Raw genomic sequence first — 72,089 nt, forward strand, 5'->3', positions numbered from 1 at the left:
TATATGTGTTATTGATATTATATCTAAAAAGAATTGTCTATAGCCCAAGGTGAAAAGTATTTAGTCCTATGTTTTCACCTGAGAATTTTATAATTTTATCTCCTATATTGAGCTGTTTTATCCATCCTGAATTAATTTTTGTGCCTGGTATGTGTTAAGGGTACAAACCAATTCTTTTGTATGTGGATATACAGTTATCCCAGCAGTCTTTGTTGAAAAGACTAATTTACCCTCACTGAGTGACCTTAGCATCTTTGTTGAAATCAGTTGAACATAAATATAACTTTCTTTCTGGACATTCAGCTCTCTTCCATTGATTTATAAGTCTATCTTTATGTCAGTATTTACTATTTAGTTTTTAGTAAGTTTGGAATTGGGAAATGTAAGTCATCTAACTTTGTTCTTTTGTAAGATTATTGAAAGACCTATTCTTGGTCTTTTACTTTCAAATATCAATTTTTAAGATCAGGGTATCAACTACTGCAAAAAATTCAGTTGGAATTTTGAAGGAAATTGTAATGAATCTTTATATCCATTTGAGAGTATTACTATCCTAACAATATTAAGTCTTCTGACCCACTAACACAATATGTTGTTCTACTTATATAATTTTCTTTAACTTATTTCAATGGTAGTTTGATATGTATTACTGATAATAAAATCCTTAAAATGAATACTGGTTTGTAGCTTACAAAGATTTTTCATGTACATTATCTTATTTGATGTTGAAAGCAACTCTGTTTGTATGCAAGACAAAGACAGTGAGTAACTTGCCAACAGTTACATGGAGTTTTATTTCATAGAGAGCCAAAACCATGGCTTCTTGACAAACTTCTCTATCTGTTCTTTCCCCATCCATACAATTAAACCCAAGAACCATATTAGTTCTTCTCCATTTTAAGTTTTCTCTATCACCTCATCCTTCACCCAACCAATGGACAAGAGTTGTGATCCTTTGAAAGCTTTGCTTATGTAAACCATATGATCCTCAAATGTTTAAAAGTGAAATTAATCAATTTGACATAGTCATAGAGTTCATTTACATGGAATGATAAGATAACAAGATAGAGATCAACTTCAAGGAGAAATATAATTGATAATTTATATTGACATTTCAATGTCAAGCAAATTTTCATTGCTTCTGGTGCTTCAATGTAGTAGTGGTCCCAAAATTCTGTCACATCAAGGAAATCCGTGTTCCAGTGTTTGAGGCAGCTATACTAATATGGAATGATAATGAAGGATTATATTTTGTTATTTTTTATATGTTATGTGCTACTACATAATACATACAGCATGTCATACATTACTATATTTTTAAATGATCACAGATATTTTAATCATTTGACATTGTATATTTCCTGCTGCTCTTTCAGTTACATGGCTAAGATGTTAGATTATAAAGGCTTTAGTTTAGTTTGGTTATTGTAAGTGATTTTTTTGTAGTGCTCGGGGTTGAACTCAAGGCCTTGGTCTTGCTAGGCAGGTGCTCACTCTACCAACCCTGTTAAGTGATTCTTTATTTCTTATTAACTTTTTATTCATTTATTCACATGTGCATACATTTTTTGGGACACTTCTTCTACCTGCCCCTGGCCCCTCCCTCTCCCCCCAACCCCTCTTGCTTCTACGCAGAACTGTTCTGTCCTTATCACTAATTTTGTTGAAGAGAACACATAAGCAATAATCAGAAAGACAAAGCATTTTTGCTAGTTGAGATAAGGATAGCTATACAGAGAGATTCTTAGCATTGCTTCCATGCACAAATGTGTTACAATCCAAATTGATTCCCTTTACCTGACCTTTTCACTAGTTCCTGATCCCCTTCCTATATTGACCTCTGTCACTTTAAGGTTCCCTCTGCAGTGGGAACATCAAAGACTTTCAAGTTTTGGGTTTCCTACCTACCCCCATTCCTCCCATGTGTGCTCTCCCTTTAGCATGTGACCCAAGCACAACAACATTGCTGTATTTGCCCTAGATCTAAAGTCTGCATATGAGGTAGAACATATGATTTTTGGTCTTCTGAGCCTTACTAATCGCACTCAGAATGATGTTCTCCAGTTCCATCCATTTACTTGTGAACGATAAGATTTCATTCTTCTTCATGGCTGAGTAAAACTCCATTGTGTATGAGTACCACATTTTCTTAATCCATTCCTCTGTAATGGGCCATCTTGGCTATTTCCATAGCTTGGCTATTGTGAATAGCACTGCAATAAACCTGGGTATGCATATGCCTCTAGAGTAACCTGTGTTGCATTCCTTTGCATATATCCCCAGGAGTGGGACTGCTGGGTAATATGGCAGATATATGTTTAGATTTTTAAGAAGCCTCCATACTTTTTTCCAGAGTGGTTGCACTAGGTTGCATTCCCACCAGCAGTATACAAGGATTCCTTTTTCCCCATGTCCTTGCCAACACCTGGTGTCAGTGGTATTTTTGATGACGGTTATTCTAACTGGGGTGGGGTGGAATCTTAGTGTGGTTTTGATTTGCATTTCCTTTATGGGTAGAGATGGTGAGCATTTTTTCATGTGTTTTTTTGGCCATTTGAATTTCTTCTTTTGAGAAAATTCTGGTTAGTTCAGTTCCCCGTTTCTTTATTTGGTTCATTGATTTTGGAAGAGCTTAGTTTTTTAAGTTCCCTGTATATTTTGGTTATCAGTCCTTTGCCTGAGATATAGCTAGCAAATATTTTCTCCCACTCTGTGGGTGATCTCTTCAGTTTAGAGACCATTTCTTTTGCTGTGCAGAAGCTTTTTAATTTCATGTAGTCCCATTTGTCCATCCTTTCTCTTAGCTGCTGAGCTCCTGGAGTTCTATTGAGGAAGTCCTTGCCTATACCTATTAGTTCCAGAGCATTCCCTCCTCTTCCCTGTACTAACTTCAGAGTTTTGGGTCTGATATTAAGATCCTTGATCCATTTTGAGTTGACACTAGTACAGGATGAAAAACATGGATCTAGTTTCAGTTTTTTGAAGATAGACAACCAATTTTCTAAGCAGCATTTGTTGAAGAGGCTGTCTTTTCTCCATCATATATTTTTGGCACCTTGTAAAAAATAAGTTGGGCATAGCTGTGTGGATTCATATCCTGGTCCTCTATTCTATTCCACTGGTCTTCATGTCTGTTTTTGTGCTAGTACCATGCTGTTTTTATTGCTATTGCTTTGTAATATAGTTTGAAGTCGGGTATTGTGATACTTCCAGCATTGTTCTTTTTGCTGAGTATTGTCTTGGCTATTCATGGTCTCTTGTGTTTCCAAATGAACTTTAGGGTAGATTTTTCAGGGACCAGTAAGTTCAGGCTCCACCTCACATGCTCCACAGAAAATATTAAAAATTCAGCTGCCCTAGATCTATATGCAGCAACTCATAAGTATTTTGTAGTGAGAAGTGATGAAAAGGTTACACTCATATTCTTGAGGTCACCACCAAGGAATTACCTAGATGTTTCAGAGACCAGCATAACAAAATAACAAAACTGTATTTCATTGTATGGAGTAGGAGTGGGCAGCAATTAAAAGAGAAATAGTACCAGTGGGGTGTTAAAAAACAAAGTTGTCTTTACCTCACCATTTTGCTATTATTGTTTAATAGACATTTGTTCATTTATTTTGTAATATTTGTTCAATAAGAAAAAAATTCTGTTTTTCATTGACGTCATCTTTATTTTTTTTCATTGTTGTGCTGGGTGTGGGAACATTGTAGCATTTAAAAAGATTCTTACATTGCATTAAATATATCATACTTGAATTTCCCCCTTCCACTGTTCTCCCTTATCCTCCCCCAGTCCTAAAACAGTTTCAGCAGGTATCATTTTTGTATTTACATACATGTGTATATATTATTTGCACCATGTTCATCCTTCTACCCCTTTCTCAGCCACCTACCCCCTCCCACTAGTGACAACTGTCCCCTCCATCCCCCAGGCAAAACCTGTTCCACCCTCTGATTTTGTAGAAGAAAAACATAAAAGGTGAAATGAGAAGCATGAAGTTTCTGCTAGTTTGAGATAAAGATGGTTACACGGGGAGTTTCCTTATGTTGTTTCCATTCATATGAGTATTACAACCTCAATTCACCTCTTCCAGTATTCTTCACTCCTTCCTAGTCCACTTCCCATGGTGTCCCCAGTCAGTTTAGTATTTCTATATTCATTCCTGTACAGCAAGCACATCAATTACATTCAAGTTTTTATTTTCCTTCCCTTGCCCTATCCCTTCTTTGCACAACCAGCCTTAAGTGTGAGCTATGTCCCATAATATTGCTGCATTTGTTTTAGGTCTATAATCTGCAAATGAGGGAGAACATGTGGCTTTTGGCCTTCTAAGCCTGACTTAAGATAATGTTCTCCAGTTCCATCCATTTACATGAGAATGTTAAGATTTCATTCTTCTTCATGGCTGAGTAAAATTCCATTGTGTATAAACACCACATTTTCTTAATCCATTTGTCAGTAGTGGGGCATCTTGGCTGTTTCCATAGCTTAGCTATTGTCAACAGTGCTGCAATAATCATGGACATGCAGGTGCCTTTGTTGTAACCTGACTCACATTCTTTTGGGTATATCCCCAGTGGTGGTATTGCTGGATCATATGGCAGATCTATGTTGAGTTTTTTAAGGAGCTTCCATTACTATTTTCTGCAGTGACAGTACTAATTTACATTCCCACCAGCAGTGTATGATGGTTCCTTTTTCCTAACATCCTTGCCAACATTTGTTGTCATTGTGTTCTTGATAGTAGCTATTCTAACATGAGTAAGGTGGAATCCTGTTGTGGTTTTGATTTGTATTTCCTTTATGTCCAAGGATGGTGAACACTTTTCATGTGTTTTTTAGCCATTTGTACTCCTTCCTTTGAAAAGACTCTGTTCAGTTCATTTGCCCATTTCTTCATTGGGTCATTGAATTTTTGGAAGATTAGGTTTTTGAACTCCTTGCATATTCTGGTTCTCAGTCTATCATCTGATGTACACCTAGCAAAGATTTTCTCCCATTCTGTGGGTGGCCTCTTCAATTTAGAGACAATTTATTTTGTTGTGCAGAAGCTATTTATTTTCATTCAGTAACATCTGTTGATCCTATCTTTTAATTGCTCAGCAGCTTGTGTTCTACTGAGGAAGCCCTGGCTTGTGCCTATTGCTTCCAGCATATTCCCTGCTCTTTCCTGTACTAACTTCAAGGTTTCAGGTCTGATATTAAGGTCTATAATCCACTTTGAGTTGATATTTTTACAAGGTAACAAATTTGTATCTACTTTCAGTTTTCTGCAGGCAGATACCAGTTTTCTCAGCAACATTTGTTGAAGAGGCTGTCTTTTTTTCCATATGTTTTTGGCACATTATCAAAAATTATGTGGGCATAGCTGCATGGATTCATATCCAGTTCCTCTATTCTGTTTCACTGGTCTTCATATATGTTTTTGTGCCAGCACCATGTTGTTTTTATTGCTATAACTCCTTAGTATAGCTTGAAGTTCCATATTGTGATATGAAACTCACATTTTGCTCATTTTGCTCAGTATTAGCTTGGCTATGCACAGTCATTTGTCATTCGAAATGAACGTTAGGGTTGATTTTTCAATCTCTGTGATGAATGTCATTGAGAATTGCATTGAACATGTAGATTGCTTTTGGTAGTGTAGCCATTTTTATTATGTCAATTCTGTCAATCCATGAGCATGGGAGATCTTCCCATTGTCTGTAATCTTCTTTGATTTCTTTCTTCAATGGTTTGTAGTTTTCCTTGAGAAGGTCATTTACATCCTTTGTTAAGGTTATTCCTAGGTATTTGATTTTTTGAGGCTATTATAAATGGAATTGTCTTCCTATATTCTTTCTCAATCTGTTCATTGTTGATGTATAGAAAGGCCACTGATTTTTGTAAGCTGATTTTTATTCTGCTACTTTGCTGAACCTATTTATGATGTCTAGGAGTTTTTTGGTAGAGTTTTTCAGAACTTTTAGCTATAAGATTATGCCATCTGCAAATAAGGATAGTTTGACTTCATCTTTGCCTACTAGTATTCCTTTTGTTTCTTCTTCCTGACTTATTGCTTTGGCTAGGAATTCCAATACTATGTTGAATAGAAATAGAGTGTGCACCTTTGTCTCATTCCTGACTTTAGGGGAAATGGTTCCTGTCTTTCCCCAATTAAGTATGATGTTGGCTTATTATGTTGAGGTACATTCCTTTTATTCCTAGTTTCATCAGAGCTTTTATCATGAAATGAAATGGTGTTCAATTTTATGAAAGGCTTTTTCTGCATATATTGACATGTTCAAGTGGTTTTTGTCTTTGCTTCTGTTGATATGCTGTATTACATTTAATGATTTGTGTATTTTGAGCTACCCCTGCATCCCTGGGACAAAGCTGACTTGGTCATGGTAAATGATCTTTCCAATATGTTGTTGGATTCAGTTTGCCATTATTTCATTCAGGATTTTTGCATCAATGTTCATTAAGGAGATTGGCCTATAGTTCTCCTCTTTGGATGTGTCTATGTCTGGTTTTGGGATGAGTGTAATTCTGGCTTCATAGAATGAGTTAGGCAGTGTTTCTTCCCTTTCTATTTCATGGAGAAATTTAAGGAGTGTTGATATTAGTTCTTTTCTAAAGGTCTGGTAAAAATCAGTGGAGAATCCATCAGGTCCTAGACTTTTCTTTTTGGAGAGACTCTTTATTGCTGCTTCAATTTTATTGTGTATAATATATCTGTTTAAGTGATTAATATCCTCAAGGTTCAGTTTTGGATAGTCATATGGATCATCTAGAAATTTGTCCATTTCTTCTATATTTTCTAATTTATTTGAATACAGGTTCCCAAAGTAGTCCCTGATGATTCCCTGGACTTCCTTGGTGTTTTTTGTTTCAATTAGCATTTCTTGAGTGCTCCCTTTTTGCAGGACATGGGGATACACAAATGAACCCAGAATACATGTTATACACTCAAGGAATATGAGTTCAATGGGAAAGGTGAATGTGTTCACAATTAATTCTAATAACAAAGGGGAGTGAAAATTACCTGCAATTCACATATAAAGTAAGAGTGTTAGATTGGACCATATTATTTTTAAGGTCCTTTTTTAACCCAAAAATTCAAAAAAAATTTCTCTGATTCTAAATAATAAAATAGGAGAACAGTATGTTCAGAGTATACAGAGGAGGAGCATGATAATAATTCCAACTAGAGAAATTCATGAATTATATGGTAAAAGTGTCATTTGATTTATGGGTAAGAGTTTGGTAAGTAGAGCAGGTAGAAGTGGGGTCCTTTCTAAGGTAAAGAAACAACCCAGGCAAAAGCTTTGAGTCAAGGAAGTATTTCCTTTTATTTCATCCACAGTTGGTGTATGTATATATTTAGTTTTGTTTACATCCAACACCATTCTGATCTTAAAGCCAAATACTAGTTTGATAATGTATTATTTATTTTTTTTTTCATTTTTCTTTTATTATTCATATGTGCATACAAGGCTTGGTTCATTTCTCCCCCCTGCCCCCACCCCCTCCCTTACCACCCACTCCACCCCCTCCTGCTCCCCCCCTCAATACCCAGCAGAAACTATTTTGCCCTTATCTCTAATTTTGTTGTAGAGAGAGTATAAGCAATAATAGGAAGGAACAAGGGGTTTTGCTGGTGATGATGTATTATTTAAATGTCTCCGCCAATTGAACAAAGAATATAAATCATCTAAAGTGAATAAAGAAGGACTTTCAGAGAATTAGAATCACTAACAAAATACTTTAATATTTGAATATAATTAAGAATTTAATTAGAAGGATCCAAGATGGCTACTAGGGTACAGAAGCAGAAAGCCTAACCTCCATGACTCCAAAACCTCCCTGAGAAGTTGGAGCCACACTTGAGTAACTCTGACTGCTTCTAGCCAAAATAATAACTGCCATCACACTAGCTGCGGGAAAAACTTAAATGACTGACCCACAAATCAGCCTTTAATTATACCTAACAGCTGCAACTTGCTGCACAGCCAGCAAGGTGGGTTCAGCTCTGGGGAAACCCTCCTTCCCCACTGTGATTTTTTTCTTTAATTTATTCTTTTCTTTCTTTCTCTTCTCCTTCCTCCATCAAGTAGAAATAAAGCACCAATCAGAATCAAACCTTTGACACAATGAACCTCTAACCCACAGAAAACTTCCCAAAGCGACATTACAATGAGAAAATTTGTATCCATTTCTCACTCTGCCTCTGCCTCTGCCACCACTACCACTGCCACCAACTCCAGTCCTGCCTTCTCATCATTTGACAGAAAAAATAGGTGAGTACCATGTGCCAGGCAGACCTCCCCCAGGAGCCCCCAGGAACATAAACCAGCACAGCCCCTGGGCAGACTAACCACCCCCCAACAAAACTGAATAACAAAGAGTGAACTGTAATCTAGCAAGACAGCAGAGGGGGCAGATGGAATGCTGAAAATTCACTGGAGATAGGGGAGGGGCAAGAAGCTAATCTCAACACAAACTATCAGTAAACAAACACTGGAAAGGCAGGAAGGCAAAGAGCATGTGGGTGATAAGCCACTCCCCAAAGCAGGCCAGGTAGTAGATCACAGAGCTGATCTCCTGAGCCAGAGAGCAGCATCCAAAACTCAATTTCCCCACCTTGCTGGGGCAGGAATTGATGAAACAGCTGCAGCTGAAGGGTAACATAGCTATCAGCTGGGGAAATCAATAGCTCTGACCCCCCCTGCATGATCTGGCAAACTTACCACACCTCACAATTTCAAACAAACTGATATACAGAAGAACAAAACACTACTCACAAGCCAATCACTTAGTGAGACCACATCAGAGCTTCTGCTTATATGCCAATAACAGGACTGGATGCAAGAGGAGTAACTCCAGAGCTTAAACTAAGACTGAAATTCTATTGTTCATGAAACTCATGGTTTTTTGTTTTTTTTTCTGTTGTTTTTGTGTTTGTTTTATAATTGTAAGTTTTCTATTTTTATTTCTATTATCTTTTTTCTTTCTATACTATCAACTTTACCATCATCTTCTCATCCCTACTCTCACCCCCTTCACTCTCCCTCCTTCTCCTGTGCTAAAATCCATTGCTCTCCTTCCCAACTACTCTTTCTTCCCCTTCTCACCCAGTCTCTCCTCATGCCCACACCTTTCCTCCCATTCTCCCTCAACCTGTCATCAGAATACCCCTCCCTCCTACATACTGGTAACCTGTTGACCAACCTACTATGCCAACTTTACACAACCCCAATCCCCATCAATCCAAGACATAAGCACCCTAGACTAGAACAACAGAAAATCACCCAAATAAAGACCACATAAACCAGCAGAACCCACACTGCTTCCTCCACACACCCACCCCCACATCCCACTTCCCCTTTTAGTGCCACCCTATGCAACTCCCCAAATTTCTATAACTAGCCTAAGAAACATTTACCCTCCAACTCCTACTGCTTATAGCTGTTACCACCAAGATATCTTCTATATACTATATTAACTACTGGTCATGTATTGAACCTGTGAATTAGTTATTGTTAAATTACAACCAGACCAGGGATAGAAATAGCACACTAATCTAGCCAACAACCAAGACAGCCACAAAACAAAAACTAAATCAAGGGAAAGAAAACAGGTGACTAAAACCACCAACTATCCTATCAAGAACATAGTTGCACAGTACCAAGTGGAACAATGGGAAGAAGAAAAAGGGATGGAAACTTCTCTCCTCAAAAAAATGATTTAATACAGGATTCAGAATGAAAAGAAGAAAATGGATATACAGTTCCTGACCCCAACAAACAAAGATAAATGACACCAATGAACCCAGTGATGCCCACAAAAACATTCTCAAAGAAGAAATCCTTCAAGTCATCACTGAGAATTTCATAGAGAAGATACTAGATGCAGTTAACCAAAATGTACAAGATGCACTCAAGAAATTTCAAGACATCAAAAATAAAGAATATGAGGAGACACAGAAACAAATAAATGAACTCATAGAACCCCAAAATAAACACCAAAGTGAAACAAAGAACACTATAAATAGAGATAAATAAATTAAAGTTGAAAATAGAAAATATTACAGAGGAAGTGACCCATGATATGGAAAACCTCAGGAAAAAAGAATCAAACAGAAACACAAAGCACAGAGGAAGGTCACTCCAGCACACTTGAACAAGTAGAGGACAGAATCTCAGAACTTGATGATAAAATAGAAATTAAAGAAAAAAACTGAGGATCTATTAATTGAACAACTCAAGATCTGCAAAAGGAATATACAAGAACTCACCAACTCCATCAAAAGACCAAACCTGAGAATCATGAGCATTGAAGATGGAGAAGAGGTCCAAGCAAAAGGGATTCATAATATATTCAATAAAATAATAAAAGAAAATATTCTAAATCTTGAGAAAGCTATGCCCATTCAGGTACAGGAAGCCTCCAGGACATCAAACAGACTTGACCAAAAGAGAACTTCCCCAAGACATATAATCATTAAAACAATAAGCAAAGAAATAGAGAAAGAATATTGAAGGAAACCTTAAAAGCAAGAAGGGCATAGACTGAGGTATTCCAGGCACTAAATGAAAATAACTTCAAACCTAGGATACTCTACCCAGCAAAACTATCATTCAAAATAGATGGAGAAATAAAAATCTTCCATGATGAGCAGAAACTAAAACAATATAAGACCACCAAGCTACCACTACAAAAGAATTTCCAAGGAATTCTGCACACTGAAGATGAAAGCCAACAAAACCAGGAAAGGATGAGCAGTATCAAACCACAAGAGAAGAAACGACAAGGAATCAGAGAGTAGCATTGATTCAGCGGCACACAATCAAATTCTTAAAAAACAAAAACAAATAAATTGCAGGAATCACCACATACCTATCAATATTAACACTGAATATCAATGCACACAGGTTCCCCATCAGAAGACACTGTCTGGCAAAATGGATTAAAAAGGAAGATCCAACAATCTATTGTTTACAGGAGACCCATCTCATTGACAGAAACAAACACTGGCATAGGGTGAAAGGCTGGAAGAAGATTTACCAAGACAACGACCACCCAAAATAAGCAGGAGTAGCAATATGTATCTCTGACAAAGTAGACTTCAAACTTACATTGATCAAATGAGATAAAGAAGGGCACTTCATCCTAATAAAAGGGGAAATACACCAAAAGCAAATAACAATTATCAATATATATACACCCAATGTCAGTGCATCCAATTTCATTAAACATACTTTAAAGGATTTCAGAGCAGATATAGACACAAACAAATGGTAGTGGGAGAACTTAATACCCCCTATATACAAAAGATAGGTCATCCAAACAAAAAATCAAAGAAACTCAGGAACTAAATGACACCATAGATCAAATGGACCTAGCTGATGTTTGCAGACTATTTCATGCAACATCCGTAAAATATACATTCTTCTCAGCAGCTCATGGAACTCTCTCAAAAACTGATCATATCTTAGGGCACAAAGTAAGCCCCAGCAAATATAAGAAAATAGAAATAATCCCATGCATTCTATCTGATCATAATGCATTAAAACTAGAAGTCACCAACAAAAACAGCAGAAAATATGCAAACAACTGGAAGCTGAACAGCACATTGCTCAATGATCAGTGGGTCAATGATGAAATAAAAGAGGAAATTAAAAGGTTCTGGGAAGTTAGTGAAAATGAAAACACAACTTACCAGAACCTATGGGACAGAGCAAAGGCAGTCCTGAGGGAGAATTTTATAGCCATGAGTGCATATATTAAAAGGACATAAAGATCTCAAACAAACAAACTAATGCTACATCTCAAACTCCTAGAAAATTAAGAACAAGCAAAACCCAAAACAATCAGAAAGAGAGAAATAATAAAAATAAGGAGTGAAATTAATGAAATAGAGACAAAAAAATACACAAAGAATCAATAAAACAAATACTTGGTTCTTTGAAAAAATAAAAAAGATTGGCAGACACCTGGCAAATCTTACTAAACTGAGGAAGGAAAAAACCCAAATCAGTAAAATCAGAAACACAAAAGGGGAGATATAAACAAACACCAAAGAAATCCAGGGAACCATCATGGACTACTTTGAGAACCTGTATTCCAATGAGTTGGAAAATCTTGAAGAAATGGACAAATTTCTAGATACTTATGACCATCCAAAACTGAACCAAGAGGACATTAATCACCTAAACAGATCGATAATACATAATGAAATTGAAGCAGCAAGAGTCTCCCAAAAAAGAAAAGTCTATGACTTGATGGTTTCTCTGCTGAATTCTATCAGACCTTTAAAGCAGAACTAATACCAACTCTCTTAAACTTTCCACAAAATCGAAAGGGAAAGAATACTACCTAACTCATTTTATGGAGCCAGTGTTACTCTCATCCCAAAGCCAGACAAAGACACATCCAAAGAGAACTATAGGCCAATCTCCTTATTGAACCTTGATGCAGAAATCTTCAATAAAATGTTGGCAAACCAGATCCAACAACATATCAGAAAGATCATTCACCACGACCAAGTCAGCTTCATCCCAGGGATGCCTATGGTTCAACATATGCAAATCTATAAATGTAATACAGCACATTAATAGAAGCAAAAAAAACCACTTTATCATCTCAATAGATGCAGAAAATCCTTTGATAAGATTCAACACCACTTCATGATAAAAGCTCTAACAAAACTAGGAACAGAAGTAATATTCCTCAACATTCAAAATGCTATGTATGACAAACTCATAGCCACCATCAAACTTAATGGAGAAAAACTGAAACCATTTCCTCTAAAATTAAGAATGTGACAAGTATGCCCACTCTCCCCACTCTTATTCACCATAGTCCTGGAATTCCTAGCCAAAGCAATAAGTCAAGAAGAAGAAATAAAAGGATTATAAATAGGTACAGAAACTGCCAAAGTAGCCTATTTGCAGACAACATGACCCTATACCTCAAAGACCCAAAAAACTCTACCCAAAAACTCTTAGACACCATAAACAGCTTCAGCAATTTGGCAGAATACAAAATCAACCTACAAAAATCGTTAGCTTTTCTATACACCAACATTGAACAAATTGAGAAAGAATATATGAAAACAATTCCATTTACAACAGCCTCAAAAAAATCAAATACTTAGGAGTACACTTAACAAAGGATGTGAATGATGTATATAAGGAGAACTACAAAGCTCTGAAAAGAATGAGGAAGACCTAGAAGGTGGCAAGATTGCCCATGCTCCTGGATTGGTAGAATCAACATATAAAAAATGGCTATACTATCAAAAGCAATCTACATGTTTAACACAGTTCCCATCAAAATCCAAATGACATTCATCACAAAGATTGAAAAATTTATCAGAAAGTTCATTTGGAAACACAAGAGACGGTGAATAGCCTAAGCAATACTCAGCAAAAAGAGCAATGCTGGAGGTATTGTAGCAGGGAAGAGGATCCGAAGTAAATAGTCTAAGCCCAAATCCTGAGAAAGTAGCAGGGAGGTAGGGATGGCATAGCAGAGAGATAAAACCTGAGAAATCTAAATATAAGGAAGGTCATGTAGCACTGAGGAGGGGAAGAGTCACATAGCACTAGGGTAATGTAGTCAATAAAATTAAATATAGCCAGATATGGATTAGACCTTTCTTTTTGCTTCTGTAACCTGCTTGCAAGGGTATATAAGATGAGACTCCCCTTTGTTCTTGGGGCTCAGCCTTTGGACATGAGTCTGCTGAGTCTGTGCTGGCACAATAAAACATTGCTTCCTGCTATTTACCCAAGAGTCTCATATCTCAGCTAGCAACCTTCTGCAACATTTCTTGGGGGCTCATTATCCAGGATTGCAGAGATGGTGAGTTATCACCTCCCTTGTCACCAGGGTGCTTCCCCCTGGACTGCCAGGAGGAGATCCCAACAGGTGTCAATGGACAGATTGATCCAGAGAGGGATTCATCCTCCTGGTGAGTCGGGCTGAGGGCCTTGAATGCACAATGGAACCTGGTGAAGCACAAGAACCAGAGAGGGAAGGAGATCACCACTTATCAGACTTGTAAGAACTAGGGATCAAATTCAGGCCTGCCCCAGGAGGCAGCAAGGGAGACTGATCACCTTCCAATGAGACACCCTAGTAACCACCTTTTTGGGGGTGAAACTGTGTCTCTCAGGTTCAGGGAGCAGGATGGATGTACTGTGTTGTGTGAAAGTATGTGAAAATGTGAGTTGAGATTCAGCCCAGCTGCAAAGGGAGTGAGGAGTTTTCTCCCACTCTGTGTCTGTCTGGCAGTCTGGTAATGGGAGGAGATATGTGGAAATCAGAGTAAAAACACTCCCTTGGAGTGTATGATTAATAACTTTAAAAAGGGATTTAATGGAAACTATGGTTAAGTTAACTCCTTACAAGATAAAGGTCCTTTGTGAAGTAGATTGGCCTGCTTTTTGTGTAGGATGGCCATCAGAAGGGTCACTAGATAAAACTGTGATTAATAAAGTTTACAGAGTAATTGTAAAAAAAAATAGCCCTAACACCCAGGAAAATTGGAAAAGCCAAGAGGCTAAAATTGGTCTTCAAAAACCAGACTTTGTTGTTTATTTAAATTCAGGTAGCAATTTATTGGGTGGACTGAGGAGAAATCAGAGTCCTCCAATCTTGATGGGTAGCTTTGGTGCCCCAGTTTGCTCATCTTCACCCAAAATGGGCATCCTGAAGGAGGACTGAGGCTCAGCACTAACTGAGGTCTTAAAAAAATTAACACATGAAGGATGGGCTTGCACTGATACAAAAGATCTGGTCTGACTTGAAAGCAAAAGAATGTTGCAGAAAGGTTGTGAATATAGAAAGGGGGAAGTGGAGGAATGGGAACAAAATTGGGATGAAGTCCTCATGGATGAAGTGAGGAGAGAGAGATAAAAGAGAGAGAGAGTGAAGGGAAAGAGAGAGGGGAAAGCAAGAGGGAAAAGAGAGAGAAAAAGTAAAATGTCATAAAATGGAGACAGAAAAGGATGAAAGGCTTAATATACTCCTTCAGTTGAGTTTTTATGTCTTAAAAATAAAAATTAAAAAGAAAACAATTTAGGATTATTGAAATATGACAGAAATACTGAACTTGCTCAGACCTTTGCTTCTAAGGACCATAACAGGGAGAACCTACCTAAAAGGGTGTAAAAAAAAAAAGAGCAACTTTGACTGTTGCTGGTAAAAAAATGTTCCAAAAGGTTGGTGCAGTAAGCTTGGTCTGTTATTGAGACAGTCATGAGATGCTTATGTTTCCCTTGATAATGGCTGGTCAGACTATGCATCCATCTAATGGTGTACTCACAGTGTGTATGTATGTGTAAGCATCTTCAAAATGGTTCTTAAAATGCTGCTATAAGGTTAATATGATGCTCAAAGTAACAAAAAATCCAGAGTATTTGTTTTAAAGAACTCTGTTATAAACCACTTAGGCTTTTTACATATAAATATGTAAACATCCTGAGAACAGTTATTATAGAGTCAATGTAAAAAATTATTTCTCTGTTCTGCTGCTACTTTTTAAGAAAAACAGGCTTTCAAACTTATTTCAATCAGGTCTCACTAGGATGCAGGTATTCAGAGGTTAACACTCCAGCTCAAGCTGAGGAAAAGAAAAAAAGAAGATGAAAAGGGGAGACCACAGCCTGCAACAGGAAACTTGGAATTTGGGTAGTTAAATAAATGACCTTTGCATGTTTCATTCGGTCATAAATACAACCTGGAATTTAATTCTCTCTTGTAATATATGGGTCTATTAACAAATGGGCTTTCTATAAATTGCTTTTATACAAAAATAATTCAAGGTTGCTTTCTTGTTTTTTCATACATTTGTATTAGAGCCTTACATTTGTAAGGCTCTAAATTAAAAGATTTTATGAATTATTTTCAACAAGTAACAAAAATACATAAAAGGTATAAGGATATGATTTTTTAAAAAATAAAAGGCTAAAACAATTATTTTGGATAACAAAAAGATAAAAACAAGCCCCTGCAAGGGATACAAAATAAGTTGTCATAAAGGTACAGAGTAAGTTGTCATAAAAGATGGAGCTTATAGATGCTTATGTAAGTGATTAATTAAAATCTAGGTACATAAAATGTTTTGTAAGGTCAACATTTAATGTACTGATGTTAAAGTAAATCTTAATTCTCTAAGCTCATAGCAACAAGGCACAAATTTACTTATGTAAATCCAAAGTGAGCCCTCCAGATAGGATAAAAACTCAAAAAAAAAAAAAAAAGGAACACTGCACTGGAAGTCAAGACCTCCAGTTTTTATTCGACTCAACAGAATAAAGTTGTAAGTCCTACTCCTTCCACATGTTGGATGGAGGGAATTTTTGCCCAGGGATGGCCAGATTGGGCCTGTTATTTTAGGGGGACTCCACTGACTACAGGTTGGTGGGATCCTGCTGCATATCATGAACAATGTGTTAATGTCAACAATCTGGAATGTGACCCCTTATCAACATCTGAGCCATGATTCTTGGCCACTGTGTTTCCTATCTCCACACTTAGTCCCCATAAATATTTACCTATGTCCTCTGGTGATTTTTGTCAAGGTTTTAACTATAAGGTAACTGAGTCATGTTGATTTAGGAGTTGTCTTATGTTGAGGTTAACAATAAAGACAGCCATGTTAGGACTAGACTCCTCCCCCTTGCAGATGGATTACCTTTATCTCCCTGGATAGATGCCAAGGACAGTTGGGCAGACAGTGACCTAACTACAACTTATCTTTCTTGGTTGCCCAGCAACAATGTCCCTTAGTGACCTTCCTGGTACTTTTCCACTAGCCCCCTATATCTAGCCCAAGCTTGTGTATGGCAGTGGGCTCTAGCTCTCTTGCTGGGGTCCCCCTCCACAAAGCTCCTGCCTAAACAATAACCCCTGTACTGGTGTTTGAGCCATCTCTCTGCCTCTTCCATACTTCTTATTTTCAAACAGTTTATATAAAACTTTCTATATGACCTCATGGTTAAACAACTGTTATCTTGGTTGATTCTAATACAGTTGGCACCCTATATGTGTCTGTGACTGGGCTATTTGGGGTTTACTAAAACTGTTCTTTCCCCCTACAACTGATAATAATCTAAGGATTTACTTCAAGAACAACTAAAGTAATATGTATTTATAACTTCCATAGAGTTGTGGTGCTGTTGCTGGTTCTTATATATTAAATATACTTATGTTTTTCAAGTATATCAAGCCTTCTAAAATACAAAATTTAGATAAACATGGTAACAAAAAGTTAGTGGTACTGATATACTGTTCTGTTAGTTGCTAAATTGTCCATCAGAATTTTAATCATGGCTCTTAAATTTTTGTTATTACAGTTCTGATCCTTATGGAACATTTGTGATCAAGTCTATAAAAAATGACTGTAATTACTACTTATATGTCAACCAGGTTAGTTTTTTAGACATCTGCTTTTGTTAGATTTTGTTTTGTATTGTCCTTGTCTAGAAGCCCACTGCCTAAGAGCCACTCCTTCTAAGCTTCTTTGTTGCTTAAGTTTGGCCAAAAGGGTCTAGTTGGCACTGACTCCCACCTGATCTGTTTGTTATCCCCCACCCCTCCGATGTGCGACCAAGACAACCAAACAAACAAGATCCAGGAAAGAACAAATCCTGCTGATGACCAATCAAGAAAGTTCTTCAGTCTACAACCATACCACCCTGAACGTGCCCAATCTCGTCTGATCTCAGAAGCTAAGCAGTGTCGGGCCTGGTTAGTACTTGGATGGTAGACAGATCTTCAGAAGAGACTGCTCAGAGACAAGCCTTTTGGAGACAAGGGGGGAATGCCATCAAAGTTCAAATGGAGTCACTGGTGCCAGACCTCTCAAAAATAACCAAGGCCTAGAGGATTAAAGAAATGGTTCTTATACATGTGTGGCTATCTGTCATTAAAGCCCTTCCAGACACAAACTCATATTTTTAGACAGGGTTTTCTATTTAATTAGAGACAAAAATAGCCATTTTTACTGGTTTTAAAAATGTCCTTTGATACTTAAAGATGATGGTTTTAACTTTTTTAAACAACATGTTTTCTTAGACATATATACTGATAATATATTGTTGTCATGGTAATTCTATTCAGTTGAAAGAAAACCAAAAGACATTTTCTGGGTTAAAAAAATAAAATGTCCAGCCATTAAAACCCCATTGGAGTGGCCCTTTTGTTGTTATCTTGTTTACTACTCCCACCACAGTTAAAGTAGCAGTGATTGCTCCTTGGATCCACCACAGTCCAGTCAAGTCAACTTCTCTCCAGTGGGAATGCATCCTTGATCCAGCTTCATTGTGTAGGATTACCTTCTGGAACCTAAGTTCCCTCTCTTGGCAGGACTCAGCTTCCCAGAAAACAACAGGGGACCAAGAATGAAGGGACGACAGCCCTGTTCTAGTCATACCCCGAAAGCTGACTAGTCTATGCACGGCAGAAGCTTGAGGAGCTGACTCTCCAACAGGACAAACAGGCTGTTTTTCACACCAATTATTTCACTGTAATGCATTGTCACCCCTTATCTGTGTCTGTTGCTGTAGTTCTCACCCTAGTTTTCTCCATAGGCTTGGCAGAAACTGCCCCCACTGATTGATATCATGGTGAAAGGTTTTTATAAGCTCTCTTCTATCACTTTTGGGCAGGATGCATAATTACTGTTTATTATTACTGATCTGGTTTAACAGAAGGTTAATATGCAGCCTTCCTTCACAAGGGGAAAGGTGCCCCTAACTACAACCATGGCACCTGTACCCTGTAAATTTCACTGTACTTAAGGCATCTGATTAAACATGGGGAAAAGTAATTAGTATAAAAATAGATAAAAAGGGTCTTGATCCTGAGAGTCTGATACACCTCAAATTAGTAACTGTTATCCATGAAAGTTCTTCATACCAAGTTTTTCACTCCTTTTATAAGGAGATGAAAAGTGAATTTTCCATCTCTGCCAAAACTTAAAACTTGTTCCTCTCACTGGCTGAGTCTATAGCCCAGACACTAAATGTCACTTCATGCTGTTTGTGGGGGGACTAACATGAGAGTCCCCATATAAAAAAAAAACTTAAGCAGACAAAAACGGGGTGCCTTACAAATTGGCAATTAAAAAGATGACAAATAGCCTCCTGAGTAAATCATCCAGTACTATGGTCTTGCTACCTGGGCAAAAGATGATCCTGGGGCTATCGCATCCTTATATATATGCTCAACTGCATCATCAGGCTACAGGCTATTGTTAAAATTATAACTAATAAAATGGCAAGAGCCCTCAATTTGCTGACAGAACAAAACATTAAGATGCACAATGTCAGGCATCAAAATCGCTTGGCTTTAGACTATTTGTTTGCTTCTGAGAAAATAAAGTTTATAAAAAACTTAACCTAAACAATTGCTACTTACAAATTAATGATATAAAAGGTTATAAAAGGGATCATAGGTAAAATAAAAAACTTATCCATGTCCCCATCCAGACGTGGAGAGGATGGGATCCCAATGATTTGTTTAAAGGATGGTTTTCTGCCTTAGGTTGGTTCAAAACCCTGATGGGGCAATGGGCCTAATCCCAGGAGCACACTTCATATTGCCCTGCCTGGTTCTCCTGATGCTGTGGTTTATCAAAACTATTATAAAGGATGTTATTTTTTTAAAAAACTGACACACATGTAATAATGCTATAAAAACACAAACCCCTAAATGAAGATGATGATCTTTGACCTTCAGTGGGTCTGAGCATCAAAGGAGGGGAACAATGTAGCAGGAAGGAGGATCAGAAGAAAACAGTCTAGGCCTGAGTCCTGAGAAAGTAGCAGGGAGGTAGGGATGGCATAGCAGACTAGGCATAGTCCTGAGAAAGTAGCAAGGACGTAGGGATGGCATAAACACAAGGAAGGTCACATAGCACTGCGGAGGGGAAAAGTCACATAGCACTAGGGTAAAGTAGCCAATAAAATTACATATAACTTGCTTTTTGCTTCTGTAACCTGCTTGCAAGTGTATATAAGATGAGACCCTTATGTTCTCAGGGCTAAGCCTGTGGACATGAGTCTGCTGAGTCTGTGCTGGCACAATAAAACGTTGCTTTCAGCTATTTGCCTCAGAGTCTCATATTTCAGCTAGCAACCTCCTGCAACATTTCCACAATAACAGACTTCAAACTATATTACAAAGCCAGCCATAAGAACAGCATGGTACTGGCACAAAAACAGATATGAAGTCCAGTGGAACAGAATAGAGGACGCAATATGAATCCACACAGCTATGCCCACCTTATTTTTGACAAAGGCGCCACAAACATACAATGGGTAATAGACAGCCCCTTCAACAAATATTGCCTGGAAAAGTGGTTATCTGTCTGCAGAAAACTGAAACTAGATCCATGTCTATCACCCTGTGCTAGTATCAATTCAAAGGGGATTAAAGACCTTAATATCTGACCCAAAAATCTGAAGTTAGTACAGAAAAGAGCAGGGAATACTCTGGAAGCAATAGGTATAGGCATACACTTCCTCAAAAGAACCCTAGCAGTTCAGCAACTAAGAGAAAGGATGGACAAATGGTAGTACATGAAATTAGAATGCTTCTACACAACAAAAGAAATGGGCTCTAAACTGAAGAGGCCACTCACAAAGTGGGAGAAAACATTCACTGGATATACATCAGATAAAGGACTGATAAGCAGAATATACAGGGAGCTCAAAAAACTAACGTCCACTCCCCCAAAAAAATCAATGAACTGATAAAGAGGTGGGCAACTGAACTAAATAGAACTTTTTCAAAGGAAGAGATACAAATGGCCAAAAAATACATGAAAAATGCTCACCATACCTGGCCATAAAGGAAATGCAAATCAAAATCACACTAAGATTCCATCTCACTCTTGTTAGAATAGCTATCATCAAAAACACCACTACCAACAGAAGTTGGCAAGGATGTGGGGAAAAAGGAACCCTCATCCACTGCTGGTGAAAATGCAAGCTAGTACAACCACTCTGGAAAACAATATGGAGGCTTCTTAAAAAACTAAACATAGATCTGCCATATGATCCAGCAATCCCACTCCTGGGGATATACTCAAAGGAATGAGACTCAGGTTACTCCAGAGGCACCTGCACACCCAAGTTTACTGCAGCACTATTCACAATAGCCAAGTTACAGAAACAGCCAAGACGCTCCACTACTGATGAATGGATTAAGAAAATGTAGTATTCATACACAATGGAATTTTACTCAGCAGTGAAGAAGAATGAAATCTTGTCATTTGCAAGTAAATGGATAGAACTGGAGAACGTCATCTTAAGCAAGGTTAGCCAGGCTCAGAAGGCTAAAAATCTTATGTTCTCCCTCACATGCAGACTTGAGATATAAAACAAATGCAGCAATATTATTGAACATGGGTTACACGCAAAGGGGAGAATGCACACAGAAGGAATAGGGAAAGGTAGGAAACACAAAACTTGAAAGTGTTTGATGTTCCCACTGCAGAGGAGCTAATATAATAATCTTAAACTAATGGAGGGCACTATGGGAAGGTGACTGGAAGTAGTGAAGAAGTCTGGTAAAGATGAGGCAATTCAGGTTGTAATACACATGTGCATGGAAGCAATGCTAAGAATCTCTCTGTATAGCTTTCTTTATCTCAAACTAGCAAGAATGCTATGTCTTTCTTATTATTGCTTATGTTTTCTCTTCAACAAAATTGGAGAAGAGGGCAGAACAGGTTCTGCCTGAAAGAGAGGCAGGTGGGGGGGAAAGGGAGGGAGCAGAAGGCAGGGGGCAGAAATGACCCAAAGAATGTATGCACATATGAATAAATGAATAAAAAAGATGATAAAAAAAGAATTCAATGAAACAGATTCATGTGCATAATTCTTACTGTCTACACTACATATACAAGTTCTTTTGCTAGGCCCTGAAATGTAGGACTCTGGTTATAGGAAGTCCAGTAGAGGGTCTAAAGAGCCAAAAAATTCAAATAAACTTATTGAAAAACAAATGCCCCACAAAATATAAAGAAAAGCCATATAATGACATAGAAAAAAATCTTCATAAAATCTCAAAACTTAAAAACTAAGTTCATGTTATGATCATCAAAGACTGCCAGTGGAACAAATTCCATGTAGTATGGCTTCTTTGTGTCACAAAAAGTCATACTGAATTTTGATACATAAGAGTGTTTCCCTCTTCCCTCCTCATTTTATATTTCTTTTCCTTTTCTATTTTCCTCATTGAAATTGCATTCACTCATCTTTATATCCTTTTTAAAGTTCTTCTAATATTTCTGCTCATCCCCTTTCCTCCCATCCTCATCATCCTTCTGAGGCCAGTGCAAGGATTTGCTACTCAGATACATTTCTACAATCACGCTCCTTTTAAATTACCTTAATACATTTCATTTATTTAAAAGTTAAGTCAATTTTATCTAGCATAAGGTCTGGTATATATAGGCTGAGCTTTTTTCCATTTTATTTTATGTCTATGGACATTATGAGGAAAAACAGTTGCTCTAAGGATAATTGACTTTAGAAGTATCACATTTTATTTTAATGAATCTTTCCTTCATCTTTCCACATAATCTAAAATTTAGTTCAGAGTGTCAGGTTCATTAAAAATATCAGCAAAATTATTTTGTTTTCTCCCATCAAATTTGGATATGTAATATATATATAAAATATATGTATATATAATTTATATGTATATATATATACAATTGTCAGAAAAAAATTTAAAATATTGTGAAATATTGTGTACGTGTGTGCTTTTTAGCCAGAGAGTCATAAACAAGTTGAATAAGTGAATAAGTTTAATCTATGATGGCTTCATATTTCATGCTGTCAAGTTTCTTCTACATGAAGGTCAACATCTTATCCGAGGTTTCACATTTTCTATCCCTAAAAGAGTCATTATCAGTCCACAGCTTTTATGCTTCTGCACTTATTACCACAAACCTCACATAACTGAAACATTTCCAAAATGTTGTTACTGCTGTTTCATTGAAGCATTTCTGTTTGCAGAGCAGATTTAAAGCAAATGAACTAAAATGGTCTCTTAAGTTTTTAAACACTACTTCAGCACCTTGATTTTTTTCAGATTATCTTTCATTTAGAGAATCATATATTCTTAAAGCATGGGTAATTCACTTTCTAACAGAGATAGATACAGTTTTCAAATTTTCCTTAAAGTGAATTTGGTTCATGGCTAAAAATCAAACAACATCTAACTTCAAAATTGTCTGGCTAAAAGCCATTAACAAGGTCGTAGCTATGGATATTTCATTTCCCAAATCAAACCAAGACATAGATCTTACAATGAGATAAAACATTTGCAATCTGTGTTATACAGATTGCATAGATTATCATAGAAGATTTAAAATATATATACATATATATGTATAGTAATCATGACTAATGTGAGGTTTTATTACAGTGACTTCTTTCTTCTTTTTCTTAAGGTATGACTATGTCCATTGTATTCAGATTAACAATTCTACTGAGAATTGTTTGGTTGCAAGAAAACAAATTTTGCAGTAGTATCAGGATAGCATTGTGTTTATAGCTTATTTGTGTAGTGATTCATTAGAGATGGCAAAAACAGCCTATGTGTATTACCACATCTGCTTCTCCTAATAACTATCTTGTGTGTACATGCATATGCAATATATATATATGTATATATATATATATATGCAGTATTGGAGATTATGCAGGACCTTTATACTAGGCAAACTCTATGCTAATAACTTTTTTAAAAGCAGGGTGGGGATCTATATTTCATAGAAGCTGAAAGAAAATAACTGACGTAACTAAAGTTGCACAGTAATTACACTGGTTCAAGTACGGGTTTTGGAAACCATAAGTCAGTATCCTATCTACTCTGCCTTTAACATAAGACAGGCTCACTGAATTCAGGGAATTTATAATCTAAGTTGAAAATAGTTAAATAATAATACACTAAAATAATATTATAATATAATAATAGAAGAGCTATCAAAGGCAGTAGAGAATATCTTTGAAATTTGATAATTAGTAAAATTAATTGTGTTGGAAAATACTGACATACTCAAATCCACAGAAATATAAGACTTCTTTCATTAATAATAACTGTAAAATGTTCAAAGTAAATAATAGACCAAGAGAAAATGGCAGCATAAATGGCAGACAAAAGACCAGACCACTATTTATAGTCCATATAAAAAGCCCATAGAAAACAAAACAAAGACATTAAGCTTCTAATAGTTAAATGGCAAAGAATATGCAGGGACAATTTATAGAAAAGAATATAGGCGTGCTCAATGTGTGAAGTAATCTTATTTTGACTACTACAGTACAATTATAGAAAACAATACAATTAAACTGTTAGTATTTACAATAATATATAAGATCTAAAATTAGAGGAAAATACACAAAATTGATGTGGTTATAAAATGGGTGCAATCTTAAATCATTGGAAGCATAAGAGCCATAATAATATGCATACTTTTTTCCTCAGAACTCACATTAATGGAATTTTATTTCAAGGGAATCATCTAAATGGAGGGAACATCTTATGCACGAAATACTGAAACATTGTCTATAATAGGAGAAACAGTTTAAGTTCCTAACAATAGAGTGATGCTGAAGTAAAGTATGATATGTGCACAGCACAGGTTGTTCTAAAATTATTACAAATAACTGGATGTGGTGGTACACGTGCATAAGCCCAGCACTTGGGAGGATGAGGGAGGTCTGCTAGTTTGAAGCTGGACTGGGTGCATAGCAAGACCCTGTCTCAAACAAACAAACAACAAAAAGAAAACTCTTAAAATAGTGTGTCTGTACATAGTAGCAAAAGGGAAAATGTGCTTATAAAACATATTTAATTGATGAAAGAATGCTGTTTCCTAGGGAAATATATATCTGAAGTGGAATATAAAAGCAATGATTTAGAAAATGTACTGATCCCTTTGCAAGACGGTTATTTCTACTCAATTTTACACTTACTATCTCAGTTAATAATCGCAGCAATCTTTGGAAGTAAGATTGTTATTTTTACTGTTTTCAAGATGGGAAAATTAGGACTTTAAGATGCTAAATACTAGTTCAAGGTCACAATGTTCATAAATCATGATAGATGCAAAATCTATGGATTCAAAAACAACAAATTTTCAGTTTGGACCTTCCCTACCACCACCCCCATTTCTCAACAGTGTCTTTCATGTTGTATTGTCTCTATAATGAAAAATTAGAAATGCATATGAAATAGGGTAGCTGAAAATTCATGGCCAATTGAATAATTGTTAAACGAAGTCAAAGGGAGACAAATAACTTCAGGCTCCTTGGCTTAGGAAAGCTTCTTAAAAAAAGAAAACTGGAAGGGGCCTAAGAAGCATAACTAGAAGATACAGAGGAGAAAGCAATAGGTGGACTGTTCCCAAGGTAGTGCAAAGACTGAAACAAAAACTTGACAGCAACAATGAAGACTGCAAGCTATGCTTAGGAAATAGGCAATAAACCTGTCTGGCTGAAGGGAAGGATACCTGTGAGGGAGCAATGAAAGTTAAAGCCTGAGAAGGAAAGTTGGAGTCCAAAGGAATTAAATATAATTTTAAAGTAAAGGAGTTATGTTTTATTTCTTGAAGCAACAGTCACTGAGGATGTTTTCATCTTCTTTTTCTTGTTCTTTAACACAAGTTGCATTTACTAAAGAATGATATGATAGCCGAAGACGAACAAGAGTAAGCACAGAGAACACTCAAGGGGTTTTCAAAGTTAACCAAGGGTAAGCTGATAGGAGGCTACAGTGAGGCTGTCAGTGCAGTAAAGGAACAGATGCAAGGGATATTGTCTGAGAGGATTTGGCAGAATATGGTGACTGATTGGATATGGAGGTGAGGAAGAGGGATAGCATTGTCTGATTTCCTAACACTCCTTACCATAGCTCCACACAAATGCTAAATGCTGTTGGCTCCCATTTTCAGTTCAGATGATTACAAATTGATTTTTCTACTGTTTTTTCCCCAAGCATTTCACAATGCTTTCTGAGACAATCAGAAACCCACCAGGTTGTGGCAAAACCAGTGAACATGCTAATAAAAAGATTATCACTTCTAGCTCCCTGTTAAACCACCCTTAAGGTAAACTGCAGTATATGAAGCAACTACACAGAGTTCAGCATCAAGAAAGAGAAAAGTAAATTATATCACAGGAGCATAGTTTCATAGGCTTATGTCCTAAGAGGGCTCATAACTGGAGATGGTTCATTGCTTGAGTTTAACTCTTTGCTTGGCAAAACTCATTTTTCATAGTAAGGTTTTCCTCAAAGTTTTCTCCCATTCTGACTGGGAGTGACAATCTGCAATGTGACTAGAGGGTGACAGTTTCCTTAACAAATAGCATGGGACTTAGCCAAGGAGTGTCTTTTATGGTGAATGAGGTCCTGGTTTCTATTAGGAACATTATCACATAATATATCAATTTTATACCAAATGTTCTGACACTTTTAGAGTCTTTGCATTCAATTTGCTGGGGCCCCTTGACCAGGGCCTTTAAAAAATATGACCAGAGGATTTTTTAAATGGTGACATATAATGATTTATAGAACATACAATGATTTATAGATTCATACTTCATAGAACAGGTACAAAACCCAAACCATGTAAACCAAAATATTTATTTCTGTGAAAATTGCTATCAGAACTCAGTAATATTGATGCACAATCAATGAGTGAACATTCAAATAGCAAATTTGAATCAATATAGCTAATGTAGGTGACCAATCAATTAATGTCATGTTAACAAAGCTTAGGAACACACCCTCACGCCACAGTGGACATAACCCAGGCTGCTTTCACATGATCACAATACAACTAGGATGTTCTCACCTAGATAGGTCTGCAGTAGGTTCTGTGGGAATCAAAGGAGCAAAGGGTATAAAAAGGTGAATGGTGGGCCTCTAACAGAAGGAAAGAAGAAAAAAACAGATATTTTTAAAAGATCACTGCAGACAAAATATTATATGGTCACTGGATGATGATGGCAGCACCTGTGCTCATTGTGATTGAGGGTAAATCATTGCAATGTGACATGGGATCAGCTTGAAGGCCAGAGTGCAGATTCCAATGATTTTCCCTCACACCTGTTCATTTCTTATCTCCAGCCAGTCTCTGCACAACTTAAAAAATTTTTTGGTGTTTACACAGCTATGAGTATCAGTCAAGCTGAACCAAGTGCTATTAAAATAAAATTAAAAAATCCTTTTATACAGACTATAAACTCCACTGGTCCTGAGCTCCAAAGAAATAAACAAAATAAAAAATCGACAACAAAATCTGCACCAAGAGAAAGTTCTTGAAATGAAAATGTGGTTGCTATAAAATAAAATTATATAGCATTGACACAGTCAATTAATATTTTTTCTTAGATTATCTGTGAAAAGGGTTTGTGAAGAAAGGACATAAATTTAATTATCTGTAACAGCTGGGCCAGAGGGAGACACGAAACCCAGGAGTTGGCACAGTGCTATAGAAAGAGCCCTGTGTTGAGGTTGAGGAAACAATCTCCTTCACTCTTTAAATGATTGGGAATTTCAAGCAAGACACCACTATGCTGTGCAGCCAGAAAGGGACTGAACCAAACTTCTAAGTTCCTTGCCAAATCTGTCATTTTATGATCCCATGAGGTCTCATTCTTTTTATGTTGGTTTTCAATAGAGAAAAATCCTTCAAACACAGTTATTTTGGTAGTGCATTTCCTGAGGAGGTACAAATACATTTGTAACAATAATCTAGTCTTTGTGTAGATATTTAGAGATTTTGGAACATTCAATTGAGGGCTTGGGGACATTTTGTGAAAATGGAAGCTAATAGAACTTCTTTAGACTTTTTGGCCAAAACTTTTTTCCTTTATTCCCAAAGTATACACTTATACATCCATTTTTTTATATTGATAAATATCTGGCAGCCAGCAAGGAATTGGAAGATTATAGAGAAGCAGAAGAAACTGTCTCATGAGGGGTGTGTGTGTGTGTGTGTGTGTGTGCGTATTGTTTTTGTTGTTGATCAAACCTAGGGCTAGGCAAGCATTTTACCACTGAGATACACCCTCAGTCATTCATATTTTCTAATAGAAAGATAACATTGAAAATTCCTAATTGCTAAGAAAACACCCATTTTACAGGTGTTAGGGCAATGAAATTGTGAATGGGTTTAGCTCCTCTGACTCTTGCCCTAACAGAAAAAGCAGCATGTAAAGACTAGGGGGCACAGCACTGTCTTTCAACATCCAATGTGTCCTGAGAACAAACATCAAGTATAAGTCACACAATAAGCAAGAAGGCCTATAATTCTGATGGAACTTTCTTTAGCATAACTGCAGAAGCTGTATAAAATGCAAATAGGAATCGAGTGTGAGGTCTGGAGTCCTGTTACGAACAAAGAAAGCCTACTCTATGTGATTCCTAGGCAGGCAAAATAGGAAGGGGGAGAGAGCCAAGAAGCTAGCTAAAAAGAAAAGAAAGATGTATGATGGTTATTCCTTTAATTATGTCTAGAGAGATGAGGAAAAAAGGAAAACACATTTCACTACTTCTTCAAGCCAACTGTTGCCCCGAACCCCAGTGACATCCCTCTAATTTTAGAGTGAATTTGTTAGGCTGTGTGCGTGTGTGTGTGTGTGTAGGTGTCTGTCTAGTGGTAAATATATAAAAAAGAGAAAAACCCACTAAATTTTTGATAAAATAATATCTTTTTTTCTTAAGTGAGTCACAAAGCAACAGAGGTAGATTTATTTTGCATTCAGTACAGAGGCTTCATGGTCAAAAAGAAAACAGCAGTGTTATGGTTTAATGTGACAAATTATTAATGAACTTAATGAACTGAAAAGTCCCTTAGTTACTTAGCCTATTAAATAATATTCCACCAGGAGATGCTAGTAATTTCTCTAAATTTTTTAGACCAATTAAGTACGCATTATCTGGTGAAATAGTACCCAGTCAGTCTTGTGGTTAACCCTACTTAGGGCTCCCCAGTTCTTAGTCCCCTTACATCCCAGAATTGGGCCACTATCTCATTCTCCTGTCCTTATCAATACTCTTCAGGTTTGTTTTTTGGGGACACTGACTTTTTATGTAGTGGAAAGTATAATTTTAACCGATTGCAGTCTTCTATTTTCATATATGGATACAAAATACATCCACCACATATACCCTTATTTCCCTTTTCCTTGTGCCTGTCTCCCTCCCACTGGTATCCACCCCCTAAAAAAGATTTATTTTTCCCTCTTGCACTTCATTTTTTAAAATTAGGTGTATATTGATAGTCCAAGGTTTTTTCACCTTAGTACTTCAGGTCTGTATATATTGTAGTTTAATCAAATTAACCCCCTCCCCTCCATTACTTACTTTCTGTATCATCATGCTCCCCTAATATTCAAGAGCTTACTATACAGTGCATTATATTATATTCACATGTAGCTGGATTGTTTCAATATTTTTCATTCTCTAACATTTTGTTTATCACTTTCACCTCACATAGCTCCCTCAGACAGACTCACTAATACAATTTTGTTCTCTCTTTCACTATATAAATATATATACATATATAATCATATGTTTATATATATACATTTTATGCTGAATGATCTTAGAGAAAGTATTCTGAAAACTTAAGGGCCTGACCCTCACCCTATCCTTGTCACTCAACCAATTTTCCCACTCATCTTAGAGGAAAAGGAGGAGATTCCAGATTAGGCTAATCAATCACTTCCCTGGGTTAGAAAGTTAAACACAACCAGGAGCATTACCCATGTTATCTATAGAAAGTTAAAATGTTGGCAAGTCTTGATAGCATCTAATTTTAAAGCCAAACTGAGCATTTTGTGTTTTTAATTCTGACTATGATTAGTAAAGCATAATTTCTTCTTTCCACAAAAAAAATAAAATGAAAAAACTTGATCAAAATTTTATATTGCTAAGGCCTTTTATAAGACAATTTAAGAAACCAATACTATAAAAAAACCTGACTATTGCAAAATCTAATGTGGAGATTTCATGTAGTTAAATTGATGAAAATTGAGAGCAGGATAGTTAGTAGTTTGTGACTTTGTTAATTGTAAATCTTAAAACTTGTTTTGGCATTTTTTTTCTGAAGTCAAACACAATTATACATCCTCATTCCTCCATCTGAACCTGTATTTTTTATATCAGTACTTGTAAGCAAGGAAATGCTAAAGACCTATGAATTGAAGGACCTAAGCTATTTTACCTCAGTTAAAACAAGCATTGCTAATACAATGAGAATGGTTCATATACAAAATGGAGAGATCCAAGAGAAGGATTTCTAAATATTTCTCTGCTTTAAAGGCCCCAAAACTACAGTGATTTACTGACAAAGACAAGGCTCCACAGGACTTCACTGGAGATAATATTTACACAATCTTTCCTCTTTTTCTTTCTTTCTTTTTTTTTGGCAGTACTGGGGTTTTCATTCAGGGCTTCACACTTGCTAGGCAGGCTCTCTATCACTTGAGCCACTCCAACTCTTTTTGGTGTTGGATTTTTTTTTTCAAGAGAGGGTCTCTGTAACTACTTGCCCAGTGTTGGCCTTAAATAATGGTCCTCCTGACCTCTGCTTCCTGAGTAGCTAGGATTATAAGCGTGAGCCACTGGTACCTGGCCTCTTTCTTTCTTTTCCTCTCTCCTTCCTTTCTTCCTTCCTTGCTTGCTTGCTTCCTTCTTTTCTTCTCCTTTTTTTTTTTTGCTAGCAAGAAATATAGAGGTATTTTTGGTTGACATTTTCCTAATATCTATTTACAAGAAACCAATTTGTGTTTATTCCACAAAAACCTTATTTTTCCTGAGACACAAAAGTGAGTTAACAGGCTAAAGCCAATCATGTGAATCCCATTCCCCTTGCCAATGGTTGATTTAGGAATGAACATATGCTATTGTCTGGTCTGCTAAGAAACCTCTGGGAAGGGCCCCAGAATCTGTACTTATAACCACTGGTGTAAATTACTCAAAGGTTAAGACAAAGACAGGAAGCACTGACTGAGCCTTCCAGACATGGTTGATTTTGCTCTTGATAAATCCAGCAAGGCTAAAGTTGTTTCTCTTTATTCAAACCAAAGAACATTGCCTTGACCACTGGGCTATGTTAGTTATGCTGTAATGAAAAGTAAAATGTCCCCATGACCATATGTGAGAGTTCTCTTAGGAAACTTTCTCATGGTCTGGTTTAGAAATTTTTATGGTGTTCATATTGGTTTACATAAAATCTGTTAGTGGGATAGAGGCCTCAAATGACAAGCACTACAGGTCATATTTTCAGACTGCTACTGATGATACATGATACTGGTGGTGAAAGGCCGAGGACACCTGTTATACCCTGAGACAGCAGGATATGGTGTGTGGAATATTGAGCTTGGAATTATAAAATCTGTGTTCCAGGTCAAGTTCTATCATAGCCTAGTTGTGGGCAATTGTGAACTCCTGGGAACCTCAGGTTCTTCATCTATCAAAAGAAGCTGATGAAAATTGTTCAGATGAATATACAGCTTTCATAGGATCAAATTAAATGAGGCTTAAAAAGCTAATGCTTCTATTATGCTGCAATAATGCTTCTATTGCAGAAGACTTTAAATGTGTTGAGGAAAGACAGTATGCTTTACTTTTCTGTATTTTGTACATAGCACATATCTGGGAATATAAAATAAGCTCAAGTGAATGTGTTACTTGGACGAGTAAAGGAATAAGATAACATTCCTCAATTTTACAATTATTTTCTCTTTTTCTTCCAAGAGAAAAACAATTATCAATAAGTAATAATTTAACTTCTATTTAACAATGTTGTTGGGCCTTCTCTTTGTAAAAAGCAATGATCTAAATAAGCACTGACCAGAATTCAAAGGTATGTTAGGAGGCTGATATAGGTAAAAGATAAATAAACGTCAATTGACTACAAAACAAGACACTACTTAAAACAGTACCATCATACAAACCTACTTCATTATTTCTTGGCAAAAAAAGAAAAGTTCAACAATCTCAGCAATCATTGCAGAATCACAGGGACTTCAATTTGTCTCTTTAAAAAAGTTCTTCCCATCTTCCACCAGGCAAGCCAAAGCAACAAATTCCACACATAGAAAACACAGAAATGAAGGTGATATTAGTAGTGACTAAGAGCAATCTCAATAGTGTTCTAGTTTAAGGTGCAGTGTGTGATGAAAACAACTTTACTATCCTGTGGCATACACCATCAATACACAAAGTAAATTAGAGGGGCCTTCAAAGTTTCCAGTTAAAACCTCTGGATGTTCATAATAGCAGTGTGATTTAGAGAAACAAGACTCAAGAGAATATATTCAATAACACACACACACACACACACATGCACACACAAATGAGGGTGGGAGAGAGACACAGAGGGAGATAGTAAGAACAAATTGTATGCTTAGTTGATTTGGTGGGTGCTGTAGTTTGGATCTTAAAGGTCCCACAAAGACCTTGTGTTGAAGGAATTATACCCAGCCTGCTGAATTTTTGGGAGATGGTGGAACCTCTGCCATACTCTCACTCAATAATGTCCTATACCAGCAAAGCCCCAAAGCAACAGGGCCAAGTGACCATGAACCTGAAGCAAAAATAAATCTCAAGTATTTTGTCACAGTGATGGAAACCTGAATAACACAATAGGATCCAGCAATACCACTCTTGGGGATATACCCAAAAGACTGTGACACAGGTTACTCCAGAGGCACCTGCACACCCGTGTTTATTGCGGCACTATTCACAATAGCCAAGTTATGGAAACAGCCAAGATGCCCCAGCACTGACGAATGGATTAAGAAAATGTGGTATCTATACACAATGGAATTTTATGCAGCCATGAAGAAGAACGAAATGTTATCATTCGCCGGTAAATGGATGGAATTGGAAAACATCATTCTGAGTGAGGTTAGCCTGGCCCAAAAGATCAAAAATCGTATGTTCTCCCTCATATGTGGACACTAGATCAAGGGCAAACACAACAAGGGGATTGGACTTTGAGCACATGATAAAAGCAAGAGCACACAAGGGAGGGGTGAGGATAGGTAAGACACCTAAAAAATTAGCTAGCATTTGTTGCCCTTAATGCAGAGAAACTAAAGCAGATACCTTAAAAGCAACTGAGGCCAATAGGAAAAGGGGACCGGGAACTAGAGAAAAGGTTAGATCAAAAAGAAATAACCTAGAAGGTAACACCCACGCACAGGAAATCAATGTGAGTCAACTCCCTGTATAGCTATCCTTATCTCAACCAGCAAAACCCCTTGTTCCTTCCTATTATTGCTTATACTCTCTGTACAACAAAATTAGAAATAAGGGCAAAATAGTTTCTGCTGGGTATTGAGGGGGTGGGGGAGAGGGAGGGGGCGGAGTGGGTGGTAAGGGAGGGGGTGGGGGCAGGGGGGAGAAATGAACCAAGCCTTGTATGCACATATGAATAATAAAAGGGAAAAAAACACAATAGGAGAACTTAGTTTTGTTGAATTTCTTGTCTAAATGTATGAATAATTATAGCTACACTTAATTTGAATTACTGAGAAGATTCCTAGTTGCATTTGGGGTACAGATTTGAAATTCTAATGTTTTATTCTTTCAGAGTTGTCTTTGGAAGAAATTGCTGTGTGGGTGGCAGTATTATCATATCACAATCACAGCATATTCATAATGATATCAGTTGAATATTTTTGTTAATCAGTCATCATAACCTCTTCCCATTCTCACCCAGGTTCACAATTCCATAGAATACTTACTTTCTAAGTAAATTTATTTTTCTGGGACACTTCTAAATATATATGCATTTTTCTTATTTGTGTAGATTTCATTGCTTGTCAATAGCAATTCTTCACATCATTCTCAAGCTCTTCAAAAATAAACCACCAAATAAGATATGAATACCACTAGATTAAAAGTTTCAATCCAACTACAATGCAAAAAGAGGAGACTGAATGAGGCTACACTAGGAAGACCTCCCCTTTAGCTGCCTTGCAAGGTTTACTAGAGTACAGAATCATTTCAGAGTTCAAGTAAATAGAAGTTCTTCTTAAAACTTAGCTGTGAGTATAGAACATTAGAATGGGAAAAGAAAGTTATCCTTATTTAGAATAAGCACTGGTATGTTTGTAATTAACTGTTTCTATTTATAAAATCCATTATTCTAATCTCCCTATTTAGTAGCATCTTTTAAATAATAAATGCCAGAATAAGCCACTTGTTTTGTGTTAACTGCAATATAAATAGAACATCAAAGAGATTCCTTCCTTTCCAAGATGTGTGGACAATGTTTTTCTGTAGTATTCTTCTCACTGTAGTGGATGAACTTCACTCTTCAGCTGATGAAACACAAAATTCTGAGAAGATAATTTCCTTAACTTGAAAATCAGGAAGTATAGTTGTGTTGATGAAAAGCAGCACATAAGCTGTCACACTATAGTGATCTTTTATGCTAGACCTCCTTTTGCACTAGCACAGAAAAATGGCAACCACACTGATACGTAAGCAGAAGTATTTGTGAGCCATAAGTTTCAGTTAAGGGATTCTCAAGAAGAATTTTCCAATCGTGAGCTGATATGATTTGCTGGACTGAGAAGAAGAAGTGAAATTTGTGCCATTCACTTGACTACAAAGAACATTCCTTTGTTATGAGTTCTCCCATATTTTGAAATAGTTGAAGACTTTGGCATGTGAATATGTTGGGGTTAATTTCAGAAAAAAATTACTAAATTAAAAATGATGACCAAAACTGCATTTCAAGAGTAATCAAAATGAATCACATGACATAAAACAATTTGGGATTTTATATATTTTAAGGAACATAATATCTTGAGCCACTAACAAAACTAAACATAAGGGTTAAAAATATTTGGCTTAATTATTATTAATGAATATACAAGTGGTTTGCTTTCTTTGAATAGGAGCATAACTCTGAATCACAAAGACATTTCAGTATCCCTGGTATTATATTATGGAGCATCTGAAACGACTGGATATTCTCAAAAGCATTCTTGGGGCAAGTTTTGATTTCTCAGTTATGTTACACAGAACAATAACATCTGTAAAGTGTGATCAGATATGACTTGGATACTGATTTAAAACTATATTTAAAATTTTCCCAAAAGATAGTCCACAATGAGATAAGAATTTTTACACAATTCAGCAAACATGGTTGATTTTTTTCACTTTATCAAAATAAGAATAAAGAAAAGTGGTTTTAAGCAGGTGCTGGTGGCTCACACTTATAATCCTAGCTAGTTAGGAGGCAGAGATCAGGAGGATCTCGGTTCAAAGTCAGCCTGGGCAAATAGTTTATGAGACCCTATCTCAAAAAACCCATCACAAAAAATAATGGGCTGGTGGAGTTGCTCAAGGTGTAGGCTCTGAGTTCAAACCCCAGTACCACAAACAATAAAAGAGTAGTTTTCATAAATTAAGGTAGGGCACAACTTCTTCTTAATCTTGAAGATACTACCAAATTATTGTGAAAGGATGATGGAATCCATTCTCATATTTAAGGAAACATATCTTCCTCTTCTCATTGCTCCCTAACTTACAGAGAAAACCTTAAATGGAATGCAAAAACAAGAATCTCTTCCAAAAAGCAAGTTTCTACTATTACCTTAAGTGGAGAGCCCTAGCTGTGCTCCCAGGGTGTAGACACATGTTCAGAGAAAAAGAGGATCTACAAAATGACCTGACTTTTTAAAGATCTATACCAAACTCCTTGGACTTGTACCCAGAAACAGATAGCTAGCCTACTTGGCCTTTAGCTGCTTCTTTGCTGACAGGAGCAACAGCAGAATGCAGGATAAATGTGTTTTAGGATGAGTAACCTATGGTCATGGGTAGGCCAAAGAGGTTTTTAAAGGGTTCCAAAATGTTATAGGTATTGAACAAAATTCTAAGCAGGAAGCCCTGTTTGCAAAATGATCAGGTGATTTACCCTTTATTTCCCCAGGGAATATTTGATAATTTTCTCCACTTTCAAGAAAGTTCTTTACTTGATTTTCCCATTTTTTTAGTGCCAGCAAGAAATATAGTGGCTAGAAGTAAAAATACTGGAATCAAATAAGCTAAATTAGACTTTGACCTTGGGCAAGCTATCTACCTCTCAGAAATTCAGCTTCCTTGTCAATGCAATTAGGTATATCATAGTACCTCTCAGAGTCGTGGTAAAAAATAAATAGCAATCAGTTCCAATGTCCTACCACAAAAAGCTGGATTTTGGTTATTATTTATTATTGTTATCAAGTATGCCACCACTTTCCTAGTCTGTGGTTGCAGAAGGTCATTTGAAAACAAAATTATTTTCCTAATTTTTCTCCTTCATATGACTTAGTCTAGCACTAGGACTTTTAAAATATGACTCCTGAACTTCTTTGTAGTTGTTCCTTTGTTTTTCGTATCTCAATCATCATTGTAGTTCACCACCTCTCACCTTGAATATATAAGAATACTTTCTAATACATTTGCTATGAGATTAGTTTTGTTAAATAGATTTCTGGCTGTGAAGCAATTGTAGATAAGCAAGGTATTTAAACTTTTCTAGTAGTATTGGCTATAAGTGGAACTACAAACTGCTGATTTGTAGAATTTCTATGCCCTACTTGATAGCATAGGGCCAGTGTTCCCATGAAAAGTATGTTCCTGCCATTGGTGCAGCAATGATGTGCTCTACAGGGGCAAAGTTGCGTCTGTTTTGCTCACCACTGTATTTCCATGGTGATTATAGTACAGAACACATACTACAGCCTTAGTAAATACTTCATGAATGAATAAATGATTTAATGAGGGAAATGGTATTACAGATGCCCCTAATCACTTTGGCTTGTGTGACTGAATTTGTGGTGATTTAAGAAGATCATTCAAAGAGAGCTGACATTGTTGCCTGGCATCCAATTGCATGCCATGTTCCATTCAGCCCAAGTTGTGATAATTTAGTCATCTTTTGACATGTGAGAACAAGGAAGTCATTTATAAACTTGGTGTGCATTCAGACATGATTAACAATGTGAGTTGGAATCCCCATGGCAGCCAGATCCCCCATGGTTTCTGAAGTCAAGAAAGTGCAAGAAATCGATTCTATAAAAACAAGAAGCTATGCTGGGAAAGAAAGAATGCCAGAGAGAGCTTGGACAATAAGAAACATTTTCAGCAGATGGAAATGTGTTCACTACTGTTTCAACTCAATCAGAAACTAGAAGCTTATATTTTGAAATTCAAAAAATATTCAGAGACTGTTTCACTCATTATCCTCCTAGCAGCATAATTCAGAGGAGGAAAGTGAAGCCTAAGGAAATGTGGCGAATTGCTCAATATACATATGTAGCAACTGATCAAATATTCCCTTGGTTGCTATCAGAGTTTGAGTCTATTCTTCTGGAAAAATGAAAATAATTCTTGATCCTCCTGCCTAGCCACATTTTAGTGAAGATAACACTAAGATAATATATTACTATCTGATCCAGCACTTTGTGCTTAGTAGATAAATGTGTAGGAGGTACTATTTGTTTAGCTATCCATGTGATGTAGATGGCAGGGGCCATCTAGCTGAGTTGTCATAAAGGTTATGATAGCAAACAGAACATAACTGTAAAGAGAAGCATCCCAGAAAACTTAGATTTCCTCTGCATAAATTGAAAGTTGCCTGACATATGTTGAATTATAATAGCCAGACTTGAGCAATAATAAGGAAAAGAGCATAAGATGCCAATGTTTCTAAGCAAACTCAAACATTCTGCTTTATAAGGTTCTGGCTCTATGTAAGGCACAAGCTCCTCACTGTTCCCTTCCATCCACCTTCCCATCTGTGGCCTATCTGAGAAAATGAAGTCTGTCTTTACAAAGCTCCCACAGTGGAGACAGGAGAGGGCTTCAGAGTCAAGGAAACCTCACTGGGAAAAACTCCAAGTTAAAATTTCTTGGATGGAGGAGTAACAACTCAGCACATTCAAGTCCATTTAGTTAAGTAGATTGATAGATGTGGAATTCGCTAGCAAAATCTGTGTTTTGTTTTGTTGGGATTTTGTTTTGTGTTATTGCCATCACACAACAGAACCCTCTTCTGTCTTCTACAGCAGGACTATTTATAAAGTTTGTTCCGCTGAATCCCAATCACTAACTTCCACAGCTTGAATTTTACTAGTGAGGTTCTCTGTCAGCATTCCCAATCTGGGAGAATTGACTATGAAGAAATAGCTTGATTACACTAAGTGCTCCAAATAAAGATTTTTACCTCAACCCCTTTGAGTTTTTTTTTTCCACTAGAGTTGTATGTGGCTAAATTTTGTATCTCTCACCTCCAAAAACAAATAGGTAGGTTTCACAGCTGATGGTTGAAGAGAAACAGTCTCTGGGCTGGGACCTTACTTTGGTTTCCCTAACCAGGGAGAGTAAAAAGATCTGGATTATTTCATTGATTCATTATAAATGCACTTTCCATCCTCCTCCACAACTCATCATGTCCTAGCTGTAAAATGGGGAGCTTGGGAGATAGAAGCACTCATCTTTCTGATCTAACATGGCTTTTGTTTGCAAAATTAAAATTATGGGGAAAAAAACAAGAGAGAAAAAATTGTTGAGAGAATAAACCAAGCAACTACAAACTACCTTCCAGGTGTTCCTTAAATGGAAGGTGCAGAACAGTCATGGAACTGTGCTTTTGGGGCGTGGGTGGATGCCTAGCTGAGGAAATTTGGATTGGTGCCAAGTTACAGTCCTGGGCCCCACAGGGGGCCAGGCACAAGTTTGGGAAAACAGAGTCCGATTCAGGGGCTATTGTGACCTGGACAGAGGCAGAAAGACATGGTTGGGCAGGCCTCCTTCCTGCCTTGCTCTTATCTGAGGGCGCAGAGGGTGGGTGGGAGTATGTCTGGAGTGCAGGTGAGGCACATCTAGCCAGAGCTAGCCACAGGCTGCACCCCCCCCCCCGCCCCGCCCCGCCCCGCCCCATTCTTCCCACTGGCAACTCCCCAATCCCAGTCTCCTCCACTCCAGCACTTGAGCCCCCTCCCGCTCCTCCTTCGGCACCTCCCCGCGCCCGCCCATGGTCTCCCATCCAGTTTAGGACTGCGTCATAAGTATCCCCAGACCTGGGCTTGCAGCAACATTAGGCAGAAGGAGAGAAAGTAGGTGTTGCTTGGGCAAACGCTATCCACACCTCTTTCAACCTGCAACCCAGGACGCTGATTCGAGCCGCGCCTTACCGCGCTGCAGGAAGATTCACCATGGTGAAAATCGCCTTCAACACCCCAACGGCGGTGCAGAAGGAAGAGGCTCGGCAAGACGTGGAGGCCCTGGTGAGCCGCACCGTCCGAGCTCAGATCCTGACCGGCAAGGTAGCTGTCCCCACTCTGCCCCTGACTTCCTGCTAGGCTATGGAAGGGGGTGGGCGAAGGAGAGACAAGGAAGGGGTAGGTTCAGAGAATAAAATGCAGACTGTCACACAGCCCCTGAGTCCTTGGACAGGTACTTCTGCACAGTCCATAGGGTTTTCCAGGTCGCCCTGGTTCTGGTCACGCCACCTTCTGCCCTCTGCCCCTCATTCCTCTCTGTATCCCCATGAATCTCTCCGTGTTCGGTGGGTTCCCGGCCACATCACCTGCCCTAGAAGGAAGTTGGAGAGAGTTGGAGGAGATCCCCTGGGACTTGATGTCATCCTCTCCTGGGAAGCGGGTTAGGAGCTGGGGAACCTCTTGCACGCAGCTCTGTCATCAGCTCCTGGGGAACTTATAGCCTGCACTGGGTCGGGGGAGACAGGCGGAGTGAGCAAGGGAAAGAGGCTTTTTAAAAACTGTTCGTTCTTTCTTTTTGACGCGAGTGAAATTAAATGAAACAAAGGCTTTCTAGGATCGCTGCTTGTGCAGGGAGGATGGAGGTGAAGGGCAGATTTAACTCCACGGTTTTGGGCAAGTGTGTTCGCCCACGCACGCGCGTGTATTTTCAGTTTCTTCTTGGTATAGACTGTGTTAAACATTAGGTAAAGGAGCTGTCAAAAGTTAGCTTGGTCTTAATTGGAGTTTTGAGTGTTCACTGTGCCCTCTTACTGCAAGAGTTTTATATGTTTTCAGAGTGGTATTTCCTTACAAAAACACTCATCTGTAAAATAAATTTTGGAATACTCTTTTATTCTTTTTTTCATTAGTTCTTTGTGAACAATATCCAGCTTCCCAAATATAGCGATCTGAAGCAGGTCCAATGTTGGAATTTAAGCTGCTAACTTTGCCAGGAACTGGAGAAGTTTTTCCCCCAAATGTTAAACTTTATTTATTTAGTACAAATTCTATTTCCTTTAAACACCTACATTGTTGGCTGTGTGGTTAGACTAGTTCTCGTTTTTCTCAATAAAATCTTAACTTTAAAAGAAATTTGTATTTTCTTCTGGCTCTATGAAATCTGCAAAATATTGGAACTTACAGATCTGTCCTAACTTGTCGTGTTGCCTTTATAAAGTTTTAACTATTGTGGTCAGAGTGAAGATTTGAAAAGTGCTTTGAGTGAGATGAGAATCCATTTAGTAAAACTTGATTATGCTCACAATTTGAAATGCTAATACGCTTATGCACAATTTTTCTCATGAAACGTTCAGTATTTAATTCAGCAATCAAACTGGCTTTTGTGTGTTAGACATTTGAGAACTCAAAAGTAACACTCCCTTGCATTGTTGAGGTTTTTATTAAATAACAGAAGGTCAGATATGTAGTTATATCCCTACTAACTTTGTAAGAGAAACATAACCAGTTTTGGGGAGGAGGTCTAATTAGATGCAAGTTGTTAATTATAGCCACACAGTAATCCTTTTTTTTCTCACTACCAAAACATTCATGAGTTGTAAATAGATTTAATTAATATGCAAGTATTACTTCTATCAGGCCTGTGATGTGATGAGAAATGAGCATTTCCACTTTGATTATTTCTTTTTTAGGTTTTGGATAAACTTCCACAGTATCCTAACCTGACCACTGTAGGACACTAATGATAATACTTGACAATAATACATGGTGATATACTGATCAACTAGATCACCAGAGATTGAACATGACAGAATATTATGTCAGATGTTGTGTACAATAACTTTAAAATGCAGTTCACAGTAAATTTGTTGATTTCCAGAAAATTTAATTGAAATCAAAGAAAATCTTTATTCCTACTAAGTAGTGAAATTTATGAACTTGAGACACTCAGACCTTGCTTAATAATAAACTTCCCAAATTGTTAGAAAGAGAAATAAAATTACAATGTAAATTATTCTTTTCACGTCTCAGTAGCAAGCCAGAAAGAACTTCACTCTTCTGGGAATTTCAACTTAAGCTGTTACGTGTCTTCAAGTAAGCCATTTCATCTGTCTGGACCTAAATTTAATTGTCTAAAATATAATTTCTAAGCTTCCAGCTCTGGATTACAGTGATTTTTAATCAAAATTTAAAGTTCTGTCTTTGTAGTTCTAATCATAGTTTGGATTTTTTAATAAAAATAAGTGCTTCTGAAAATTATTGGGACTCAAAAAAAGACTTCAAGATTTATAGAATATTAATGGAAGGAACTAACTTAAATAAATTTAGCTAAGAAAATGTGAATTTCAAATTTCAACTCTTCAAGAAAAGCCTTTATTTTGAAAAAGTTTATCAAATGATCGCCTGCCCTTCTTTTTTCTACATTAAGTTAAAATTCATGTATTTTTCACCAAATTAAAGTCAGTTAAATCTCATAAACATTACAGTAGTTTCATGGAAAAGAGCTAGTGGCAGAAAAACTAAAACAATTCTATTTACATAACAGTCTAAATGATTTAAACTTTGATGATTAGGACTCAGATTTGCTAACTTCGTTTATTCTACCCTTGAGCAATAATGCTGCTTAGGGGTATATTGTGACATATAAGAATGGGATTTGTAGACCATCCAGTTCTCTGTCCTAGGAAAGGTGCAGCTAATCATCTACTTTTTGCTTTGGATCTTTCTTGTTCCAATTCCTAAGCAAATTATTGATTTAACAGAATTTTAACGTCACTGTTACACAGACAGCTTTTTTATCTAGCAAATGCTGTATTTTACAATCTAGTTTTTTTAACCTAGAACTTGGAAAATATTATATTCATGCAATACAGAGCTGTATACTATTGGGTGATGTTAAGGACCATCATATTTCTTGATAAAACTAGGACTATTAGGATATTTATCTCTGCCTTCAATATTTTAATTTCTAAAATAAAGGGAAATTGCACGTACCTGTCTTATAGAAGTCTTTTTTTAAAATCTAATTTTGACAAAACAGGGTTTTGAAAGTTAGTGATTATATCACCATACAAGTAAAAAATGTAACTACTTCCATTTATTTAAAGAGCATGATTTTTATAGATTAGCTGTACTGCACTAGGCCTATAGTCAAAAATACTGCATGATGCATTCAAACTTTATTAAGAGCATATATGTCAAACTGAATGTTTATAAAATAAAAACAATATAACATTATATATATGAGTCGTTATTTTAATATGATTCTGGAAGTGTAGAATGTGAAATAATGTATCTATATTTGAGTTTGGAAATTCCAGAAGGCAGGTTAATATAGTTAGAAGATATCAGAAGTTGCCTTGAAATTATTTCAGTATAACACAACTTAATATTTTTTTTAAAAATCTTGGGTTTCAAGGCAAATAAACTGTACACAAAAGTAACATATAAAAGTACAGTCTGCTTTTGTTTTTGTTTTTGCTTTTTAATAACTAGGAGCTCCGAGTTGCCACCCAGGAAAAAGAGGGCTCTTCTGGAAGATGTATGCTTACTCTCTTAGGCCTATCATTCATCTTGGCAGGACTTATTGTTGGCGGAGCCTGTATTTACAAGTACTTCATGCCCAAGGTAATAATAATTATAATTCCTATGCTTTGAGGTACTAATTGCTGTACATTTTGTGTCAACATAAATAATTCTATGATGGTCAGTAGAGTAATGAAGACTTAAGGAAAGTTTTCAAATTATCTTTCAATCCACAAGATTGATTAGTCTTCATGACAATAGTTATAACCAATAAGCCTCAGCTTAGCACACAGTAGTGTAAGACACATTCAAATATGGTAGTGAGTATTAGAAGGTTTTAATTTCACTTTGTGTCTTTTAGAGCACCATTTACCGTGGAGAGATGTGCTTCTTTGATTCTGAGGACTCTGTAAATTCCTTTCATGGAGGAGAGCCTTATTTTCTTCCTGTGACAGAGGAGGCTGATATTCGTGAAGATGACAACATTGCAATCATTGATGTGCCTGTTCCCAGTTTCTCTGATAGTGACCCTGCAGCAATAATTCATGACTTTGAGAAGGTGGGTTTCTTATTCTTATAAGGTATTCCAGAATTTTCTCTTTTTCCTTGTTCATTGACAGGCAATGTGTCCATTCATAAATCTTTTTTTTGAATGAAAGCCTTTTCTTTCTTTTGCTATTAATTCATTTTGAAATAATGAAGCTGATTATTCTAGTGATACTTGAAAAATCTGCAGTGTATGTCTTCCACACTTTACCTAATTTTTTTTCCCTCCCCAACAGGGAATGACTGCTTACCTGGACTTGTTTCTGGGGAACTGCTACCTGATGCCCCTCAATACCTCCATTGTCATGCCTCCAAAGAATCTGGTGGAGCTCTTTGGCAAACTGGCGGTATGCACTTTGGAGGTCAAATACTTCTATAAGCATTTCCAAATAATTTTGTTTCCTAATTCTTCAAAACTAGTGAATTGCATCAAAATATCCCATTTTATTGAAATAATTTTTGAATAAAAAAGTACGTATGGCAAAATAGATGGAAATAGTACACATGAAGTTAAGCAAAATGAGCCAGAAAGAAAGGCTAGTTCCTCATATTCTCTCTCATATGTGGAAGCTAAAAAAAGTTGACCTGAATACAGAATGGTGATTAATAGAATTTGGGAAGTGTGTGTGTGGGAAGGTGGATAAAGAGAGATTGAATTTGATCAGTGCATGCTGTGTACATGTGTAGAAATATCACACTGAATCCCATTAATATATATAATCAATAATATAAAAGTAACAAATAATAATTAAGTATGCTGTGAACCTAAAACTGCTCTGAAAATGATGTCTGGTTTGTAATAAAGTCTAGTTTTTAAATGTGTGTCTATTAAAAGCAGGGATTTAAATAATGTGTTTTAGAATTTCTCATTTCAATATTTCTTCTTTTCACATTTAGAGTGGCAAATACTTGCCTCACACTTATGTGGTTCGTGAAGACCTGGTTGCTGTGGAGGAAATCCGTGATGTTAGTAACCTTGGCATCTTTATTTACCAACTTTGCAATAATAGAAAGTCCTTCCGCCTTCGTCGCAGAGACCTCTTGCTGGGTAAGCAATTTATTGCTTCACTCATACTATATTGTTGGGTCAATGGAAGAATGAAGTTAGAATGCAGGGCACTGTGAAAAGCAAGTCTAAATATCTTTTCATATACACAGAAAATTCAAAAGTTACTTGCTTATGTTTTTCCTCACAGGTTTCAACAAACGTGCCATTGATAAGTGTTGGAAGATTAGGCACTTCCCCAACGAATTTATTGTTGAGACCAAGATCTGTCAAGAGTGAGAGACAACAGATAAAGAATATCCTTGGTAATAAGAAGGCAGAGATTTACAGTATGACTTGACATTACAGTTTATGGGATACTCAAGATATTTACTCATGCATTTACTCTATTTCTTATACTGAAAAAAGAAACATGTACTAACCACTGCAAGCTATTGTCAAATTTTAGTTTAATTGGCATTGGTTGTTTGAAATTGAAATAAAATAATTTTTATCTTCTTTCTTTTGAATTTATAGGGTTTAGATTTCTGAAAGCAGCATGAATGTGTCAGCCAACATCCTGACAGTAAATTCCATCCTGCTGTTATTTAAAGCAAGCTCTTTACAAAATCATATAGTAGAGCATGCATTAAATTTAAAAATATTTAAAATTGTTTTTGATGTTTTTGTGTAAAGCATGCCAAGTCCCTCAACATTATTTTGCTTTGATTTTCATTTAGTTCAACTTTCTTGAATTTAGAAATTTCATCTTTGCATTTCTGTTAGGTGCTTTATAATGAATCTGACTTATATGTGAACAACTTTCATGAGGAAGTCATTATTCACTAATGTAATGATTCTTTCTCACTGATATTTGTATTATGAAATCCATAAAACTGTATAGGTGCTGAATGCTGTAAAGAGTTTAAGTTGTATGAATTCTACAATCCTATAATAAATTTTACTGTATTTAACCATTGTTATTTTTTAATTTCATCACTTGAAGGACACATACAATGCAAATTATTGTCATGTTTTTAGCTTTTGTGTATGTGCAGAACATCTAAAATTATGAAATTAATTCTGCCTCATTTCCACCTCCACAAATTCATATTTCATAAATTCATATTTTATTCCTTTTTCAGATAATATCAATTACTCTTTTATAATTATTCTATAATTTGCATACCATGTAAATTCAAGTATTTATTTGAGATCCTCCAGCCCAAAGCAATTTAAACTTTTTAATGTTTTTCCTTTTTCAAAAAAAATGTAAGCAACCATATATAGCTATAACATATCACTAAAGACTGATCTTGAATAAGATATTAATGGTTTTTAAGAACTTCACATGCATTATGTATCAAATTGTGTTGGTAGGATAGGAGTGGTTAAATAAAAAATCCAGTCTTAACTGCTACAATATGAAATAACATAAGATTAGCAGCCCCCCAAGTGCAGTATTCTAACCAATTAATAGTTTTAAAAAGAGGAAAATCACTCAAAATCACAAAAAGTATAACTGAATGATATAGTCTGATGCTGAAATCTGTTAGAATTGATATGCAACACACATTAGTTCTCTGATTATCTTTCCACTATTCCAGAAACCAGAATCTGTATCAACTAGACTATCAGGCAATCATCCATCTAAAAACTATTCTGTGAAGCATAGTTTTAAATTCCATACTTAGTGCCATCTTTCAATCTCTTTAGCTTCTCCACATGATTCATTCATTTATAATTTGTCAGGTATATTGTACTGAGTATTGGGGATGCATACGGTTGAGAAGAAAACAGATATAGGCACTGTCACAATTTGGCATATAGTCTCTTGGAGGAAGAAGGACTTTTTTCAAGCATTTGCAAAATTTTATTAATAAAGAAAATTAATAGAATGTTTGTGAGCATTTATAATTAGGGAGCAATTCTGGACTACTAATGAGTTCTTAACAGAAAATGTGAAAATTGAGCTGAAAGATGAGTAGTGTAAATAAGGCAAATTAAAAAAAAACATTATTGGCAGAAGAGTGTCAGAACTAAGTCCTTAAGGCAAAAACGAATGTGGATATAGAGAAAGTGAAAGAAATAAGGCCTGGAGCATATTCATTGAAGAGAACTGTGTGGAAAAAAGTTAGAAAATAGGCAGCTCCAGACCATGTGAGAGCCTATAGGATATGTAAAAGAAATTATCTTTATACTTAAAGTAATGGGAAACCATTGGAAAGTCTTAAACCAAGTCATAGGTGGAAGCAGATTTGTATTTTTTAAAGACAACTTTTAACTATAGTGAAGAAAGTATAAGGACACAAAAAAGAAGATCACAGGATCAGTTATGAGGCCATTCCAGTAGCCCAAGCAAGAGATAATAGTAAGTTGGATTAGGAAAACAGCAACAATGAAAGAAAGAGTAGAAGTCACGAAACATTTTTGGGTTGGGTACTGGAGGCTCACACCTGTAATCCTAGCTATCCAGGAGACAGAGATCAGGAGGATTGCAGTTCAAAGCCAATAACACACACAAAAAAGTCTGGTAGAGAGGTTCAAGTCATAGAGCACTTGCCTAGCAAGCATGAAGTCCTGAGTTCAAACCCCAGTACCACCCAAAGAAAGTTGTATTTTTGGTATCAAATTAACAGAAAATAATTATAGATTGAGTATAAAGGGTGAGGAGAGTCAGGAGGTTTTGTCACTGATGACTATCAGATTTATGGCTTATATACTTGGAAGAAAAGTAATATGTCTTGCGCCTGTAGACCTCAGAACTTAATCAGGGGAAATAGGGGAAACTGATGTTTAATATATTACTCAGTATTTTGGCAACAAACAGGTGGCACCTTCAAGTTGTGTAATGATGGCAGTTTAATAAAAGACATTGTAAGTTGCAACAAGCATTAATAAAAATCCATAAGTCTCCTTGAAACTCACTATAAAGAACAACAATGTTGAACCTTCATGACCTCTAGCCATGAAAATGCAAGAAGAAAGAATAATTCCCAGAACCTAGAAAGACTAGCTAAAAATAAGAACTTTCCTGGGCAGGAGCTGTTACCTTTGGTAGAGGGAAACAGCCAATTTGCCTTTTAATCTCACTGTAGTTTCCCATTGGCCAAACTCAACAGCCAGAAGGAGAGAGCACTGATATAGTCCACCAAAGTCAGACTCTTGGATACAAGCAGAATGGATTAGTAAAGAGTGGCTCTGTAGAACCAGCCAAAGAATATCTACTGTAGCCCACTTCTTTTTCTTTCAGCATACACAAAATATTCATATACCCAACATACAGAACACACAAATCCCCATGCCCTACCCTCTAATCGCAGAGTAGTGTCAGTGCCATATTTCCACTTGATACCAAAATGTTAGTCACTACCTTTATTCTTTGTATAAGGCTATAAGGTGGGAGAAGGGAAGAAGAAACGAAGTAAAGCACAATTTCTTCGGTCCCTCATTTTTTAGCTGCTTGTGAGTCCTAAATTGATTTCACAACCAGTTCCTTATCTTCTGTTGCCCTGCGTGGTGTCTTGGCTACATAAACTTTGTTTTACTTCATGTAATAATCTAAACTTTTATCACTGCAAGACCTAATTTTTATGGGCCTATATTTAGTACACTTTTTCACTGATTATGGCTGTTTGGTAAGGGAACAAAAGAGGTATATCAGTAAATTCTTTAGGTTTCAATAGTAGTGTTCTTCGGTTCTAATGTGTAACTATGAACCAGTTCCCCTTGATAATCAGAATCAATAACCCTAGGCAGTACAGTGATTATTTTCCTGTTGGTCTGTGAGAAGCCTCAAATGCCTAAGGATCAGTCTCAATTTCCAGTTTAATGGAACCGTGGCTGTGTTTTGTGGTAGAAGTATTCTATCCTTGAACAGTGGAAATCCACTCTTATCAAAACCAAGATTGTGGGAATAAGAAGTAAAAAAAAATCACTCAGTTCATTATAATATAAAGTAGCAAAAAGAACAAATTTCATACCTCTCTGGGGGAAAGTGTATCATTTATTGACTTATGTGTTTAGCTTGAAAGATAGCACCTCAACTCATAGATTAATGTCTTTCAACTGGGGCAATAGCTGGATCTTTATGATACCATTTTTCCATGCATCTGATACCACTATTTTTTTTTGTGGTACTGGAGCTTGAACTCAGGGCCTACACCTTGAGCCACTCTGCCAGCCCTTTTTCTGTGATGGGTTTTTCAAGATAGGGTCTCACAAACTATTTACCCAGACTTGCTTGGAATTGCAATCTTCCTTATCTCTGCTTCCTGCGTGTAGCTAGGATTACAGGCATGAGCCACCAGCGCCTGGTCTGACAACACTTTTTAAGGTGCAGTTTCAGTTGCATGCCACTAGTGTCCAATAGTCAAGGCACTCAGTCTTGCGAGGCTTGTTAGGAAGATGAGAGTGATATTTAAAATTTAAATACTTATCAAAGTTAGAGGGCATGATTATTCACAATAGCTAAGCTAAAGAAATAGCCAAGATGCCCCACTACTGATGAATGGGTTAAGAAAATGTGGTATTTACATACAATGGAATTTTATTCAGCTACAAAAACAATGAAAATTTGGTTGTTTGCAGGTAAGTGGATGGAACTGGAGAACATCATCTTAAGTGAAGTTAACGGTTCAGAAGGCCAAAAAGCTGCATGTTTTCTCTCATATGTAGAATACAAGCCTAATACAAATACAGCAATATTATGAAAAGCAGGTCACACTAAGTGGAGGTCACATTCAAGAGGGGGAGGGTAAATGAAGGAAGTTAAGAAAGTGAATAGGATTGATGTACACTCTATACAAGAATGAGTGTAGCATGATAAAGTGAGAGCACACAAGGAAGGTATGAGGATAGATAAGACACTTAAAAAACTAGATAGCATTTGTTGCCCTCAATGCAGAGAAACTAAAGCAGCTACTTTAAAGCAACTGAGGCCAATAGGAGAAGGGGACCAGGAACTAGAGAAAAGATTAGTTCAAGAAGAATTAAACTAGAAGGTAACACACATGCACAGGAAATCTATGTGAGTCAACACCCTGTATAGCTGTCCTTGTCTCAACTAGCAAAGGCCCTTGGTCCTTCCTATTATTGCTCGTGCTCTCTCTTCAACAAAATTAAAGATAGGGGCAGGGCAGTTTCTGTCGGGTAGCGAGGGGGTAGGGGAGGAGAAGAGGGGACGGGGAGGGTAAGGGAGGGGGTGGAGGAAGGGGGGAGAAATGACCCAAACATTGTATGCACATATGAATAAAATAAAAATTTAAAAAAAAATGAGTGTAGAATTTTTAAACCAATTGAAACTACCATAAGAAAGGAACTAAGACAGAAAGAAGAAAAATAAAGGAGATGAGCCAATTCAGGCTATAATACATATATACATGGAAATGCCACAAGGATACTCCTTGTATAGTTATCTTACACAAGTGAAGATGTCATTTTTTTTCTTTTACAAAATTGGAGCACAGGAGGGTGGAACAGGTGAGCTGTTTGGTACCAGTGGGAGAGGGCAGGAGGTGGGGAAAGGGCGTGGGAAGGTGAATATAGTGCAAATACTGTGTACATGTGTATACAAATAGAAAAATGATACTTGTTAAAACTGTTCCAGGAATGGGAGGTGAGCAGAATAAAGGAGAATGTTGGAGAGGGTGAATTCAAGTATGGTATATTTGATACATTTTAAGAACTTTTGTAAATGCCACAATGTATCCCCACCTAGAACAACAATATATGAAAAAAAAAAGAGGTCATGACTTTACTGTAATTATTTTAGAGCATCTCTGTCTACCACAGAAACTTTCAATGCCACTGTGTCTGATGGGTCATAAAGCTCAAGTGGCAGAGCATCTTACACTGGAACTTAAATCTACTGTTGAGTGTCTTCTTGCTCTCAACCATATTCATAACTGACAATATTATAGATTACCTAGTGAGTTAGGAGCTTAAGTGTGGTATACATTGCCTCTAAAATCCTAGAAATTCTATTAATTATTGTGTCTATTTTTTCATGGTAGACAGTTCAAGAATTATTCCTCACTTTTTAAAAGGTACCCAAAAAACTGTGACACAGGTGACTCCAGAGGCACCTGCACACCCATGTTTATTGCATCACTAGTCACAATAGCCAAGTTATGAAAACAGCCAAAATGCTCCACTACTGACAAATGGATTAAGAAAATGTGGTATTTATACACAGTGAAATTTTATGCAGCCATAAAGAAGAACGAAATGTTACCTTTCGCTGATAAATGGATGGAATTGGAGAACATCATTCTGAGTGAGGTTAGCCTGGCCCAAAAGACCAAAAATTGTATGTTCTCCCTCATATGAGGACATTAGATCAAGGGCAAACACAACAATGGGATTGGACTTTGATCACATGATAAAGCAAGAGCACACAAGGAAGGTATGAGGATAGGTAAGATACCTAAAAAACTAGATAGTATTTGTTGCCCTCAACACAGAGAAACTAAAGCAGATACTTTAAAGTAACTGAGGCCAATAGGAGAAGGGGACCAGGAACTAGAGAAAAGGTTAGATCAAGAAGAATTAGCCTAGAAGGTAACATACATGCACAGGAAATCAATGCGAGTCAACTCCCTGTATAGGTACCTTATCTCAACCAGCAAAAACCCTTGTTCCCTCCTATTATTGCTTATACTCTCTCTTCAACAAAATTAGAGATAAGGGCAAAATAGTTTCTGCCAGGTAGCGAGGAGGTGGGAGGGAGAGAGGGGGCTGGGGGGGTAAGGGAGAAGATGGGGGAAGGGGGGGGGAAATGATCCAAACATTGTATGCACATATGAATATAAAAAAGGTATGCTGGCATATTTTATGTTACCACTGGACCCCTAGAAAGCACCATGATGTGTCAGGACCTCTGAATATGCATGTATCTTACTAAGGAATTGAAAATGCTTGCCACTTCCTGCTCACTAGGTCATTATGATATCATAATGCCATAAGTGAGATGGACCAGCATGATTACATGGGGACTATCAACACAGTCAGGGTCAGCAAAAATTCAAGGCTTAATGCCCCTATCTGGGTTTCTTCTTTTTATTCACCCATCCTGATACTCCCTATGAACAAGGATTTGGCAAATAATGAAAGTGTAAAACTCTGCCTCCACTTTTTGGTAATTCGGAAAAGGCACCCAGAATTCATTAAATGAAGGTCTCCAGCTCTTGGCATGGAAACTGAGTACAAAGCTGCAATTTCTACTGTGGTCACTCAACTTAGGTTTCTGCTCAGCAGACTTCAAAGCTTTCTGCTTAACTGTGTCAAGCAACATGTTAATGGGTTGCTTATTTCATGACTAACATTGCCATAATCAATTATCCATTAAAAGAGACTCTTGAGAGACAAAATACCTCAATTAGTTCCCCAAATATTTGGTTAAATATATTAATTACTTTCAACTTGTATTTTGTACTTATTATTATTAATGCCTTGGTAATAAATATGATTAAAGGATTGCACATAGTATGGCCATCTAAATATTTCCATCTCCTTGAGTCTTCAGAATATTTCCTATAAATATGCCAAAAAAATTCTGGCATTTCACTGATGATTATACACTGTTGAGTACTAGTTTTGATTTATCAAACTTTGTAGAAAATTAATTATCACTTTCTTTGGCACTCAAGCAAACATATTACATCCTAAAATGTGGATGAATGCATTGATCAAATCTTTAATTTGGCCTGATCCAATCTTGTATTTTGTCCTCCTGCTAATCCTTAGAATCCACTCTTAGTCCCATATTTATGATATTACATATTGTCAAGGACTACAATTATTTTGACTTCGAAAGAGTAAGTAATAGATAGGAGTAAGTCAGACTGAAGTACAATATTTGCATGTGTGAAATACCATGGTTAAATCCCCTTGAGCAATCAATATACACTTAAAAAATAAGGACAGGAAGGTAAAACAGGTTCTGCCTGAGAATGGGTACCAGTGGGAGGGTAAAGAGCGAGGGGAAAGGAGGGTGGATATGTTGAGGTACTTTGAATACAGATATGAAAATTGAACAATGAAACCTATTAAAATTGTTATAAGAAGGGATGAAGGAAAGATGAGGGAAAATGATGGAGGGGTAGTACATTGCAAGTACATATGTAAATGTCACAATGAAACCATCTGTACAACTAGTGCATGTTAATAAAAATGTAAAAAGAAACAGCATGATGCAATTTTTTCCTCATGGGAAACAACGTTTATATATTATATCAATGGCTTATATGCTCATTTATCCTTCCCCTGAGACTACCACAGACTGCTTACTAATAAAGTTACCAGTCTTGTATGTCTAAGACCAAGGCACTGGAAGGTTTGGTGAGGGCAGACAGTGAAGGCATAGTGAACATTGCCAAGATGGCACCTTGTTGCCACATCCTCTGAAGGGAATGAATGTTGTGTCATCACATGGCATAAAGTATGGGAGGGCCAAAAATATTCTCTGATATCATTTGTAAAGTGACTAATCTAATCCCTAAAGGCTCTACCCTCATGATTTAATCACCTTTTAAAGACCTCATATCTGAATACTATCATATTGATTATTACTTCAACACATGAATTTTGTGGAACATTCAAACCATAGCAACTCTGATGGAAGAGTATAAGAAAAAACTTTGAAATGTTTAAATATTACTGGTAAGGGACCATTAGGGAGGCACAGATTGAAGATAAAAGAGAGATGGGGACATTAGCTGGTGTAGATCCTGACAAAGTAGTGAGGAAGGGAATCAAAATGACTATTAAAGACATTATCTTTTAATAGGAAGAGAGGAGGTAGACCTTCACCACTGAAGTAGAAAAATGATAGTAAACTGGCAATAAAGTTTAATTTTTATATTACAAAGATCAGGATAGTGAATGTGATATTTCAAAGTCCAAGATAATGGATTGGAGATGCAGCTCATGGCTGTACACTTGCCAAACACACACAAGGTTCTTGGTTCAATGCTCAGCAGCACAAGAAAAAATTCAGGATGATGATAAGGTTTATAGTGTGGTCATGGCATAGATGACAAAAGTAGAATGAAGTCTCTGGTGATGCGGAAATGAAGAACCAAGAGTCCACTCAACTGAATATGTTATTCACAAAAACTGGTGATTTATCTGACAAAATGGCAGAAACAGAGATGGAGTGGAAATGATGCAGGGACCAAGGTTTTCAAAGAAATCATGGAGGGATGGGAATGACTAGAACACTAGAAGATTTTGGCAACAAAGACTGGAAAGTAAATTCGGAGGCTATGAATCCTAAGGGAAAAATAATTTTTATAAGGGATAAGTGGTGATATTCTGAATTATCTCTGATGAGATTTTAAGAACAAGACAGGGATTAATGCTACTTTTCAATGCAGTATCAGAAAATCCAGGAGAAATGACTGGTGAACTATTAAAATCAATATGATAGGCAAGGTGTAGTTGCTCACACCTGTAATACCACTACTCTGGAGGCAGAGATTTGGAGAATTACAGCATGAGGTCACCCTGGACAAAATGTTAGCAATATCCAATCTCAATCAATATACTGATCATGGCGATGCACACCTATGACTCCAGCTATGTGGGAGGCTGGGGTTAGAAGATTGTGGTCTGAGACTGGCCCCAAGCAAAACTGCAAGAACTTACCTAAACAGTAACTAAAGCAAAAAAAGGGCTATCAGTGTGGCTCAAATGATAGAGCACGTGTCTAGCAAGCACAAGGCCCAGAGTTCAAACTCCTGTACAAAAAAAAATCAGTAAGAAAACTAAACAGAATGTTTTTTGAAACATGTTAAATTTATTCTAAAATCCATGTGGAAGAATAAATATTTTTATTATAAAAATTTTATTAAGATATATTCATTGTTCAGGGAAAGAGTCATAATGATAATTTTGATTAGATTTATATTGTACATTGTTTACATTGCCTCCATCTTCTCTCCCCTTCAAACCCCTCCTTGCTCCACTTAAAGCAATTACAAGAGGTTTCTTTGTTCTGTTTCATATAAGTATATGAATTCCATCAACCTCATACCCTAACCTTAATCTCCTTTATTCCCCCTCTGACTCCCACAAATATCCCCCCCACACACATTGTACATGTTTTACAGTCCTATCTTTCATTATTAATATTTAAGTTGATGTTCAAAAGGGTTTCTCTATGTATCCCTGATGCGGGTATACTTTATTTTGGTCCGTTGAACCCCTTCCATTATTCTCCTTTACCTTTTACCTCCCACATCCCCCCTTTTTCAACAGCTTTCCATATACATTCTTATATCCTCTACCTTCACAGGTGTTATGCTTTATGATATTATCATGCTCTATCATTCTCTTTTCCTTTCCTTCTTTCCCCAAGTTCCATAAAATAATTCCACTATTACAAACATGTTCTACATGAGTTTGTATATGATCGTGCTTGTTTTTGTGCATATGTTTATCTTTTGGATCTATCTTCCATGTATGAGAGAAAAACATGTGGCCATTGTCTTTCTGAGCCTGGCTTATTTCACTTAACATGATGTCCTCCAATTGCATCCATTTGCCTTCAAACCACATCATTATTCCTTACAGCTAAGTAAACCTGCATTGTGTATATATACCACATTTTCTTGATCCATTCATCAGTTGTAGGAAATTTGAGCTGTTTCCATAGCTTGACTACTGTGAATAGTGCTGTAATGAACATTTGTGTACAGGTATCTCTATTGTATCCTGACTTATGTTCCTTTAGGTAGATGACCAGGAGTGGTATCACTGGATCATATGGCAGTTCTGTCTTTATCTTTTTAAGGAATCTCCATACTGCTTTCCATAGTAGTTGTACTAATTTGTATTCCCACCAACAGTGTATAAGGGTTCCTATTTTGCCACAATCTCACCAGTATTTGTTGCTGTGATTTCCCTTGAATATGGCCATTCTAACTGGGGTAAGATGAAATCTGAGTGTAGTTTTGATTTGCATCTCTTATATAACCAGGAAAGTTGAGCACATCATCATGTATTTACTGGCCATTTGTACCTCTTCCTTTGAGAATTCCCTGTTTAATTTATGTGTTCATTTCTTCATTGGGATGTTGATACTTTGGGGGTTGAGTTTTTGATTTCCCTGTAGATTCTGGATATAAGTCCTTCATCAGATAAATATTTGGCAAAGATTTTCTTCCATTCTGTGGGCTTTCTCTTGAGTCTAGTGACTGTTTCTTTTGCTGCGCAGAAGCCCTTTAGTTTGATGCAGTCCAATTTGTTCATTCTTTCTTTTAGATGCTGATCCTTTTGAGTTCTACTTAGGAAGTCATTTCTTATACCTAGATGTTTCAGTGTATTTCCTACAACTTCTTGGAGTTGTTCCAAAGTTTCATGCCTTATATTAATATTTTTGATCCACTTTGAATTGATTTTGGTACAGTTGAAAGACAATATCTAGTTTTAGTCTTCTACATGTGGAGATCCAGTTTTCCTAGCAACATTTGTTGAAGAGGCTATCTTTTCTCTATCAAGTGTTTTGATCTTATTGAAGATCAGTTAGCTGTAGTTACATGAGTTAATGTCTGGGTCTTCTATTCTAATCCTTTGATCTTCCTGTCTGTTTTTGTGCCAATAACATGCTGTTTTTATTGTTATGGCTCTGTAGTACAGTTTGAAGTCAGGTATTGTGATACCTCCAGTATTGGACTTTTTGCTCCAAATTGCTTTGGCTACACAGGTCTTTTGTGTTTCCATATGAGCCTGTTGTTTTCCACAGTGAACCTGTGAAAAATACTCAACATTTCTAACAATCAAGGAGATAGGAAGAGAGAGAGAGAGGGAAAGAGAGAGATGTGAGATGAGATGAGATGCTTTATAACCCACCAATTCCCCTACTTGGTATATACTTCAGAAAAACACTTAAATATGTGCCCAAAGAAGCATATACAAGATGTTTATTTGTGGTTCAATATATAGGAGCAAAAATAAGATTAAAGTAAATGTTCCATAAGAGTAGAAACAGCTGACATTTACTGCATGATTCCTCTGTGGCAGGCACTATTCTAGCAGCTTTACATACCACATTTAGTCCCCACATCAATCATAGGAAGTAAGTATTATAATTTATATTTTATTGATGGAAAAAATAAGTTGCAGAGAGATTAAATAACTTGCTGCAAAGTCCCTGGCAGCCTAACAATAAAGTTAGTGCTCTTAACTTATTCTACCACTACATAGAAAGTTGGCTAAATAGACTATAGTGTTTTAATTATGGATGATAAGAGGCAGTTTAAAATGAGATTGAGTCAAATGGAGACCTCTAACATGTAGATCTTTAAGGAGAAATAAGTATCTCTAAGATACTTGTAGAATGAAAAACTCAATTACAGAAAAATATGTCTAATTATATATTCATTTAAAAAACAATACGTTTTCTACATATGCACTGAAATGTCTGAAAAACTCAAAGGAAAATAAGTAAAAGAAAGTGGGAAAAGGAAGTGAACAGAAGAGTGGATGTATCAAAGAAAATTTTAGCTTTACTTGTAGGTTATTAATTCTTATAAATTAATATTTTTAAATGGAAACATTATTATGTATATATGTATAGAAGTAGAAAAATGAGACCTGTTGAAACTATTCCAGAAATAAGGGGAGGAGGAGTAAAGGAGATGATGGAGGAGGTGAATTCAGCTATGATATATTGTAAGAACTTTTGTAAATGTCACATTGTACCCCCATACAACAATAAAAAATAAAATAAAAAATCTCACAATATTGAAAACAAAATAAGTAAATGAACAACAAATTTTTACACTAAAAAAATAAGATCATGCCTTCTGTAAGTATAAATACTCTATCTTCTTCTTTTCCAAAAAGATGAATGCACTGTGTTGCAAAAAATCTTTATTCATAGACTTTGGAAAAAAAAACAAAATGAATTATAAAGAGGTTTCTGGTCCTGCTTAGAAGTCACCACTATGTCCTAATGGCAAGGAAGAAGCTGAACAAACAGAAAAATCAACTATCCTCAGATTTGTAGAAGTGAGAATTCAGGGCAAACCACTGCCTTTGAAATTGGAGAGACAGGCAAATGTAGAAAAAAAAATCAAAGCAGGAATCTCTATTAGACTCAATGCCAAATGCAGAATTCTAAACTATAAATGATGAATCATGGATGCTTAATGCTGATTAGTCTTAGAGGTAAAATCTCCTCAAAGTCATTAGGAGTGCCCCTTCCTCTTTTGTATGTTTTACTTCCTAGAGTTCTACATTAATATCAGAGAAACATTCCCTCATGTTTCTACCAGGAAGAGGATGAACGGAACCATTTTGAAGTCATAGGAACATTTTGTTCTTTAAAAAAGTTGTCACCAGAAGAAACTGTTTAAACAGAGCCTAGTATATTAGGGCCTTTATCAAAGCCTAATTGTCATGGGATAAGGGAAATATCTGATTTCAGCTCTCTCTTCCAATATTAGAAGTTCAACAGAGACAGAAACCATAAAAGGAGACAAACAGAAACTATAAGTGTGAAAAATACAACTACAGAACTTCAACAGTAAATTCAACATAACAAAGAATTACCAAGAAATTCCAATTTCATTTGAAATATCCAGTCAGAGGAATAAAAAGAAAAAAAATTAAATTCAAGAAGAAAATCTTCAGGAATTACGAGAAACTGATCCCAGAAGGATCAGAAAACAGAAAGGGACAGAAAGCTTAAAGAAATATGCAACAATTTCAAATTTGGAAAAGAAAATAAGGATCCAGGCCCATGAAGATCAAAGAACTCCCACTACTTTAAGCATAAAGAGGACTTCATCAAGAAGGCTTTTTAATTTTTCAAAAATTAAACACAGACTGTGTATATTGTAAGATAAAATCCATTCAACACATATAGAGAACCTCCATAAGACTGTCTGGATATCTCAGCAAAAACTTTGCAGTCCAAAAGAGAGAGAAAATATGTTCAATAGCTGAAAAAAAATTCTGACTAAGAATATTATACCAGCCAAAACTCTCTCAGAAATAAAGAATTATTTCCCAGATAAAGAGACTGAGAGAATTCATAATTACTTGATCTATACAAAATACAAGAAATTCAAGTTGAAACAAAGGATGCAATCAGCAACATTGAAATACACGAGGTTATAAAACTTATTGATAAAGGTAAGGATACAGTCAAGTTCAGGATACTCACTGTACTGCTGGTAAATAAATAAATCACTTTTTACTTTAGTCTACAACTAAAAGATAGAAGTATTAATTATAACCAGAGCTGAATACATTATTAGTGGATACATAATAAAATGTATAAATTATGGGATTGATAACATAAACTGGTGTTGAGGAAATAAAATATAACTTTTGTGTGCAATCAAATTAGCAGCTTAAAATACAGTATTATAACTATAAGATGATTTATGTAAGTCTCATGGTAATCAAAAAACAAAAACATATAGTTGATCCATGAAAAAAAGAGAATCAGTACATACCACCACAAAAAAAATCAAATCATGAAGAAAGACAGAAAAAGAAGATGATAGGAACCAAGGAACTGAAACATAGCCAGAAAAAAAATGGAAATAGTAACACCTTACCTGTTAATAATCAAATGAGAGTGGGTTAAAATTTCCATTTAAAATGTTTCCAGTGACTGAATAAATTTCTAAGAGACACAACTATATGCTTCCCACAGGAGACTCATATTAGATTTAAAGACACATATGGGCTGAAAGTGAAACGTTGGACAGAGACATTCCATGTAAACTGTAAATTAAACAAAGCAGGGGTCACTAAATTTAGGTCAGACAAAATAGACTTTAAGTCAAAATTGTCATAAGAGACCAAGAAAGTAAAGGGGTAAATTCTTCAAGACAATGAAACAATTGTAAATATTGGTGTATCCAGCCCTGAAACAAGCAAATACATAAAGAAATGCTAACATAACTAAAGGGAAAAATAAACAGCAATGCAATTAAATAAGGGATTTTAATACCCAACTTTCAACAATGGAGAGGCCACTCAGAATGAAATACTTCAGCAAATTGAGGACTTGAACAACACTGTAGGCCAAATGAACTTAAAAAATATATACAGAACCTTCCATCCAGCAATAAAATACAAATCTTTCTCAAGCACATTTGGAACATTCTGAAGAGTAGACCATATGGCTGGCCACAACACAAGTCATAATAAATTTAAGAATATTGAAATCATCTCATATCTTTTCTGGCCATAATGGTATGAAACTAAAAAAGAATAATAGAAGGAAAACTGGAAAACTCACAAATAAGTGTAAATGAAGCAATGTAGAAACAACTAATGGATCAAAGTTCAAAATAAAATTTATAAAAATAGTGTGAGCATAAAAAATAGAATCAGTGTGGTGGTTCATAGCCTATAACTCCACCACTCAGGAAGCTGAGGCAGGAGGATCACAAGTTTGAGTCCAGCCTGGACTACAAAGTAGTTTAGAAAAAAATGAAGAAAGAAGGTAGCAAGGAAAGGAGGAAGGAAGGATTGAAAGAAAATTAAAAGAACTAAAATTTAAAAATTTTTTTGTTTTTTTAAAATTCATTTATTCACATGTGCATACATTGTTTGGGTCATTTCTCCACCCTGCCCTCCTCCCCCAACTTCTCCTCCCCGGCCCTCCTCAGTTCTGCCCTTATTAACTTTGTTGAAAAAAAGACACAAGCATAATAAGGAAGACAAAGCGTTTTTGTAGTTGAGTTAAGGATAGCTATACAGAAATAGTCCTAGCATTGCTTTCACGTACAAATGTGTTACATCCCAAGTTGATTCATCTCTAACTGACCTTTTCTCTAGTTCCTGATCCCCTCTGTCACTTTAAAGTTTCTGTATTAGTTCCTCTGCAGTGGGGACATCAAAAAAAATGATAATGGGTAATAGCCCTTTGGAGAACAAAGGATAAAGGGGAATTTGATTCCTATCTCATAGTTTACAATAAAATAAATTGTAACTGGGTTAGAGACTCAATATAATAAAATTAATAATGAAAGCAACATAATAAAGTACAGTGAACATTTTTAAATAAATAAATAGTTTTAACATTTCCAGGAACAAGAAAAAGAACAAACCAAACCCCAAATTAGCAGGGGTAAGGAAATAATAAGTATTAGAGCAGAAAATAATGAGGTAGAAATTAGGAGAATAAAACAGCAGAAACTGATTAAGAAAATTAAGAAGTATTTTTTAAAGAAGATAAACAGAAATGTCAAAACTGAACTAAGAAAAAAGATTAAAAAATTATAAATGAAAAAGGAAACATTACAAATGATATCAGAAAAACACAAAAGATCATGAAAAACCTATAAATAACTTACCTATAATAAATTGGATATTTTAGAAGACATGGATAAATCCTAGATACATATAGCCTGGTTGGACTGAACCATAAAACAGAAAATCCTAACAAACTAATAACAAGTGAAAATATTGAATCAGTAATCAAAATCTTCCAACAAAAAGTCCAGCACCAGATGATCCCACTGCTGAATTCTACTAAAAGTTTAAGAACAGATACTGATCCTTCTCAAACTTTAGGAGGAGGGAATACTTTCAATTTCATTCTGTGACACCAATTTTACCCTTATACCGAAGCCAGACACAAGAAATATATAAGCCAATATCCTTCTTCATATAAATATAAAAATTCCAAACAAATTGTTAGTAAACCATGTTCAGCAATATATTAAAAGTATAATACACTTTGATTGAGTCTAATTTATACGTGTAAGTTTCTTTCAACATGCAGATCAATTAAGATCACATTAAGAGAAAAATGAATAGAAGTCATATGATTATTTCAATACATGTAGCCAAGGCATTTGAAACATTAAGTATTTTTATGATAAAAACTCTCAACAAACCTTGTATAGAAGAAATGTACCTCAATCCAACAAAGATTGTACATGGCATGCCTACAGTTAACATCATGCTGAATGCTCAGAGTGAAAATATTTCCCTAAGATCAGAAACAACACAATTAATATAGCACTGGAAATCTTAAGCAGAGGCATTGGGTAATAAAAAGGGAAAAAGTCCTCCAAATCTGAAAAGAAGATTAACTGTCAGCTTGAAAATTGCATGATCTTATATTTTTTAAAAACCCCCAAAGACTTCACAAAAAATTGTTTAGAATGAATATCTTAATCCATTAACATTGCAACAGAATCGACACACAAATATTAGCAGTGTGTCTATACACCATCAACTGATCTGAATAAGAAATTAAGGAATTCCAATGTAATATAGTTTCAAAAATAATAAAGAATAAAAAAGTGTAAATTTAACCAGAGGAGTGAAAGATGTGTACATCAAAAGCTACACAACTGTTGAAAAAAACGAAACAAAAATGGAAATATAGTCCATGTTTATGGAAGGAAGAATTAATATTATTAAAATGGCCATAATACCCAGAGTGATCTATAGACTCCATGCGATCTCTATCAAAATTCCAGTGACTCAAAAAAAACAAAGTATCCCCAAATTCATAGGGAACCAGAGAATATTCCATATAGGCAAAGCAATCTTAAACAAGAACAAAGAGACATTTCTTGATTTAAAACTATATTATAAACCTGTAGTAGCTAAAACAGCATGTTTCTGAAATAAAGACAGACATGTAGATTAATAGAACAGAATACAGAGCTGAGAAATAAATCCACACATACAAGGTCAGCTAAATTTAGACAAGGGTTCCAGGTGCACAGAGGGAGAAGAAGAGTCTCTCCATTAAATATTGTTACGACTAAATGATATCCATAAGCAAGGAAATAACATTGGAGCTTCATCTTACACCATGCATAATAATCAGTTTAAAGTGGATTAAAGACTAAACATAAGACATAAAAGTGCTAAACTCCTAGAAAAACGAGGGAAAATATTCATTAACATTGGTCTTGGTGATGCATAGAATTAGACAATAGAATGGTGGTTATCTGGACTGGGGAAAGTGGGAAAGAGTAAGCTGATGATTAAAAGGTTAAAAGTTACAGTCATATATGATAAACTAGCTCTGGATATCAATACAGCATAGTGACTACAGCCAATAATACTGTAATGCATATTTTAAATGGCTAAGCAAATAGATCATATGCTAAATTTTCTTAATATAAAACAAACTCCAATCAGAACATTGATAATAAAGGAAGAAGGTGGAAACACTGGGAGGTGATGGATATGTTTCTGATTCAGTTGATGTTTATCATCCCTTTAAAACATAATTTAAAAGAAAAAGCAAGCAAAAATAGCTGTATTAATTTCAGACAAAGTAAACTAAAGAGCCAGGAATGTTGTCAGAGATAATAAGGGGCATTACATAACAATAAAATGACCATCTCTTCAGGAAGATATGCCAATACTTAATGTGTATTTACCTAACAATAGAGTGCCAAAATACATAAGGCTTTACTGATAGAAATTCAAGGATAAATAATCAAATAAACTATTACAGTTGAGAGATCTGAGCACCCCTTTATCAGAAATGAAAAGACTTAGCAAGCAGAAACTTAGTTGAGGACATATTGGACTCAAGAACAACAGAAACCATTTTATCAGTGTAATTGAATGTATACATGACTTCATACAACACTTTGTTTTGTTTCGGCAGCACTGGGATTTGAACTCAGGGCTTCATGCTTGCTAGGCAAACACTCTTACCGCTGAGCCACTCTACCAGACCAATACTTTGTTTTTATTTTTTTAAATTAAACTGGCACAAATTGCTAATATCTAAAATGGAAGAAGTGATACCACTGTAGAGTTTATGGACATCAGAAGGATCTTGAAGGAACAATATGAACAACTCTATGTATAAATTTAATCATTTATATTAAAGGAATAAATTCCCTGAAAACCACTATCTGTCAAATCTCACATAAAAAGAAGTATACCATCTGAATAGGCCTATATCTATTAATGAAACTGAATACACAATAAATGTAATACTTGCTAGTTAATTATAGATTTAAAATTAATATCAATAAATATTAAAAGATTACAGGAATTAGAAAATGTTTGAAAGAGTTTATGCTGAGTTCAGTGGCATACATCTGTAATCCCAGCTGCTTGGGAGGCAAAGACTGGAGGATGGTGGTCCAAAGTCAGCCTATAATTCCAGTTATGCTTGAGGCATAGGTAGGAGGATCACAGTCTGAGTTCATCCCAAGAAAAAAAGCTTGAGATCCTACCAGAAAAACAACTAAAGAAAAAATAAAGGATGGCTGGAGGCATCATGGCTCAAGTGGTAAGCACTTGCTTAGCAAGCACAAAGCCCTGAGTTCAAACCTCAGTACTGCCAAAAAATTATGACACTATTGTATTAAACTCTTAACCTACTCTAAACATTAGAGTCAGAGGATAGTTAATGAAAAAATTATTCAAAGACATATAAGCAGGGTGAAGGAAATCAACAGGGAATATTGGAGTGCCCAGGGGCAGGCAACAGAGTGAAATTGTTACTGCCTTTAAGGCAGATGGGCATACAGATGAGTTAACATTGGCATGAATTAATTTAAAAATTCAATAAGGAAACCACAATTTGCTCACTTTTATTGAGCAAATTGCCAGAACCATCTACATATACAAGAGAAAAAAATAGTGTAAATAGCTAAATAACCCCATAACTAACTGTGTAAATTAGAATGAGACATTTTCAGCCACCAACTGTTATCAGTAAGATATAATGCCAGAGAAGATATCTCATAACTACTAGTTTTTAAGTGCTTAGCATAGGTCATGTACTTTATCTGCATTAATATAATGAAAACCATATCATATAGGTACTTTTATTAATTCCATTTTATAATTCAGAAAATAAGACAAATTCACACAGCTAGTAACTCATGGACCTGGGATTGGACCCAGATAGTCTGACACCACCTCTGGATAGCTATAATTTATTTACTAAACAAACAAATATTTCTGCTGCTCATGGCGGTGAATGCCTATAATCCCAGCACTTGAAAGGATTAGGTAAATGGGTGGAGATTTCAAGTTCAGCTTGGGCTACATAGCAAGTTCCATGTCACCATGGGCTACAAAGTAAGACCATGTTTCAAAATACCAACAAACAAACAAAAGAGAATGCTTCATGTTCCATTGATCAATGTCTTCCTTCCTATGTATACACATAGCAGGAGGTTTAGAAAAATAACATAGATAAGTAACTAAATGGAGCCAGAACCCTGTAATGTAGAAAAGGCAGTAGCAAACTATTTGGAGCAATTAGGATATTAGAGGCATCAAGGACTTTTACAAAATCCATTACTGTGGGTGGTATAAAAAAGATTTGTATTTTCTCCACTGGGTTGCACTTTGAAAAAGCTTTTGGTCTAAATGTATACACAGTGTGCAACCATAACCACTATCTATTTCCAGAACATTTCATCATCACAAAGTCTCTATAACCATTAAGTAATGACTCTCCATTCTTCAATTGTAACAAGCCCATGGTAACCACTAGTCCACTTCTTGTCTCTATGAACTTGCACATTATAGTACCCCTTTTTAAATACAATCCTGTAATATTGGGTCTTTTGTAGCAGGCTTATTTCACTTAGTAAAATGTTTTTAAGGTTCATCCATGTTGAAATATGTATCAGAATTTCATTCTTTTCAAGGCTGAATCATATTCCATTATATGTATATATCCATTGTATATGTACACCATTGTATATACCTAGTCATCTCTTAATGAATATGTACGTTGTTTCAACTTTTGGATTATTGTGAAATACTGTGAACATTGGCAAACATCTACATGTTGAGTTCCTGCTTTCAATTCTTTTGCTTATATATCAATGAGTGAAATTAGTGAATCATATGTAATTCTATGCTAAACATTTTGAGGAATCACAATATTATTTTTCATAGTGCCCACAGTATTTTATATCTCACCAAACATGTAAAAAGTGTTCAATTTCGGCACATTCTCACCAACAAGTTACTCTTCACCGTCACAATTGCTGTGAGGTTGTGTGTTGTTTTGATTTTCATTTTTCCAGTGGTTTCATGTATTTATTGATAATTTGTACGCCTTCTTTGAAAAGTCTATTCAAGTTTTTTTGCAAGTTTTTGGTTTGTGTTTTCTTTTTTCTTTTTAAGTTGAGAAGTAGGAGTTCTTTATATATTCTGAAATATTAATGCCTTGTAAAATAAGTAATTTTTAAATATTTTATCTCATTCTGCAGACTGCCTTTTCAGAGAGTTTTATGATGAACAAAAGCTTTTAGTTTATATGAAATCAAGTTTTTTTTTATGTTGTTGCCTGTGCATTGAGTGTCTTACTCAGGATATAATTGCCAAATACAATGTCAAGGTTTTCCCTATGTTTACTTCTTAAAAAGAAGTCAGTTTGCTAGTATTTTTAGTAAAATTTGAGGACTGGTATTAATTCTGCTTTCACTGTTTGCTAGAATTCTTTAATGAAGCCAACTGCTATTGAGCTTTGTTGTGAAGCTTTTGATCAATTTCTTTATTTGTTACGGGTCTATTCAGATTTTCCTGTTTCTTCCTGAATCAGATTTGGTAGTGTGTATTTCTAAGAATTTGTCCTTTCATCTAGGTTGTCCAATTCATTGGTCTGCACTTACTGATACTATTTGACTTTAGTCCATTTTATATATCTAAATTCAATAGTAATGTCCCTAGTTTTTCTTCTGGATTTCATAATTAGAGTATTTTTGATTTAATTTAGTTAAAGTTTTATCAATATTTTGAACATTTCTAATTACCAACTTTTGCTTTTATTTATTTTCTCCATTCTCCCTTCATTATTTATCTCAGCTCTATTTTTCATTTTTCCCTTCCTTCTGATAGCTGTATTGTTTGTCTTTTTCTTGTATTTAAAGTGAAAATTTACCAATTGGAGATCTTTCTTGTTTTTTAACATATCATTATAACTATATATCATTTTGCATTTATTGCTGCTTTTGTCCCGTTTCATTAATTTTAGTGTCTTAGGTTTTAATTTTAAGTTGACTCAAATAAACTATTTCCTATTTTATTTTGTGATTTGTTTTATCTACTGGTAGTTTATTTGTGGTTCTTCAATTTCCACATAGCTATAAATTTTCTCCTATTCTGTTAATTTATAGTTTCATTCCATTGTAATTGAAAGTTATAATCTCCATGATTTCAAATTTTTAATTAATTTATTAATTATAATTATTTTGTGATTGACATATTGTCTATTTCAGAGAATGTTGTAAATGTACTTTAAGAAAATGTTCATTCTGTGGCTACTGAGTAGAGTGTTCTGTATGTATCTGTTAGATCTAATTGGCTTATATGTTGTTTATAACTTCTATCTCCTTATTGATGCTTTAAGTGTTGTATCCATCATCAAAACTCTTATTGAAGTACTCCCAACTTCTTCCTTCACTTCTGTCAATATTCACTTCATCTGGTTAGGGCCTCTGTTCTTTGGTACCTCTATATTGGTAATTGTATTATCTCCTTGATGTATTTAGCTTTTTATCAATATATAATGTTCTTCTTCATCTCTCTTAAAAGTCTTTAACTTAATCTGATATCAATATGCCACCCTAGCCCTCTTTTAATTACTATTTGCATGGAATATCTTTTCCATCCTTTAGTATTCAACCTATTTAAGTGTGGAAATATCTTGTAGAAAATATGTATTCAGATTAAAGATTTTTTTAAAAAACTAACACCTGTTATACACATTAATGAAATTCAGGGTGATTTCCATAAATGCATAGTGTGCACTGATAAAATACAATCTCCCTTTTTTCACAGTCTGCAATCTCAATTAGTCACTATTCTACTTGTCTTTCTGTGTCTGGCTTATTTTACTTAACATAATGTCCTCCAGTTTCATCCATTTTAGTGCAAATGGCAGTATTTTAGTATTCTTTGTAGCTGAATAATATTCCATTGTATATATATTTTCTCTTTATCCATTTATTTGTTGATGTACACTTAGGCTGACTCCATATCTTGGCTATTATGAATATAGACATTATAGATACAGATGTATATGTATTTATTTCTATATGCTGAATTTATTTCCTTTGGATACATATCCAGAAGTATGATAGCTGGATCATACAGTAGATATATTTTTGGTTTTTTGAGGAGTCTCCATACAGTACTCCAAAATAACTGTACCAATTTGCATTCCTATCAACACTGCACAAAAATTCCTTTTCCTCCACATTCTTGCCTACATTTGTTATTTTTACATTTTTATTATTATTATTCATTTATTCACATGTACGTACATTTTTTGGGTCATTTCTCCACCCTGCCCCAGCTCCCACCCTCTCCCATCCACCCCCCTCACTTCCATGCAGAACCTGTTCTGCTCTTATCTCTAATTTTGTTCAAGAAAAGACATAAGAGGATCAGGAACCAGTGTAAAGATCAGTTAGTGATGAATCAACTTGGGTTGTAACACATTTGTACATGAAAGCAATGCTAGGAATCTCTGTATACCTATCCTTAACTCAACTAGCAAAAACACTTTGTCTTCCTTACTTTTACTTTTTTATTTAAATAATAGCCATTTTCCAAACGGAAGATGGTAACTCACTGTGGTTTTGATTTGTATTTCCCTCATAGCTAATGATATCGGGCATTTTTTCATATTTTTGGCCACTTGTATTTCTTCTTTTGAGGTGTGTCTATGCAGATCATTTGCACATTAAATTGGATTATCTATTTGTTGTTGCTTTGAGTTCCTTACATATTCTGGATATTAATTCTCTATCAGATGAACAGTTGCAAAATATTTTCTCCCATTTTTCAAGTTGTCTCTCCACTCTTCTCTGATTGTTTCCCTTGTTATAGAAAAGCTTTTTAGTTTGATTTAATCCCATTTGTTAATTTCTGCTTTTGTTTCCTCTGTTTTTAGGTCCAATCCAGAAAATCACACTTAGGCCAAAGTTTTGAAGCATTTCCTTTTTGCTTTCATCTAGTAGTTTCAGATCACACATTTATGTCTTTAATCCATCTTCAGTTGATTTTTTACTAGGTAAGAAATAGGGGTGACGTCTTCTGCATGTGAATGTCCAGTTTTTGAAGAGGCTGTTCTTTCTCCAGCAAGTGTTTTTGGTTCCTTTCTTGAGAATAAGTTGGTGGTAGATATGTGACCTTATTTCTGGGATCTCTATTCTGTTCCACTGATCTATGTGTCTATTTTTACACTAATACCATGCTTGAAATCAGGTATTGTGATGCCTCCTGCTTTGCTTATTTTTGCTCAACATCATTTTGACTATTTGGAATCTTTTGTGCTTCCATGTGAATATTGGTATATTCAGGATTTTAATGTACTCTAGGTTCATATGTGTTCAGAAATTTGTCCATTTCTTCGAGGTGTCGCAACTTGTTAAGATAGTTTTTATAATAATCCCTAATAACCCTTTGTATTTCTGTGATGTCCATTGTAATGTCTCCTTTTTCACTTCTGATTTTTCTTTGAGTCTTTTCTCAGTTCCCTTGGTTAGTCTAGGAACAGTTGGTTAATTTTACCTTTTCAAAAGAAAACCACTTTGCTTTATTGATCTTTTGTATTGTTTTTAGTCTCTGTTGCTTTTATTTCTGCTCCATTTTTTATTTCTTTTCTTCTACTTATTTTAAGATTAATTTGTTCCTTTACTAAATCCTTGGAATGGCTTATTACATAAGCTATATGATATATTTATTTATTTATGTGCTTATTGCAATACTGGTGCCTGAACTCAGGTCCTCAAGATTGCTAGGCAGGTACTCTACCAGTCACTCTGCCAACCATTTCTTTCATTTCTTTGTGATGAATTTCTTAGAGTTAAGGTCTCAGGAACTATTTGCCTGGGCTGGCTTCAACTGTAATCCTCTTGATCACTGTCTCCTGAGTATCTAGGATTACAGGTGTGAGCCAGTGGTACCTGCCATGACATCTTTATATTTTTCATGTAGGTATTTATTGATTTAGAACTTGTTTCTCAGTAGTGCTTTTTGCTACAGCCCATAAGCTTTGGTATGTTGTGTTTTCCATTTTATTTTCTTTTTTCATTTTTTATTCATTTATTCATATGTGCATACATTGTTTGGGCCATTTCTTCCCCATGGCCCCTGCCCCCTCCCTACCCACACCACTTCAGCAGAACCTGTTCTGCCCTTTTCTCCAACTTTGTTGAAGAGAAGACATAAGCACTAATAAGAAAGACAAAGCATTTTTGCTAGTTGAGATAAGGTTAGCTATACAGAGAGATTCCTAGCATTACTTCCATGCACAAGTGTATTACAACTTGAATTGATTCATCTCTATCAGACCTCTTCACTAGTTCCCAGTAACCTTCCCAAATTGACTTGTGTCATTTTAAGGTTACTGTATTAGTTTCTCTGCAGTGGGGACATCAAACACTTTCAAGTTTTGGGTTTCCTACCTATCCCCATTCCTCCAGTATGTGCTCTTAACTTAGTGTGTGACATAAGTCCAACAGCATTGCTGCATTTTCCCTAGAGAACATACAATTTTTGGTCTTCTAAGCCTGGTTAACCTCACTCAGGATGATGTTCTCCAGTTCCATCCATTTACTTGAGAATGATAAGTTTTCATTCTTCTTCGTGGCTGAGTAAAAACTCCATTGTGTATAAAGACCACATTTTCTTAATCCATTTGTCAGTAGTGGGGCATCTTGGTTGTTTCCATAACTTGGCTATTGTGAATAGCACTGCAATAAACATGGGTGTGCAGGTGCCTCTGGAGTAACCTGAGTCACATTCCTGTATCATATGGCAGATCTATGTTTAGATTTTTAAGAAGCCTCCACATAGTTTTCCAGAGTGGTTGCACCAGCTTGCATTCCCACCAGCAGTGTACAAGGGTTCCTTTTCCCCTTCACCCTTGTCAAACCTGTTGTTGTTGGTGTTCTTGTTGATGGCTATTCTAACAGGGGTGAGGTGGAATCTTAGTGTGGTTTTGATTTGCATTTCCTTTATGGCCAGAGAGGGTGAGCATTTTTTCATGTGTTTTTTGGCCATTTGAATTTCTTCTTTTGAGAAAGTTCTGTTTAGTTCAGTGATCCATCTCATTATTGGTTCATTGATTTGGGGAGAGTTTAGTTTTTTGAGTTACCTGTATATTCTGGTTATCAGTCCTTTGTCTGATAGCTGGCAAATGTTTTCTCCCACTCTGTGGGTGTTCTCTGCAGTTTAGAGACCATTTCTTTTGCTGTGCAGAAGCTTTTGAATTTTATGTAGTCCCATTTGTCCATCCTTTCTCTTAGTTGCTGAGCTGCTGGGGTTCTATTGAGGAAGTCCTTGCCTATACCTATTATTTCCAGAGTATTCCCTGCTCTTTCCTGTACTGTCTTCAGAGTTTCGGGTCTAATATTAAGGTCCCTGATCCATTTTGAGTTGGTACTAGTACGGGATGATAAACATGGATCTATTTTCAGTCTTTTTGCAGGCAGATGACCACTTTTCCCAGAAACATTTGTTGAAGAGACTGTCTTTTCACCATCGTATGGTTTTGGTGCCTTTGTCAAAAATAAGGTGGGCATAGCTGTGTGGATTCATATCCAGGACTTCTATTCTGTTCCACTGGTCTCTATGTCTATTTTTGTGCCAGTACCGTGCTGTTTTTGTTGCTATTGCTTTGTAGTATAGTCTTCACTTTCATTTGTTTCAATAACATTTTTAATTTCCCTTTTTATTTCTTCAGTGATCCATTCCTTATTCAAAGTGGGTTCTTCTTTTGTTTTGACTTTTATTTTTTCCATTGTGATCAGAATACAGAATATGATTTCATTTTTTTGAATTTGTTAAGACTTCTGCTTCAAATTACATTTTATTCCTGTGTGAAAATGTAACACTGAAACTAATTATTTTATATAATTACTATGAACTGATATACTAATAGAATATTCAAATTTGAAAGAATTGTAAACCATGTATTTGTGGTCTGTTCTAGAGTAATTTCCATGAGCTCATCTATTGGTGAGAATGTTCTCTAAAGCTCTACCAATCCATTTGATCTATAGTACAGGTTAACTATGAAGTTTCTTTGTTGTTGTTGTTGCTGTTTTTAATGTTTGTGAAAGTATCCTTTTTAATTAATTAATTATTTATTTATTTTTATTCATTTATCCACATGTGCATACATTGTTTGAGTCATTTCTCCCCTCTGCCTCCTGCCCCCATCCTCTGCCCCCCACTCCCTCACTTTCAGGAAGAATCTGTTCAGCCTTTATCTCTAATTTTGTTGAAGAGAATACATAAGCATAATAAGAAAGACAAAGCATTTTTGCTAGTTGAGGATAGCTATACAGAGAGATTCCTAGCATTGCTTCTATGTACAAATGTGTAAAACCCAAGTTCATTCATCTCTAACTGATCTTTACACTGGTTCCTGATCCCCTTCTCTTGTTGGCCTCTGTCACTTTAAGGTTTCTGTGTTAGTTCCCCTGCACTGGGGACATCAAACACTTTCAAGTTTTGGGTTTCCTACCTATCCCCATGCCTCCCATGTATGTTCTTCCCTTAGCGTGTGACCCAAGTCCAACAGCACTACTGCATTTTCCCTAGATCTAAAGTCCACATATGAGGGAGAACATACAATTTTTGGTCTTCTGAGCCTGCTTAACCTAGCTCAGAATGATGTTCTCCAGTTCCTTCCATTTACTTGAGAATGATAAGATTTCATTCTTCTTCAGGGTTGAGTAAAATTCCTTTGTGTATAAATACCACATTTTCTTGATCCATTCATCAGTAGTGGGGCATCTTGGTTGTTTCCATAACTTGGCTATTGTGAATAGCACTGCAA

At 35.9% G+C, this 72,089-nt stretch overlaps 1 protein-coding gene across 3 annotated transcripts; it reads left to right on the forward strand.

Moving 5' to 3' along the window:
- The first annotated feature begins 39,037 nt into the window (after positions 1–39,037).
- Positions 39,038–45,288, forward strand: Itm2a (integral membrane protein 2A). Of its 3 annotated transcripts, none has more exons than XM_074062773.1 (6): positions 39,038–39,363; positions 42,754–42,885; positions 43,145–43,342; positions 43,566–43,691; positions 44,227–44,377; positions 44,526–45,288. In XM_074062773.1, exons 1-6 carry the CDS (start codon positions 39,253–39,255, stop codon positions 44,612–44,614), a joined length of 807 nt encoding a protein of 268 aa, XP_073918874.1. In that variant the 5' UTR covers positions 39,038–39,252; the 3' UTR covers positions 44,615–45,288. The 3 variants fall into 3 exon arrangements, with proteins under 3 accessions (XP_073918874.1, XP_020042643.1, XP_073918876.1); XM_020187054.2 differs by having other exon boundaries at positions 39,041–39,363; positions 43,566–43,676; XM_074062775.1 differs by lacking the exon at positions 39,038–39,363 and adding an exon at positions 41,329–41,352.
- The last annotated feature ends 26,801 nt before the right edge of the window (positions 45,289–72,089 follow it).

This window comes from Castor canadensis, chromosome X (genome assembly GCF_047511655.1).
Source record: "Castor canadensis chromosome X, mCasCan1.hap1v2, whole genome shotgun sequence".
Classification (NCBI taxonomy): Eukaryota; Metazoa; Chordata; class Mammalia; order Rodentia; family Castoridae; genus Castor; species Castor canadensis.

Bases quoted from the DNA above. Each gene is read 5' to 3' on its own strand.
- Itm2a (XM_074062773.1), top strand. From the start codon at position 39,253: ATGGTGAAAATCGCCTTCAACACCCCAACGGCGGTGCAGAAGGAAGAG. The intron at 39,364-42,753 runs GTAGCTGTCCCC...TTTAATAACTAG, and splicing joins CTCAGATCCTGACCGGCAAG to GAGCTCCGAGTTGCCACCCA. The intron at 42,886-43,144 runs GTAATAATAATT...TGTGTCTTTTAG, and splicing joins ACAAGTACTTCATGCCCAAG to AGCACCATTTACCGTGGAGA.